This window comes from Phoenix dactylifera, chromosome 12, assembly GCF_051530095.1.
Source record: "Phoenix dactylifera cultivar Ajwa chromosome 12, Ajwa_hap1_PhDact_Kaust_v1.1, whole genome shotgun sequence".
NCBI classification, from domain to species: Eukaryota; Viridiplantae; Streptophyta; class Magnoliopsida; order Arecales; family Arecaceae; genus Phoenix; species Phoenix dactylifera.
In genome coordinates this window covers 25,850,558-25,913,353 of record NC_143201.1, presented here as the reverse complement: position 1 = coordinate 25,913,353, position 62,796 = coordinate 25,850,558, and the positions used below count along the sequence as shown (strand labels likewise).

The following is a 62,796-nucleotide window of genomic DNA, read 5'->3' as shown; positions in this document are numbered from 1 at the left end:
TGTTTCTTGAAGAGAGTAGGGAGTTGAAGAAGAGTTATCAAAAGAGAGAGAGAGCGATGACGGGAGACGGCAGGGAGTACTCGAGGGCGAGGAAGGTGGCGGAGGCCGACGGGCAGGAGCGCTGTGGTTGCTTCGAGATGCCCTTGCACTACCCGAGATACACCAAGGCCGAGTTTGAGACGATGCCCGAGTCGAAGCTGGATTGCCTGCTCAGGAAGTACGGGCTGCCCGTCACCGGCGACCTTGCCCACAAGAGGAGCTTCGCCATAGGTGCCTTCATTTGGCCTTCTCACTAGGTTGATCGACCTTCATGTATCTGGATATTGGATCTATCTATCTATCTATCTATCTATCTATATATATATATATATATATATATATATATATATATATATATATATATATATATATATATAGAGAGAGAGAGAGAGAGAGAGAGAGAGAGAGAGAGAGAGAGAGAGAGAGAGAGAGAGAGAGAGAGAGAGAGAGAGAGAGAGAGAGTAGATGAAAAAAGAGATTGATGGATGTGATATTGCTGTATCATGCGTATGGGTGTGCCTGGTCTTGAAGTATTTATTTAATAAGCTGAGCTATGGATTTCTCCATCTTTTATTTCATAATTGGCTACTTTGAAGCTATGCACGGCTCATGAACAATATATGTGTTTTTGTGGCTTCGTGTTCTGTAGCCCTGGTTTCAGCGATGAGTTGGCGCTTGAGATCAATGTTTCAATAACTCCTTCGATAAAATAGGAAAAAAATAAAATTCGCCGATCACCAGCTAAAGGATCACCTCCAATATCATTGCGATAGATATTAAGGTCATTATTTTCCTCGGCAAGTATTTGACTAGATTTTGTAGGAGAAAAAAAACAAATGGCTATTCTGATGGCCATAATTTAATTGCTGTTATAATAGAAAATAATTGATGATAATAAATAAATGATATTATTCATTTGCTTGATTAGTTATGTCACAGTTTGCAAGACAAAGTTTCTTTTTAACTTCAAGATTGCATATTTCAAGAATTGAATTCCAAACAAAAAAATTATTTCATAAACCATGAAAATGTCTGGTAATATCATTATATAGTTTCCAAAATACGTGTGGCACGTACGGTCAATAAACATGTGGTTTGGTCAATAAACGACCTACCATACGGTCCTACAAAAAAAGTTTATCTAATAATCCATGGCATGTAGTAGTTTGTATTTTTTTTTCTATTATTGGATCTTTTTGGGTAGTGAATGCAACTTGCAAATAATGTATTCGATTCATAATCTTCTTGTCTTCATGGCCACGGGTTGAGTTACTGTTGAGAATGGAAAAGACACCAAGCTTAACGAGGCGACACGCAGATGCTCCAACTACATCGACCTAAAACGGGATTTAGTGGTCCAATGTCAGCTCTTAGGCGAATCCGAGGCACTCGTAAGCCGTAATATCAGCAAATGGTGAGTTGTTATCAAATTATATTTCTTAGCGTAAAATCGTAAGGTTCGCAAATCAAACAATGGGAATAATAGTCAACAAAAGGGTCGAGTTGCTTACAATTTTTTAGTCATGTTAATAATTAAATTGAAAGAGCTTGCTTGCTCATTTGGTAAAAGCCACGAGTCCATTTAGGTATCACGCTGGACAATAAAAAGCTTGGAGTTCATTTAGAGGACCCGAGTCCTGTGTCTGAAGTTGTACCAAAAAAATAACAGCTCTGTGTTGGAACAGGGACCAAAAGGAAATTGGCAGCCATGATCGTATCATGAGAAATTATAACCTACGTCCGGTGTACCAACTCGGCGGTCCACTGGGCAATTATTTTTTGCCGTATGTGCCAGGTCGCCACCTTAGCAAAAGGGAGAAACAGGAAAAAGCTTTCGGCCGAGCGCTCCGCCCCGCTCTCCCAGCTTCCGCCGAGCACTCCGCCTCCTTCTCCAGTCCTCTAAAAAGTGCTTCGCTAGCATCCCGTGTCGCCGCTCGTGCCCCGATCCTGAGGAGAGGATCTCCGCCAGGCTCTGCTGAGCGCCCCCTTCCAAAAATCTCTCCTAGAGCTGGTGCTGCACCGACCCCCATATGCTCGAGCCCCTCTTTTACCGCCACCTCCTTGAGTACCCCTGCCTCTCATCTCTAACCTGGCCCTCGCCGATGCCATCTTCCCCTCCTACTACGTCGCCATTGACGCTCTCACCTTTCCGGCCCTTCGTGGCCGCGACCTTGCCGACTTCCTCCACCATAACCGCCCCACCATCTGGGGTCGTCGTCGTGGCCACGAACACTTACTGTCCTCAAGATTGGGATGCGGTTGTGGGGGTCGATGGAAGGGAGCGCTCGCGGAGCTCGTCTCCTTCGGATCCGGTGCGAGCGGCAACGCAATACGTGAGCGAGCGCTTGGCGGACGGGAGAGGGGGGTGGAGTGCTCGGTAGAAGGTGGGGGAGGGGAGCGAAGCGCTCGGCGAGGATTACTTTCGCCTCCGGACAGGAAGTGGAGCGCTCGGCCGAAAGTTCCCCCATTGATGTATGAAATGCCCGTTCCAGCAAAAAAAAAAAAAAAAAAAAAAGTTTTTCCCCATTTTTTTTTGGCCTTTACGCTAAGGTAGCAGACTGGTGCACGTGGCGATAAGTAATTAGCACGGTGTACCGGTGAGCTGGTGCATCAGGCATAGGGCATAAATTTCCTTGTATTAGAGAAGGAACATATTGTGCTCTAATGCTAAAATCTAACAAAAAAAAATTATGTTAAATCTTCTTCTTCGCATCCCCCTGTCTCTCTCTTCACTACATTTGTGAGGGCCCGGTCCATTGACCGGCCGGCATATATTTTGGGCCGCAAGCCCATGCGGGCAAGGACTCCCATGGCCTACGCACGTGGGAGAGGAAGAAATAGGACTCCAAACAAGAGTCTTTTTCTTCCTCTGATCCCGCCAGACAGAGTCTAGACAATCGAATCCTTCCATTTTTTAGCTGATTTTCATTTATAAAAAGGTCTCTCCCTTCTCCTTTGGCATCAACCTTGAGAGTTCTTTCATTAGAGGTTTACATCTCTAAGTATTTCATGGGAAATACTCGAGGATTCGCCATCAATTCAGCTAGGAGAGCTTATCAAAGGCAAGGTAAGTTTTCTCTCTTCCTTTCTCCCTGTTAGGCCACCGTTCTACCTCAAATTTGGCTGGCGAACTCCAGATTGATCGCGGACAAGCCTTCCCTATTTTTGTCTTTGGTCGACCACTGCCGTCTACCAAGCGTGACTTATCGGCATCGGCCTACCACCAAATGCCACCGAGGGACGTGGCTCACTGGCGACTGTCACCGCTTGGGCGGCCTTTCTCCATTCGAGAAGAAGAGAGAGAGAGAGAGGGAGCCTGATGGTTCTCTTCCCCTTCTTGTATTTTCTCTCTCTTTTCTCTTATTTTTTCTCTCTACCTACTCTCTCTTCTTCATCTTTCTCTCTCTATGACACCTATGGATCCCAATATAGGGTCCAGTCGATCTGGTCTACAAACTCAAGTTAACCCTATAAAGAAGCCCTAAACAATCTTGGTGCCTGAGTTGCCTACTGGACCCATCATCCCAACCTTATTAAGTGTCACTCGAATCCATTGTTGATGAACCATGTCAAATAACCATGACCTTGGTATAGTCTATATTCCATAATTCATTGATCGAGTGGCTTAGATCTGACCTGCCCGGAGTGACCGAACGCTATCATCCGACCAACCGTCTCTTTTTTTATTATTTTAATTCTATTAAAGTCATCGAACATAAATTAATTTTATTTTTAATATTTTTAAATAGGATTAACTGAAGTTTGACGGTCTAAGACGAAAGAGATAAGTAAATCTTGCGCTCCTTATTATTTTTTAAATATCATGTTTTCAATGCATATGATTTGCCAGTAAAAATATCATATTTTTCTTAAAATTATGGATCAAATATGTATTATGAACATCATATTTTATTATGAAAAATAATTTCATAAATATTTTAATGAAAAAATAGCTTTATTATGAAATATGAATCTGATCATGCCATTCAGTATTTTTTATCTATATATGTGTTTGTTTTAAGAAAAATATATAAATTTTCTAAAGGCTCTCAGATAGCTATGTATAATCTTAGAACTGAAAAAAATCGACACCTAGAGCTAGCATCCATACGAACACAGGCTCTGCCAGCAGGTATAAAGTTGGCAAACAAAACAAGAATTTTTGTCGATTACGAACAGGAGCCCTATCATGGATATAAAGTGATCGTAGCATGAATATATGCGAGCAATATTTTGAACTATGATATGGCTAAATGGAGAAGGATGATTTATGAATTTATTTACAAAATAAATTTGGAACCATGTTTATGAAATATAGATGATTTATGCATACATGAAAGGTTGTATGACATGTCTTAATATATTATACTATGAAATACTTTATTTTGTAATATCCGTTATTTTCTTAAATAATGCATTGACATGGAAACTTATTGAGCCATGTCACTCATATATCTTTATTTTTATTTTTCTCTCTCAGACGATAGTATTTTAAATTAATTATGAATTTTTAATTAATAATTTTCTAAATATTGAGAATTATGGATTTGATATATATTATATGAATTTAGACGCTCTGAACCAATATTGGTAACATTTAATGAATAATAACATAAAATTTTTATTTTTATATTTTATTTGAGATGAATTTGATATTTTATTGTGCCTCTCGGTAGCATGGCAGTATTATTTTGTGAATTTGGGGCTTGACAATAGTTACAAGGGGTGACCTCTTTTGCGTCGTCAAGAACACCCCAAAACACCCTTTAAATAACAAGTGGGCCGTACCCCAGATGGTGTTGAAAAAATATTTGTTCCTAATTATGTTCATACATAAGTGGGACACTTGAACCGCTAAGTGCTGGAATCCAAAACCAACAGGTCAGCTTGGATTTTGGAACCTTTCCTTTTCCCTTCCATTAATTCCAGCCTCATCCATGGGATGCGGGTTGGCTACGCGCACCGCTTCCAGCATACTAAATAAATAATACTCTCTCAAGTCTCAACCACCCTCGCCACCTCTATAAAATCCTACCTCTGGTGGAGACTACTCTCCAAAAAATACTCGAGGCAGAGGATATAGCAGTAGCAGCAGCATGAGCTCGGCCTTCCACGGTGTGGCCAAGGTGAGCCCCATGGCCGATGGGCAGAGAGGCAAGCAGCACGCAAACGAGAGGCCAAGCTACTTTCAGATGCCTCTCCACTACCCGAGGTACACCAAGGCCGACTACGAGACGATGCCCGAGTGGAAGCTAAACTGCCTCCTTGGGGAGTACGGCCTCCCCGCCACTGGCGACCTCGACCATAAGAGGAAGTTTGCCATGGGTGCCTTCCTCTGGCCTTCCCACTGATGCGTGATTCGGAAGTGGACGTAATGGGTAGAGTACAAATGGCTGGAGCTTTGTTCGGTAGAGATTTACTTAAGATGTTATGGTAGTCGTCTCTTGATGAGGATACGGATGGATTGATCGATGAACGTACCGTATAACTAGTGCAGCACTTTGTAAGGCGTCTTGAACCTTTGTATAACGTTGGCTTGAGTCAGTCCCTGTATTCTGCTTAATGTGAACGATAGCAGACTGCACGCACAGTCCAAGTGCGTTATATAAAGATCTTTAAGTTCATGAATTATATGCTTGTTTTTGGTTGTTAGTATCTTACGCAGAGATTAAGATTGGCTCATGTCATGCATTATTATGGATTTTGCTCGCTAAATAATGAGGTTTATTTGCATCAGCATGCAATGAAGAATGGAGATGACTGGCTCTGAGAGATGAATTTAGCCACCAAAGTTATCTTTACAAATGCCTGCAGCCTATAAAGGTTTATTTCGCACCCACCAAATACCCATAAATTAAGGTCTTATTTAGCTTCCACTTCCAGCCTATATATATATTGCACTCTCGTGATGGTTTATGGTAGTACTACCGCTTGTGATTGGCGAGCTAGGCTGCAGCCTAGAGGTTGCATCCTTCTAAATGGAGGAGGTTGCATGTCTTCTGCGCTTGCTTTGCAAAAGGTATTTCTCCAAGTATTTAAGACAGGCAATTCTTGCACCATTTCTTAGAAACGATGGGCCATCATCATTCTAAAAAAGAAGATCATCTTTTCAAATGATTTTTTGCTCTGCATATACGGTTAATACTGCATCACATTAGGATCTTCCTCATGCTCGTTTTTATAATATTTCATTCTTGGAGTAATAATAAATTGGTTTCATTCATAAAAAATATGGACATCTACACGACAGATACAATCAAATGCAACCAGCTAATTCAAGCGAGCCAGGTAATTTTGCAAAGAATATCCCCTTTAAAAGTATGAAAATTCACCAAGAAAACAATCGAAGCCATGCAATTGAGATTTCAGTTAGTTAATTTAAAAGTTAAATTAATGAATCAGGCAAGCCTAACACAATCATTCCAATCAACTTTTATATACATATATATACATACACATGGACACACATATGCACACAACCGAGCCTTGTAGGACCAAATAATTTGCCACCTGATGAAGTCTGTTAAATAAATAATATTTATGTGTTGTGGAGATGAGGAAATATAGTTATGCAGGATCGGCTCCAACGAAGAGAGAAGAGGCTTTTCATGGAGGAGGCATGAAATGCGTATGATTCAGGTTTACGGCAACTTGCAGCCTTTTCTGACTTCTTTAACCAATTTCGAGCCCAGCTTAACCTTTCCATCGCTATTGGTTCAGTGCACATGTTGGCCGAGTTGGTACGAATACATCGGAATAGTACCGCCCCTTAAGATGCTCCAAGTACCACACCTATAATGCGTTCCTCTTTGGGCATTTATAAATAGTTTTCTTGCCCTTTTTAACGTCCTTCCTCAAGCATCAAATTATTATTTATATGGGCACCTCATGATGTGTGATTACGAAAAAAGCACAGCATGTTAGAAATTTTCTTCGAACCTAATTCAGATTAGCTAAAAACTTTAAACGTCATGACTCTTGATTGAGAAAATACCTTTGTCTTCTTTTTCCTTTTTTTTTTTCCCCCGGAGAGATGCTACTGCCATCCCTTTGATTGGCTGATTAGAGGCGGATGGGTTTCACCTGCTCGGTATTTCTGTGCAGAAAACCCAGAGAACGAGTAGTAACACACGCATGGAGAGGATAAAGGAGGCTTGACTGAAGGAGGGAGGGCATCTGCTAATGCGTAAAAACTCAGAATCTGATGTTTTTTTTACCCTCAATGTTTTCATGATTTTTAATCTACTGAGTTTTTCACAGTCTTATCCTACATGAATAGTTGAACTGTTTGAAATTCCGCCTCAGCTATAAAAAAAGAAGAAAGAAAAGAGAGAGAGGCTAGGGGCAACCCAATGTCTCTCTCTAAGAATTTTTCTTTTTTTATTACTTTATAAAGACCTTTCTTTTTTTTTTTTTTGGCTAATACGGACATTTCATACGGCACGGATACGAATACACCCAGTAGAATCTGCAACCAAAAGGTCCCGGAATGCACCGGATAAATCTGTTAGAATAATTTCAAAATATGGGCTTACACTGATTGCGTATTTTTGTTTTATAAAATGGGTTAGACGTATGGCTCAGAATGGTACTATGATTAAGCCCAATATGATGTGTGATCATTTTGTTTTATGGGCTTTGGTGCACCTTGGATGTATAGGATTGAGTCCTATTTATTGTGGTACTTTTGGTATGTAGGCCAGGAAACCCAATTAGGGTTTTGGAGCTTTTAATGGGAAGGCTCCTCTTTGTTTCCTATATATAGGCTAGGTCCCCCTCTCCTCTCCATATGGTTGATAGCTTGCCCCATTGACGGCTATCTTTTGTGAGGAGCAAGGAAGGGAAGATCCAGCCGCTATTATTCCAGGTGATTGAAGAACGTATTCAATATGTCTTCCGCAGGTATATCCCTTAAACTTGAATACGGTATTATTTTGTGATTCTAAATCTTAGCATGTTATTATTTATGACTAACAATTGGTAACAGAGCCTCCATGCTAAGATTAGAGTCCTTCATACACAATTATGATTTCATCTGGACTTACAGATTAATTTTATGCATTGGTGAATAAGATCCAAAAGAACCATCGCTCCTAGTGGATCTCTTCCTTATAGTTTTAGTCAGCTTTTTTTTCTAATACAATCTACGTAAGTGTAAATATCTGAAAAATTCAGAGAGGGCAGAATGTCAGCTTTCATCAATCTTTCCATTCGCTCCTTTGAAATGTGGCATAAATGCTTATGCCACAACACAGAAAATGGATGTTTATTGATGGCTTAAAATATATCAGTTGCATCAAAACCAACAGAGGCTCGATGACCAAATCTTTTGTTCCAAGCAATTGGGGAAATTGCATTTTGCCTTTAATAGTAGGTATAGTACATGCCTTATTACAGGTGACTATATCATGAAATTGGACCATAAAACGACCATGCTAGCAGGTTCATATTGAATGTCATGGTTGCCAAAGGAGATAGGGCATGCCAATAAACTGTAGTAGGACTTGTGGAGTCTGCCACATATTTAGGACATATCAATTAGCTGTAGTAGTCCTCATGGAGTCTGCCATGATTTCAGGACATATTAAAGATGTTGGATGAATCTCGACAAAAATGTTAAGATGAGTTGACCTTTGTATTGGTTATGAAAAGGTCACATATTACTTTCTCTAATGTTTTGATTCCTTAAAAATTAATTTCAAGTTTGAACCAACTTAGGGGCTTTATTGTTTCAGTAAAAGGCTTGACCAAGATAGGGAGTCCAGATCAAGTCTTCTTTCTTCAGAATATTTTCTATTCTTTTCTCTTTTTCTGCACCCAACCAACCTAAATCTGCTTCAAGTTCTACATGCATATAGCCTCAACTATCAGAAGTAGCCACCAGCCTGAATAAGGGTTTCTGGTCCGACTTAGCTCAGATTTGATTATACTAGCTCGGTCTGCTCTTAAAGCAGCCCCTATAGTCCCTTTCCGATGCTCAAATCAATCTCTTAATTGTCTACAAACATGCTGTCTCAATACTCAGCTCTTAATTATCTACTAACCGTGACCAGTCTACTACTAAGTGCAGATTTTTGATTAGCAAGTTGGTCTGTTGCTCACATCACTCCATCCATTGCTGCTAAGTATGGATCTGTGATCAACGGGCGATTTGTTTTCCATATCAGTTCAACTGTTGTTTGATTCCAGAAACCCATCATCATTTATTTATTTATTTATTTTTTTTTTTTTAACTTGAAAACCCTCATTAACTTCTGCCTAGAAAAGCCTAATGCTTATCGACACATTCAGAATTCCCCAATAAAACCTAGTAGATGAGCTTGGGATCTATCTGTTTGCCTACATAAAACTTAAACCATTACTTGACTATCAAAAATTGAAACCGAAGCCTAGCTCATGACTTGAGAGGATCTGCAGATTAGTGAAGAGGTGCTGAAATTACTAGTGCATTAGAGAGGTCGTAGCTCGGTGCTGCTCCTCTAAAGCAAAATCTAAACCCAAGAAAACTCAGTGCTATTTCTATGCCTCGTTTCCATCTCACATAATTATTTCCAGTCAAGGTTTCAACGACAGACATTTGGCTTGATAGGGAACAGGCATTCAAAAACTGCGGAAACAACATATTTTATTTAATATCATCCAAAAGTGATGCATGCAATCAATGGATGATAACATATCTATCTAATCAACTTGGGCTATTAATTAGATAGTCCGTAATCAAACTTGAAAAACATATAAGTCTAATTACGGTAAGAGCCTTGGTGCATCATTGTAAAGTCACCTTTGGGCTAACAATACAACACGCTATAAGGTCCTCTTAAGACATATCATGAAGCCAATTAACAAAATCACATCAGCTTTCGAAACACCATCACCTTTGGGCAGAAGAATGATTCTAGGCTAATGCAATCCCATTAATCACTTCATGTCATTTTTCCAAATCATCATACACAATAACACCTTCGGGCAAGATATTGCATTCAATGATTTGGCAAAATGCAATGCTACCCTCCTTTTTTTTTTTTTGTTAAGAAAATCAGATAAATATCAGTGAGTGTGCCACTTTGGTGACTACCACCCACTTCAATTTCAAAATATTCTCTTAATGGAAAAATAAGGATAGTCTTTATGCCCAACAATTTCAATCACAAAATGATAGTTATGTGACAAAATCATAACCATTAAACATGCTACAAAAATAATCAAAAAACAACATATGTGATTGATTAAACAAAAATGTTAATTACAAAAGACATATATGGCAGCAAGAGATGTCCAAAATTTAACAATTTATTAATTTAACACCTCAATAATTAATATGCATGAGGGCCTTGATTCAGCTTATTCAATATTTAAATAATAATTAAATAGGTTACTAACTCTTAGCCCCAGGTCCAAAAATCATTATGGTCCATTAAATAAAATTGGGCTGGTTTATAAAAGAGCCTAACCTGCAACATGGACCCACTCTGGTCCATTAAAATACAAAATGAAATAAACATGGGCTGACTAAATAAAAAAGGGCCACCTGCAATCATGGACTTATTCAGATTGGGCTTTGCAAAGCCCAAAACCAAAACCCAAGTTTAAGCCCAAGCAAAAGAAAAAAAGAAAAAAAAGCTGACTAAAACTATAAGGAAGAGATCCACTAGGAGCGATGGTTCTTTTGGATCTTATTCACATCGATATTAGTGGACCGTTACTTTCTACTATATGTGGGAACAAATATTTCATAACCTTCATTGATGATTTCCCGCATTATAGTTATGTTTACTTGAGTAATGATAAATCTTTCACTCTTGAGAAATTCAAGATATTTAAAATGGAAATAGAAAAGCAATGTGGGAAGAGTATTAAAATTGTGAAATCTGACCGTTGTGGTGAATACTATGGTAAGTATGATGAGTCCGGTCAAAACATGGGTGATTTTGCGAGATTTTTACAAGAATGTGGGATAGTTCCGTAATACACAATACCAGGAATAGCTGAGCAAAATGGTATTTCTGAAAAGCATGATCGGACTCTGAAGGATAAGGTTAGCAGTATGATTAGTAAAACAAATTTTCCATAATTCTTATGGGGTGAAGCATTGAAATCTGTCGTATACATTCTGAAAAAGGTTTCTAGTAAAGCTGTTGAGAAAACTTCTTTTGAATTGTAGACAAGACGTGAACCCAATTTAGCCCATTTTAGAGTTTGGGGCTGCCCAGTTGAAGTTAGGATTTATAATCCTACTGAAAAGAAATTAGATCCCAAATCTACACCAGAATTTATAGATCAAAGGGCTATAAGTTCTATAGTCCTAATCATGACACTAAAATTATTGAGTCCATTATGGAGAAATTTCTTTCTTGTACTTGGTACTAGTGGGAGTTCTGTATTAAAGAAAACATTTACAGAACCGAGTCAAGTTGTGGTTTCAATTTTCGTTGTACAAGAAAGAGTTATTTTTTAGCTGATTGCCACGGTTCATGAAGAACGTGGGCATCAAGAAGAGCCTCACGTTCCTCCTTCAACAGTGGTTGAGTTAGTTTTTTGAACCACAGGTTAGGAGACCACAAAAAGAAAGAAGGTCTGCCTTGCCTAATGACTATAATGTCTACTTACTCGAGAGTGATTTTAATATTGGGCATAATATTGATCTTGTCTCTTTTAATGAACATTAATAAGACCTGATTTAGATAAATGGCTGAATGCCATGGAAAATGAAATGCTTTCTATAAAGAGAAATGGAGTTTGGGAACTTGTTGAACTTCCACCACATGTTAAGGCCATAGGTTGCAAATAGGTTTACAAATTCAAGTAAGACTCAAAAGGGCATATTGAACCACAAAAAGCTAGATTGGTTGCAGGGTTCACTCGTCGAGAGGGCATCGACCATAATGAGACTTTTTCACCGGTTTCATCCAAGGATTTCTTTAGAATTATCATGGCACTTGTAGCACACTATAATTTGGAGTTTCATTAAATGGATGTTAAGACAATGTTTTTAAATGGAGATCTCTATGAAGAAGTTTACATGAGGCAACCTGAAGGTTTTGTCGTAGAAGAAAAGAAAAATTTGGTGTGTAAGTTGAACAAATCCATATATGGGCTCAAGCAAGCATCCCGATAATGGTATTTGAAATTTGATGAAGTTGTGCTTCTCTTGTTTTTGTTGAAAATACAGTGGACCAATGCATTTATCTCAAGATCAGTGGGAGAATATTCATTTTTCTTATTTTGTACGTGGATGATATTTTACTTGCCAGTAGTGACTTAAGGTTACTTCATGAGACAAAGAAAATATTATCTGCTAATTTTGAAATGAAAGATCTTGGGGAAGCTTATTTTGTACTTGGAATTGAAATACAGTGTGATAGAGACCGTAGCTTGCTTGGTTTTCACAGAAGACATACATACGACATATCCTAGAGAGTTTCAATATGCAAAAGTGTGCACTTAGTGATGTACCTATTGTAAAAGGGGATAAGTTTAGCAAATCCCAATGTCCAAAGAATAAACTTGAAAGGAAATCTTTGAAGAACATACCGTATGCAAGTGTTGTAGGGAGCCTGATGTATGCTCAAGTTTGCACTAGAGCAGACATAGCCTATGCAGTGAGTGTCTTTTGTAGATTTTAATCGAATCCAGGACAAGAGCATTAGAAAGCAACTAAGAAAGTTTTGAGATTATCGAAAACGACTGAAGGTTATATGCTTACCTTTCAGCGTACAGATCATCTTGAGGTGGTAGGCTACTCAGATTTTGATTTTGTAGGATGTCAAGATAATCTGAAGTCAACTTCAGGTTATATTTTTATAATGACTGGTGGTGCTATTTTTGGGAAAGGTATTAAGCAAACTCTAGTGGCTTCTTCTAACATGCAGGCTGAATTTGTGGCATGTTATGGAGCTACAGTCCAAGCCATTTGGTTGAGGAATTTTATTTCAGGACGGAAAGTTGTTGATTCCATCTCGAGACCAATTACCATCTATTGTGATAATAGTGTAGCGGTATTCTTTTCAAAGAATAACAAGAGTTCTGGTGGCTCTAAGCATATAGACATCAAGTACTTGGTGGTCAAAGATAAAGTTAAAGAAGGGCAGACAAAAATAGAACATATAAATACAAAAGCAATGATTGCAGATCCATTAACTAAGGGACTCGCAACGAAAGTCTTTAAGACACATATTGCTAATATGGGCATTGTGGAAACCTTTGATGTTTTTGGTTAGTGGGAGTTATTTATGTAAGAGAACTATATTTTGGCTTGATCCTTTTTACAGGGTATGTAGGCAACCCATATGCTTTGGGTACAGCCTCTTCCAATTATAAAAAAAAAAATATTTATCTTCCTATTTATAATTCTGTATTTTGTGCACAGAAATTATAATTATGTTTGAGCATGCATTGCACATATGTCTTTTATTATGATATCATTTTGATCTCGAGATATAATGCATAAAGACATGATGTGAGTCTCTTTTGAGACATGTGGCTTCTTTTGAAGCATTTATGAGGACCAATATGAATTAGCACACCTTTGATCACATTTTGGTGCTAAGTTCATACTACATACTACCACATTGGTTGGAGGATGGAGATCCATGTCGATAAGGATGTTAGCATTTGTAGCTGTGGAGTGGTCTTACATCGATTAAATGGTGTAACGACTTCCATGTTCAATGTTGATGTTCTTGTTGGACCGGATCATGTATCCAAGGTGATTATCATTTGAGCTATATGTGTGGCCACTTTTGTAGTCTAACCCGAGAGTCGTTTTCAAAACAAAGTTTTTAAATTAATATGACAATCCGTGTTCGCCCAAGTGGGAGAATGTTAGAATAATTTCAAAATATGGGCTTACACTGATTGCGTATTTTTGTTTTATAAAATGGGTTAGACGTATGGCTCAGAATGGTACTATGATTAAGCCCAATATGATGTGTGATCATTTTGTTTTATGGGCTTTGGTGCACCTTGGATGTATAGGATTGAGTCCTATTTATTGTGGTACTTTTGGTATGTAGGCCAGGAAACCCAATTAGGGTTTTGGAGCTTTTAATGGGAAGGCTCCTCTTTGTTTCCTATATATAGGCTAGGTCCCCCTCTCCTCTCCATATGGTTGATAGCTTGCCCCATTGACGGCTATCTTTTGTGAGGAGCAAGGAAGGGAAGATCCAGCCGCTATTATTCCAGGTGATTGAAGAACGTATTCAATATGTCTTCCGCAGGTATATCCCTTAAACTTGAATACGGTATTATTTTGTGATTCTAAATCTTAGCATGTTATTATTTATGACTAACAAAATCATCCTCACCAACCCATAAGGTGCCTCCTGAGTGACTCGCAACATACGCCGCCACCCAGTCTGCCGCCCTTTCTTTTCATCATAATATTAGTTGAATATTCAATATAATATGTCTACCTAAAAACTTAGAAAATTGAGATTGACATTGTGCAAAATATTACATAAAAATGAAAAATTATAGAGTACACTGCATGCATGGTTATATTGGTGCATGTCGCTAATGGTGGATGTGAGGTCCAATAGTCTCACATCGGAAAGACTCGTTCCAGAGCCTGGGCATATGAGGCGGATGTCTCCAAATCCTGCAGATGCATTTGGGTAGAAAACAAAACCGAGGAGGGGTGAAGGATGCTTGCGTAAAGCTCCGGAACCGGACAATATCTGGCAGGGGAGCTCCGTGTTTTCCTCCTTATGTAGCCCCCACGTGGGCACTAGGTGCCTCACGTGCTCTGTGGAAGCGGGGGCGTGACATTTGGTATCAAAGCCGAGGATGGCTCTTGTCCGATGGTGGAAAGGGTATGAGGCCTAATAATCCTACATTGGAAAGACTCGTTTCAGAGCCTGAGCATATGAGGCGGGTGTCTCCAAATCCTGCAGACGCATTTTGGGTGGAAAACAAAACCGAGGAGGGATGAAGGATGCTTGCGTGAAGCTCCGGAACCGGACAATATCTAGCAGGGGAGCCCCGTATTTTTCTCCCTCATGTGGCCCTCACATGGACACTGGATACCTCACGTGCCCCGCGGAGGCGGAGGCGGAGGCGGAGGCGTGACAGTGGAGGTGTATTGGTGTGGGCCAATCACTCACTAAGAAGAGTGCAAGACGAATAGAAGCCATGCAAATATGTTTTGATGATTGGTGGCGTGCACGCAATAGTTTTTCGCAACGGATACCCAAGGTCTAAAGTTGTGTCATGTTGATGGCTAGATTTATGGTCAAATTTCTTGTCTAGAAACCACTCTTCCTATCAGAAATTAAACCAAAACAGTTAATCAAAGAGCCATTTTAATCACTTGACATGGACTGGGAATCACTTGATATGGACTGGGAACACTGCCGTGAGAGAGTTCGTGGCATTAATTATTATGATGGAGGACTTGATGGCTCCGGAATATTCGTTGTGCTTCTATCACGATAGATGATGCCGAGCGTAACGAAGCGTTGTTGCACATTGGATGCATATATGGTTCTCCATGATCGTGTTAATGGGATCCTGTAGAGTTTCCTCTGAGGCATGCAATGCAGGTATGCGAGTTAATTTTCTTATCCATGTCAGTTGCTATAAACAATATTCCATACGTTATGATAGCGGCAATAACAATAATTTATTTCATTAATTCATTTGGCCTCTCAACTAGCCGAGGTTCAACTATCCTGATGAAGCCACACATTCCATTTTGCAGGCATGGCAAGTTGCCGCATGACCTCCATTAAGCCCAATCTTGTTAGCTATTTAGTAACCAATTAAGAGTTATGCCTCCGAATTCATGTGGACCAATTCATTTTTTTCATGGTTTAGATGGCATGCGTCATGTGGTATCTTATGAAGTACAGGATCAATTTGCAAACTAAAGCATCATAGCTTAATTCCCACAGTCGAACTGTGGAGTGCATGTCCTCGCCTCGTGATTTATGCATATGCATGCATGCGAATTGAGTCGAACATGTCTCACTGGAGCTTTGCTCTTCATTGTGGAAGGCATGCATGCCATGTTCAGCAGGTACCTGCATGCCTAGATCGCGTCTGATTACGTGCTTGTTCCGGTAGTTCCACCTACCAAGTAATTCCCAACCACTAGGTTATGCTCGTAGGTCCAAGCACAGTCACCTTATATATTGGTTAGAAACATGTTCGCATGGAGACTAAATTCTATACTAAATCCAAGAGACCAAAAATTCAAATCCATGCGGTCATGCTTTCGCCAGCCAGATGGTGATGCTCAAAGGTTATCTTTTGAAGCTGACTGGGACTCACGAGCAATGCCGTGGGGAGCCCGGCGATAGATATGATGACATCAATGTGCCGAGGCACAGTAGGGATTTGCATTTATTGCTGCAACTGAGGGAGAGAGGTGGAGTGCATGCACCTGCGAGAAGTACTCCATTCAAGTTCTGGGCTCTCTCCATGTTGAGTGCTTCCATTTCCCTGCAGGCGGCTGAGATGGTGCAGCTCGGATGATTGATTGTGTTATTGTGAGAAGTCTTTCTTAGTGGAGTACCAACTATTACCTGGGAGTGGAGATACAAATGGAACAGCCTGCAGGTAAAGCTTTAAGTCAGCACACAGCCTAATCTTTTATCGAATTTTTTGGTATGCTCGCTCCTCACCCGAAGTCCGGCTTATGTGCATACCTACCGAACATACAATGTAATGTTGCCAGTATTGCCCGTTTTATTAGTAAACAATATATAACAGCTAGTAACAACCATTCTTTGACAAAAGCCATTGCAGATTTGAAATGGGCAGACGGAGATGCTACTTCTGTTCTAACAGTAGGAATTTCTGAGGGGTCTTTTATATATTGGAGTCATTAATTGTATTCAACTTTAGAGAATGATTGGACAAAGATCAGGGCAAAATAAGTGAAAATAATCCTACTAATGGTCCATCCTAAACACAGGTACGTACTAGTTTTCCATCATCACAACCATATTGCTAGGGAATAGCATCAATAGTGATCATCAGGCTAGTTCCTTGGGGAAAGGTATAGAGGCTGTTTTTTATGGGAGGCAGAATCACATTGTTTAATGCTGTATTGACCATGCTTCCATATTCTTAACTGATCGATGTATGTGTTTGACGGGTAGCTGATAGAATAGGCCAGTTTATGAGGCTTTTCTATGAAGAGGCGAGATAAAAAACAGGTGGTTTTCATTGTCCTATGAACTAGCCAACCGTATGCAAAGGAAGGAGGATTAGGTATTAAAAAGGCCGGCTAGTCTGAATCTTTCACTGCTGGATGTGGGCCCGGAAGCTGTTGAAAGGCGGACATTCTGGATGGAAATGGTCAATCAACACAACTAAACGCTCGAGGAAGAGATTTGGCATAATTTGTCTATGGTCAACCCGAAGAAAGTTTGTGCCGCAAAATCCCCTAGATATACAGACAATAGGCTAGATCTGCTTTGATATCAAATCTAACAATCCATGATCTCATCTAAAAAGACTAGTTAAAAAAAGTATTTTTAGATTTCTTAGCCCGATATAAGTATCAAACATCTCTCAAATATATAATTGATATGAACTAAATACATGCTCATACGGATTCTCACACTTATAGTTTGTTGTAAAGAGCCCCTTAAATGTGAAATGTTGGCCACCATCTGTTGTCTCTTAGGACTTGCTAGAGAATAAAAAGGGTCGCACTAAAGTTTAAAGAAGTTCTTGGGTTCAACCTGTCTTAGCTTTATGTTGGCATTTTTAAACGGAATGAAATGTAGAGTATTTCTACAGAAAAGATCATCTAGCACATTAGTTTTGAGCAAGATTTTCCAATTATTTCAGTTTCAGGGCAGCTTGTGCACTCCAAAATGAAGGAAACTCATTCACAAATTTGGCAAGCTCTCATCTTCTTTCCTAGCCATGAGTCCCAGTTTTACATTACCGACCTACTTGTAAACCATCTTGGTTCTGGACCTTCTGGTGTAAAGGTTCTCCTCTAATTCTTCAATAAATTCAGGGGAAGGTCTTCCTTCCTCCTAATTACCTCAAAAAAAAAAAATCCATAGCAATGGGTGGATCAGAGACATCAATGGTTGACAAGATACACAGCTTTATATTCCTCAAATTCATGTTAACATATCTTAGAGACCCTCCCTTTCTCAATTGATTTCAAGAGTTTTGCAGGACAACTACCAACTTCATTAACATCATTACTTACTCTGATACGCAAGAGATTCCATCACCTCCGAGAGAAATCACATTCTTTGATCCATGTGGAAGAATAGGAAGGTCAACCATCAAAGGTTTCAAAACTCGACATCGTAATCATCTTAGCATCATCAGAACTATGGTTTTCAGTGAGGCAGAACAGTACAACTAGCCAACCTCATTTCCTTTAAATGGAGGCCCAAATAGGACCTGGCCTGGCCCATCCAAAATCAAAGTATTCGCAGGATTCAATTCTTATAATGGTAATGTTCAGACCAACGTGAGCCCATCTACTAAACGGGCCCAGGTTTTTTCATCCTCTGCCTTGTTTGACTGGTCAACCTGTCCGGCTCTACAAGCTCTAACTAGAGAAATTTGGAATGCCATCTTCTCTTTTCTTCAACATATTGTAGTGTTCCATGTTTTGATGTCAGTCGTGGGATTTGTTTTTAGATCCTTTCTTCAAAAAAGATTCTGGTCCAAGGATCTTGTAAGGTTTGATAGTTGTTGGGTCTTGGTCAAGTCTAATTTACTTAAGTCCTAAAATTTTTAATCTTCATGTCGATGCAAGTCACTCAAAAAATAGGAGTGAATGGACACTTCAAAACGTATTCATATCTTGCTTGTGGGAAACCGCTGCTCTAAGATTGCCGTGCAAAAGCACCAAAAAACCAAGAGGGTGGCAACTTGAATCTAGCATTACTTGCCTTTTCTCTTAACTAATTACAAGAATATTTTCAAGGCTGCACAACTAGTATTATGTATAAAATCATCAATGTATGTGCACGGACTATGATAAATTTATGCCTTTATTTGGGGCTAGGTGGATAATGGCTCAATAATAACTATAATTATAATACACAGATTTTTCTGCTTCTGTGAAAGATGATGATGTGGCTTTTTATGAAAATATGAAAATGGGTTGCTTCTGTAAAATTCCCTACATACCATTGTCTTGCACATTCTCTAAGTATTTCAATATGTAAAACGTATTATAATTTTTAGATGTTCGTATACTTGTTCAACAAAATACAAAGGTCTCCCATTTTACTTTGTTGAACTGGATAAAACTCATATTCTGAGTCTTTTTTATTTCTTCTGCGGATCAAGTTGATGGACAGCTATGGTGGTTCAAAACAAATTTGATTGCTATGATAATATACTGGCATTGACTAGTGTAAGCAGCTATCCACTCTGCACTCGTGGAAATTGCCGGGTTCGGTGGTTTCTATTTTTTCCTATTCATGTGACATCTGCTGCCACATGCTACAGAATTCTATGCTTGGAAACATAAAGGTCTTTCGCTCTTTCAAAGTGAAATAAAAAAAAAAATTATTTCTCGAAAGAAGAAAATTACCCACCCATCTATTGCTGGTGAGACTATGACAACTCGGGACGACTCATATTCTGCTCCTGCAGCAATCCGGATGGTTTTCAACGTTTGGGAGTTTTTGCCCTTGAGTTTTCTCGAGGTCAACTTTGATAGCAGTATGATGGACGGTGGCAGCAGAAGAAAACTGAGTTCGTCATCTAAGGCTCAGACTCTTGCAAGGGCAAAATAGATTCCTCCAAGCGCACCTACGATTACGCTACGAGTGGAACTTGGAATTGTGATTGTTCTTGAACGGTAGTGACTGTAACCTGGTCTTTAACAATGCTGAACTGCTTTTAAGTTTGCTTTGTTAAAGCCTGCCTGCCTGCCATGTGAAGGTAGTTTAGCATTAGATGCTGGGGTGGATGGAATCTATTTTGTTGCTTACAGACCGGTATCAACCGAAAACATAGAAGCTTCCTTAAAATATGTGTTCATGAATGCATATTCCTTGATATGTCCATAATTTCGAATCCGAACAAACTTACCCATTTACTCTTGAATGTAGCACAATTGTTCTTGTTGGTGGCTAAAACAGACAATGTTATTTCATTTGGCATATTAAAGACTGATCTGGACTTCACCCACAGTATTCGTTGGATATACTGTACCAGCCTGCAGAGCTGAAGAGATGGGGCAAGGTGATGGAGATGTTGCTGGGGGAAGCAATGGAGCAGCCGAGGATGCCATAAATCATCTTTTAATTGGGTTCCATTGCCCAGGTATTTCTAGGCGCCACCCACCTCCCCAACCAAAAAAACCAAAACAACTTTGGAGGGACATTATCACCATGGGAAGGTGGCTTAGCATCAGACTAACGCATGACCTTGGGAATGAACCAGTGATTGGCACAAGTTGTTGTTCCTTGTTTGTTTTATTTCCTTCTCTGTTTTACTCTATTTTCTTCTCACCTCTTTTCTGAACTTTTTGTTTTTCTTTCTTCTTCTCCTCCTCCTCCTTTTCTTGAAATTTTCCTACCTTCCTCAACAAATTTGGTAGGTGTTACTCTCCTTCAACCTCAAAAGACCAGTCAGATTCACAATTAAAGCCTATTGCTCCATCTAAACCACCTATCAAGGGCTGGGACATAACAAGGGATATCAACCAATTAGTAAGGATATTAATGGGCCAGTCTTATTGGTTTTATATTAATGGGAAACTTAACAACCAATCCCCTTCTTGGCTTCCATTGGATGGTCAGTCCTCGTCGTTGGCTGGATGTATTCAAGATTTTTAATATGTTTTGCTCGAACCAATCTCAATTAAAACTTGACAACCATTTAGCAGGGATGCGAATGAGCTAATCTATTGGCCTTGCATCGTTTTGGTAAGATCACTAGCTAGGTGGATTTGCAATATTCTCTGCCCAGACTCGGTCCATTGACACCCCTGCCATTTAGCAATGGTAGGTTATTTGCCTTGGCCTATTTACAGTTCTCCACTATTTTAACACGCATGTTTGCTGCGTTTCCATGGTAAAATGTTTCAGGCCTTCTTTTTTTCTCCACACACGCATGGCACATGATTTGGTCGCGTATGAATACAACATCAAACCCCATCACTTGGTCTCTACTTGGTTGTCACACACTCAAAAGGATCAACAATTTAGGTCATCTTGCCCTCTTGCCATCAATTGGCTCTCCAACCTTTGCATGGCTTTTTGGTATTCCGGCCCCAGCCATGAGCCATGCACATCTTTCTAGCTATCATGCCAGCCAAAAACCACCCATGTGAAGAAGGCAAACACGATTGATAAAGAATATGAAACGGACCACCCGCTCATGGAGGGAAGAATAATTGCTCCAATGGCAGTCGAGGGAAGAACTAGCCGTTGGGCCGAACGTTAAGAGAGTCTTCGAAGGCTTTGAGAATTCCGTTCCAGGAGGGCTATGGTCCCCCAAGAACTCCCGTCTCTTCTTTTGCCCCACTGTCACCCCCCCCCTTCTCTCTCTCTCAATCAGTGGCTCGCACATGCTGAAGGCGAATATTGCTCGCCAAAAAGCTGGGTGGCTCATTTTGGCCTCCCCTTATCATCAAAAAAAGGAACATTGCTCGCCAAAAGGACGAGATTTTTGAATGTGGGCGATCCCTGCCTTAAAGCGGTGCTGACAAGCAACAATGCTACTTTCCTGTGTCTTTCTCTGTGCAATGACTAAACTACCTTTCAGCTGTGGGCGACATATGATCACTTGAGCTTGATGAGAAGTCTCCTTATTCCTTGATCATGGATGGCATGCTGCTTGATGGTTATTGAACGTAAGTTGCTCGGAGGAAAATTATTGATGGCTTTTGATGGTCCCATGTTCAGATATCTAGTACTAGTGGTGAGGAAGAATGAAGAACAAAGTAGAGAGTATACATAGATCTGGTCATGGGATCATATTGGCCTCCTCATACGAGATGGTCATGCGAGTCAGAGATAACTAGCGTGGAGGTTGTAATCGATTAGCACACTGCGGTTTTCTATAAGTTTTAGGTTGAAATAATAGCCTAGTTCAGAGATGGTGTTATTATACATGCAAATTTTGGACGTCAGCTCTGCATGGGTTCAACCTTCCATCGATCGTATCATATGAGTACAAGATTGCGGGCAACGATGATGTCATATATACTCGAATAGAGGCTAAACATAAAAAGTATGCATCGATACGCCGAAGGTAAGTCAGCTTTCCAATTATGAAAAGCTAGCTTTCGTTAAACAAGACTAGGAGAATATGAAATGATGAATGTTTTGGAGTGTGGACTTGGGAGCTAATTCGAGTTTGTTAGGGTCGGCATTTGGTGGTTCCTTTGGTGGACTTGGGAGCTAGCGACTATGCAATCTCCATCATCATTGTCCAAAATTACATCATTTTAAAACTTTTTATGCACCGGCAATCCATCCCCTTCCATCTACAATATATGAATCTCCTACTTTAGATATATGGCAATATTTGATCGTAAAAAAAACCTAGACATCTATAATAATTTTTTTTTTTTTGCATTTCGATTCCATGGTAATTAGTAATAATTTCTTCTTTAGCTAATCAATGCATTATATAAAATTTTAATTGTATGCCTTGAATGGCAAAGCATTCCAAGACCATTTTATGTTGAAGAAAATGAATTGCGAGTTGTGACAGGATAATTGAAACTTGCCAGCTATCACACAACCAGCGTTGCAATTGGGCATGAGTCGAACACCACCAGACGGGATCTAGCCTAGGTTTGGTTGGACGGTATCTATTGGTGCTCCGGCGTTGCGCACAATATTTGCGGTACCGTATACAGGGTTGCACCAGATGGACGGCAGAAATCGATCCATCAAAATCCGAGTGCCTCACATCCACGATTGGGGCGCCACGTGGGATGTCGTGGGCCCCAGGAGCGGAAGAGAGCTCACAGATAGCCAGGCTGGCGGAGTGGCGAGCTGTGACCGGACGTTCACATGGGTGGGCCCCGCGAAGCTCAGCGGTTTTTCGTCTCCTTCCCCCGGACCCCCACCCCCCTCCTTCTATAAAAAAACGTCAGGGGAAAATAAAAATACTAACGAAAGGGAAGGGCGGACAAGAAAAAACTCGGCGCTTCGCCTTTCGGTCCTTGAATCCCTGGTCTCGTATCCTCTCCACCTCTCTTTCTGGTGTTATTGAGAGGGAGGGAGATCAAGGGTTTCCAGGGTTTGATCTTTGATTTCTTGATCCGAAGGCGAGGTCGGTCTTGGAGATGGCGGTGATCCCTAGAGTTCCTTTTGGTTTGATGGCCGTCGCGGCCCTTATCTTCGGCATCGTCTTGCCGGCCGTCCAGTCCCAGGCTCCGGCACCGGCGCCGACCAGCGACGGTTAGCCACATTTCCCCAAATCTTCGTTCTTGTCCTTTTTCTTTCTTTTGTTTTTTTGTTTTTTCCTTACATTCTTCTTAAAAGTTTGGATTTTTCCCGTTTCTTGAGGCTTCTCTGCGGCGTGTTTTTAATATCTAAGTCGTTTTGATATATGGTTGTGCTTGATTCGTAAACTCCAGTATCGTTTTCTCAAATCGCTTCTTAGCTGTTGGAAAATTTTAAAATTGTTATTATTAATTGATATTTAATCTGGATTTTATAACATTTTGATAGATCTTATTTTACTTTGATTTGACTCTCATTCTCTTTCTCTCCAAAGGAATGCAGAATGAGGGGAAAAAAATATCTTTTTTTTTCTTCTGATGAAAGGGGAGGGGAGGCTTGGCCACTCAAAATTTATGGTTCGCTGAAATGTTTGATGACCTCAAAATTCAGTGAATCAGAAAAAGACTATGCACTCTGAGAACAACTCAAATCAACTAACTGTCTGCTGGTGTCCTTGGATGGGAAAATCTGGAAAATTTATTGCTTGCCTTCAGCATGTGTTATTATCTGAGGATAAGTTTGCCTTGGCATCAATTTATGCTTCAAAATCCTACATTTATAGAAGACAGTGTGCTTTACTGACAACCTATCCAAACTGATGTCCATTAAGCTTTCCAACTGCCTAGATATTGCCTTCTCAACCGCCCACCAGTTCCAAGGACTTGGCTATCCACTTTGTTATCTTTAGCTGTTGTAGAATCACCGATATCCATCGTGTGTAGTTTGAACTGATGATGTTGAATGATTTGTTTCTTTGCTCCTCTGCAGGGACATCGATTGACCAAGGAATTGCCTACGTGCTGATGCTAGTGGCCTTAGTCCTCACCTATCTCATCCACCCCTTGGATGCTTCATCCCCCTACAAGCTCTTCTAAGCCCATTCATGGACTGAATTGATGGATTTGTTAGGGAAGGGAGCGGGCATGGTTGGACTGGTTGTTCATTTTGTTTGAATCTGTTGTGGTTTGGGATTTGAACCTCTGGTTGTTTTGTTTTTACTGGCCGTGGTTTTGATGAGATTCTTTTTTTATGCATGTCTCCATCCAGATTCCTTCATTCTCCCCTATATCAACCAACAGACCCCATAAATGCAGCAGAAATCATGCGTTTTCGCATCTTTAGTTGCTGATGCCTCATGGTTTGGTATCATTCGGACAAGGTTGCTGCTTGTGGGTTGAAACTTGCGTGCCGCATCTTTAATTGCTGGATGTCTATACAATTACTGCTTGTAGGTTGCTGCCTGTATGTGTATTGACATGGAGAAGACATGAAATGTGCTGTGTTTTAAAATTCTAGAAGAGCTGTCATTCAATGCTTGTGTTTGATATTTGATCGTCTTGAAATCCAGTGATTTTTATTCATTATGCCTGGCCGAGGTACGAACTTGTGCTGGCAGCGTTAATGGATGACTATTCGATTTAGAAAAGAATGCAGACATAACAATCTTTGTCCTGAGAAATCTTGGTTAATGACTGAATTATTTGCCGTTAGGGTTGCAAGCCCTACTACAGGCAGTCAATTGGACGTTCTAGCGTTGATGTTTCTGCAATTCTGCGTTGTTGGAATAGCATTCTGTGTCATTTTTTGATAGCCTGGGAAGCAAGACTAATTATCTTGATCCCCTGCAGTAACTTCCAAGTTGTGCTCGCTAGGTTTGGAACTTGTGGGAGTATGAATTCGAACGGATACTGAACAGATGCTCTGGGTCGCCAGGCTGATAAGGGATGCAACTTCTGTTCTCATAATAAAGAAGAATACCCAATTACCAACTTTTTATTGACACTGAAATTTAAAGATCTGGGCATCAAGCCTGCCAGAAAAAAGGAATGGAAAAACTGATGTTATGCTAAAATTTAGGCAAAAAAAATGTCGAATCTATTTCAAATACAAGATTGTTAACAAAAAATGTTTTTATGCTTAAATGATTTAGTTCGTTTTTATTTTTGGATGTTCTTTTTTAGCAAAATCGTGGGAAATACTGGGAAACTTCCAAGAGAACCTGTAGGATCGGAGTGTTCGTTTAACCAACGAGCTCCTCCTGTTATCCTCCAAACCTCCAAGGGTCACTGAAACGTTGGGCATACAGAAGATTAGCCTTAAGATTATGAATAGTTAGCAAAGAAGCTAAGATGAAGAAAAAGACAAACCATAACAAATAGTGCTACAACTAATTACCTAGTTTAGTTGGGATCTCCAAGTTCATTCACCGCTGATGTCTCAGGAGATTCAATCTTTGGAATCTATATCAGTCATCCAGTCCTGTAATAGTATAATCTGTCAGCTCAGCACCGTTAGCAGGAAAACCCAAGGGGTTTACCTACTTAAAACACCATTCCAAACAAGAACATGACGTTCATCATATTCCTTAATAAGTTTTAGAATACATTAGAGCAAGCAAACAAGGATTGCCGCTCCCCCATTAACCAATATGTTGTTGCTTTTTGCTGAAATTAATAAGCCATCACCCAAACCTGCTAAACACCACAAACACTATTAACCTGCTGCGATTCTCCTTAAGTATTCATGGAATAGCAGGGGTATATCCAACATTGAACCAATTTCACTGCTAAGATCAACCCTGCAAAAGCTAGCTATGCAACGATGCTGAGAAGCAATACCCCTTTTTTTTTTTTGCTAATGACCATATACTTTAAAGAGACACATTCCCGACAAGAAGAGATATATGAATACATAGATAGCAAAGTCGAGGCTAGCCATGCATCAGTAATGAGAAACAATACCCTACCCCTTTTCGGAGTAGCATTTTCTAGTCCAGTAATGGTTACATTGGAGACTGTACTTTTAAAAGCCTAGGACAAAAGGAAATTGTAGCCAGGCACATGCAAAAGAGATGCTTCAACTTTAATTCCATTTAGTTGCCTCTTTCAATGTCATATATTATGCTGTCAAAGATTATTTTTTAAAAAATGGTCAACAAAAAACAGCATTACAGAGGAAACGACCACATCCATAAAAGTCACCTGGAGAAATTTAAAAAATAGATCATACTTTCAGAAAGATCCGTTAAATATGGCCCTGACAGCTTGATATGAGAAGTGCTTACCTATTTGACAAGATAGCTTGCAAGTTTCTGCAAGGCAAATTGCATCTTATTAACTAATATCGGTTAAGCTGTTTAAGGCTTCTCATGCCTTCTCCGTCAAGTTACCTGCTTTACCAAGCTCTCAAGCCTTCAAAAGCTTTAGCGTGCATCTGTCTGCATCAAGGAACAATCCCTTTGGGGCTGCTGGGTTAGGGAAGTTTGAATTTCCATGGATAGTTTATGAATTTGCATTCCTTCTACGTAGGCCATACTTGACAAGTAAACAACAATTCCAACCAACGCGCCTGCACTCCCAACACATGGTCCCAAGATACGCCATCTTGGTGCCGGGCCCTACACCGGTGCCACTCTGTCATTGTGTCAGTATGTCCGGCATGGAGGCCAGTTCGGCATAATACCGAGTGTCGGTATGCCCCCCCCATACTATGTACCATTATCAAACCAGTATAGTAAAGTATACTCCGTACCACCGATTCGGTAACGTATGACATACCATGCGTGGCCCTACTGCCCTACACCTGCAAAAAAAATCCCTTCATGCTTTCCTTCATGCCATAAATATCATGAAGTTCTGGGAGACAAGCACTCTGATTTGTTGAAATTTCTAGAAATTTTCACTTTAAGAAGGTTATAATATATCTGCAGCAAAGATTGTATACCATTGACCCATCTACAGTTGCAAAATCCATTTTGTCATTAATAATCAGTAACCGACATATGGACGACTCAATTGCTGCATGAATGGCAATGCTATAACAGCAGTAGCAGCGTCTTAAAAGACCCCATTGAATGTCTCACGCCCGTAACAAAACCTGCCTGTCGGAAGAACCTCAACCAGAACCTATATTTGTAATCCAAATTAACTAAGCTGTTAATGGGATTCTCTCATTGCAACAGGTTAATTATGCATGGTCAGATCAATTTTCTTTTATACATAAATAAGCGTTCATTGAGCATGTCATTTTTGAGGACAGAGATCCTTCCCACAATGATAGTCACATATTTTAAATGAGAAATATACCTCCAAACCTCAGCTAATGTTTGCCTTATGGTCATTTTCAGCACCTTTGCTGGATCCTTCTGCAAGCGGCATCCTCAACTAACTAATTAGATAGCTGTAAAAAGTGTCAAATGTGTCATGAAATAAAAGTATTTAGTTCCAAGAAAACTAAATAACGACTGAGTCAGGAAAACTTGGGCAATGCCAAACAGTAAAAGAAGAGATCAAATCTGATATATGAAGTTGCAAGTTAATAAATTACCGACTGGGTCAGTTTTATGAAAACCATCAATCCTAACACAACACATGCTTCGTGATAGAAGAATGATATAACACTATGTTAGTATATTTGAGGCAGGAATGAAGTTCTATCTGATGTCCTGTTTTTGCAACATCAAGCGGACATGTAGCAGCAGCAGCAAGACTACCTGCAAGAAAACCTGCTGAAAAGTTGGCCCCCAGAATACTAGCTGCCTTCCCTTCCTCACCAACCCAAGTAAGCTTCTTCTTATCTGTATAAAAAGAATTCCAGATCATAAGTGCCTGTAACATATCAATAAACCATAACATGCTGCTATGCAGATTTATAACTTCGACAAAGATAAATAAAGTCGCACGACAATAAAGCATATGAAAGTGAAAGTGCACCAGCTCAAGATTTGAGCAGAAAATAGCAGAAAAAGGAACATCATGGTCAAGTTGTGCTCCCACACCCATCTATAGTGTATGATACCCTTGCACTATTTATATTATTCGATAAGTTCAGTGATAACATAATTTTTTGATGACAAGTTTCATGTGGACTAAACATGAATAAAATATCATCCAACAATAATGAATTTGCCAAAAAGTAAAGTACTGACTAATATTTGTGATATGATGGCAAGGGAAAAAAAATGCTTATATGAAGTGGGGAAAGGTGGGGGTTGGTTAAGTGGCCAAGCTAGCATCTTCCTTTTCCAATAGCATCTTGAAGGTATGTTAACAATAACCACTAAAGTAAAAAGACAACACATATGGTTCTCAATGTAATTTGTACTTCTGTGTGGTGAAAGGATGCCAAGTAAAGTTTTCCACATCCCTGGGGGCCCCACTCCAGTTTGAGATTCTTTGAATGCCTGTCACAGTAGAACAGGTTCATAGATCCTCTAAGAACAAAAAATCATGGTGGAAAGGAAAATTGTAAGATAACAGTTTTGAAAATCATGATTCTGTACCAGCAAAAAAAAAAAACACACAGAGCCTCGTGCTAAATTCGAAGTGATAGAACTGTTTGCCAGAAGAAAAAAAAGTTGGGCTGCTTTAGGTCATTTGATAGACCGAGATAAGGAGAACAAATTGGAGGGTTATTAATGCAAGTAGGTATTGGGATCAGACAACCCTAGAAAATCTGAAGTTATGACCAGATTTTCTGATGAAAGTGATTGCAAAAGTTTTTTGCGGGAAAAAGTTTAGTTCTTGCAAAGGGTGAAAAAAAGGTCAAATCCTTAATTATAGAGTAGCTCTTAAAGCAAGGAAGCAACAAATTCTATCCCATTCTAATAGTATCTAATATATACCGCAGTTATCTTCCTCTTTTAAGAACTTACAACATCAGAATTTTAATGTCTTGCTTTTCTAATGATCAGAACTTGATTCCATTTTTCACCTAAAAACCAAGAACTTGCATTGACTTGTAGGCCACATCAATTTAAAGGAAGTGGACAGAGAAGATATGTTTTGATTAGACGGTCATAAGCCCATTAAAGTGGACCTCGCCAAGAAATGAAATAGCTGGCACAAGATATGTCCGTCTACAACATTGTCAAGAACTGGCAAGGGGTATATGCTAAACAAGATGGCTAAAACTCGAGGTAAATCTCAAATCTCTTAGCTGCATGGGAAGTCTAATCAAGTGAAATATATGGATTAGAAATATTGACAAGTCCACTAGTTTCCAAAGGTTGTCGGGCATTGCCTAGGAACCTCTGACACTGACTGGGAGGGGAATGGGTCATGATTTCATAAGGAACTTGTTTCATGACAAGTGAATTATCCATTCCCTTATTCGGCTACAACTAGGGTTGTAAATGGTGGAGATTAAGCAAGTTTCAACTTTCAAGGAGAAATCCTAGCAGGAAATATTTGATCAAATCTTTCTGTGGTCCTTTGATGATCAAAGGGATAGGACATACGAGCAAGAAAAATCAGCACTAAAAACTTTTGGAACCTTTTCAACTAAAACTTTCAAAAAAGTACCATTTGAAGGGAGAACAAAAGGATTCCACCCTCTTAAGTCTTCAACAGATAATGATCATCTGCTGAAGTACCTAGAATTAGCAAGCACCAATTATGCAAAATTGTCGACTTAAGCATGAATAAATTCTCCATTAGTGAAAAAGTTGTAAACATGAGAAGCGTACCTGCATATGTGTCCTCGCCAGCTCAATTGGAGCAAGCTATGCATGCTAATGAGCTTGCAATCAAGCTAGCAATCAGGGGAGCACAAGGTGTAAAGTTTGGAGATTTGTGGATTGTAAACTCTTCAACCAGTTGCACAATATGTCATAACATGGTAAATATATCCCCACCTGTTAGAGATCAGGAAAGAATGTGAGAAAAGGCATGTATCCACAGTGACAACAAGCAGTCTTGTGTGTTTACCTTGGATATAGTAGGTTTGAAAAAATAAACACTTTAAGAGAGCAAATAAGTCATCTATTCAATCAACATATGGTAGCATGCAGAGTTCAGCCTTCTAAAGGTTTTGACAATCATTCTACATTCAATGCACATGATGACTGGAGAGCTAATCCTTGTGATTGCAGTTAAGAGCACTGAAACAAGAAAGATTCAAGCACAACCAGCAAAAATGTATACGGCTGCAATAAAAACCGAACAGCTTTATTAACGTTGTCCATGAAGTCTTTTAAATTCATATGCTTTGAAAACTTCTGCATGAATAATTAATTACCTGTAAGATGGCTAATATGCTGCCAACAGGAATAGGGATAATGACAGACAGGTGCAGAGAAGACAGCGACAAGAAATACAAAGAGAACGAGTTATTTATCTAGCTTTTCTAATATAACAATGTATAATACAAAGGGGACACTTAGGTATCTATTCTGATGTAAATCTAACTTCTGTTATCATGGCATCCTTCTTAAGCATATTTAATGAAAACAAAATCACCATGGTGATTTTTATCTTATACAGATTAAACATAATTTATGATGAATGGATGTCATTACTGGGAACTGGGACGAGTATTTTGTCTTCTCAAGGAACAGTTCTATGTATCTGTTGCTGATATAATGTACTGTATTACCTATTTTTATGACATCATTATTAAGTATCTTCTGTTGAAAACAAAATCAATCATAGATACCATGATGGTGTCTAACTTATAAATAAAACACCAAATTTCGATGACAAGACACCATTAATGAAAAGCAGAAATCGGTAAGCTTGATTTGGATGGAAAGGCATGCACAGCAGGCTGCATAGGTCACATGAAGTTATGCAGAATAGGATGCAAAAGTCTGACAGACAAAACCAAAGAGAACAGCACCCTGACTTAAACATCTTCTTTTAAAAATAAGGGACCTACAATTCAGAAGCCAAAGCCAACATTAGAAAATGGTGGCACCAAATTATCAAGCACAATTTGTGCACTAGTACACATACATATTAAAAAAAAAAAACCTCAGAAATACACATGATAATGAATTAATTTCAATGCAGCAAGACAAGTGGAGATGTGCAGTTTTTGCTCAAAGACATACCTGGGAAAATCATTCCCCTATCCGAACATTAGATGAATTGGACAGTAAGCGTGCATAGATTAGCATGAAGCATGTGTGAGGGCAGATGAACATGTGAAAGAAGATATAGGATTCCATTGTGGGGCATCATAAAGACACGAGATAACAGTAAAGGGCTGATGTAGACGACATAATCATTTTTAAGACGAGAGACTTTTGGGTGGACGTTCTTCTTTTAATGGAAACGGAACTTCGCAGCAAAAGCCAGCTTTCCTTCCACATACATGGAACATGTACAATCCCATGCAATCTGAAAAGACCACCTAGTGATGCTAAATATTCCCTGGTCATACATAGCAACGTAACATCATGAGAGAGGAGAAAAGAAGGCTTCTTAGAGAGCGAGAAGAACATCAAACTATGAGATCTGAGCAATACTAAGAGTAGACCTGAGCATCAGTCGAGCTGGGCAGGCTTTGGGCCATGCCGAGGTACAATAGCAAGGTAAGTACGTTGGGCTTGGGCCCAGACCACTGAGAAATGAAACATCCTATGCCTGATCTGACCTGATAACTCAGGCTCATGCTTGGCTCAAACCAATCAGACTTAGGACCAACCTAATCCAGGTCCAACTCATTCAGGGGGACGGGGGAGAGAAGGCGAGAGAGAGAGAGAGAGGAACCTTTAGACAGGAAGGGGACACCCCAAAGCCAGTGACATCACTGGTCAATCAGGAGGAAGGTGGCGTTGACAAGGTTCTGGGGAGGGATGGGGGCCCAACGGCAGGAGGGCAAGGAGCATGGAAACAAGTGATTTGGGTGAGAATTTTCACCCCAATCCCACCTTTCCTTATTTTAATTTTAATTTTCAAATTTAAATAAAATATATATTATATAATATGTAAATCTAACTGAAAATATAAAAATAATTATATAGATGACTATAGAGTTGGACTAGGAAAAAGTTTGCTGAGCACGAGCTCGAGATAGGCCCAATTTCCAATTGGCCCAAAAATTTTAGCCCAATATGTGAAGCCGAATCTCTCTGGGCCAGCCTGGGGTGAGATGGGCTGGTTGGCCCAAATTTGCTTAGGTCTAGCGGGCATGATGTCCCAGTCTTGTTCCTCACTTCTAGGTGTAGACCTGATTGAAAAAGATCCATGGCTAAATCCACCAAAATCCTTCCATAACCATGGCTTTAACTTTGCATGGAACTCCAGATCTTGGATCAAATATCCTTCTATAACCTTTATAATCGATGACCTGGCACATTGCCAATTTATCATTAAGTTAGTACCTGCCATTTCTGCCCACCTATATCAGCAAACTCACAAAATTAATCTCTAGCATGTTCATTATAAGCTCTAGGCACCAAATAAATTCAACATTCACAATTTTTGAGGCATCCCATTAGTATTGCCAAATCATTTAAAGCAAAAAAGCTGTTTTGGCGTTTTAAGTGCCTGTATCTCAAAAAAAAAAACTCAACAACATCAGGCGATATATGTAGCTCCTCTTTTTTCCAACCTTGATCAATTCTAATCTGAAATGGCCTTACACTTTCAATGGTCGCCTTCCACAACCTCTGGAGATACCCATGTTAGCCCATATACAGGATCAACTAGTCTAGCCCTCAGATTAGAACTCTGTTATATTGCTTGTGGCACCTCCTCAAAACTCCAATCCACCCAGATCATTTATATCCATGATCCTACAACATTAAACCATCTTCCCTGTAGTCTTGCATGCACTTTTACAGTTCAGAAAATGATGCAGCACTGATGATCACGAGAGAGGCTGCTACGGCGCCAGAACAAGAAGATAGTTGCTGACGGACTGTACACGGGAGAGGATGCTGTGGCGACAAAACAAGGAAATAAGGGGAAGAGGGAGGAATAGAAGAGGGAAAAGAAGGAAGGAGGAAGAAAGAAAAGGAGGCGGGGAAAGAGAGAAAGAACGTGGGAAGAAATTTTAATTCATTTTCATTAAATCCTAATCATGATGAGAGTCTGCTATATCTAGAGCCCAAACAAGAACAATTAACATAAAACTCCTTATACAAAAAATAATTTTCAATAAAGCCCAAAATAACACAAATAAAATCCTATAACAATAAAATACAAACAAGCTTATAAATAAAATAAAATGAAAATAAGATGGTGGACTAGACGGGCGGATGATCAACTCTAATGTCTCCATCAGAAAATGTCACTTATCCCTAACCCTGTTCCACCTTCCACCAGAATATTGGGAGAGTTGAGCTCTATTTGTCATGTAAATGGAACTATAATAATAGATATAAAAGGTTACTGAAGTTTAGACAATACAACCACTATAAGAGCTATCATGCCTTTTAGGAGTTAAAATCCGCTTTTCATGTTGTGCATGATATTAGTTGCTTACTACCTGCTAAGTAGTGAAAATTTATAAAAGTGACCGGACATAAAACACACTAGCATCTAGCCAGAATTAGGAAATGGATGTCCTTCATCCTTTGCATCAATGCTTCACTGAATATACTAATGTACAAACGACCCGGAATATATGAAAAAGAATATTCTGCCTATTCAATATAAAGCCCCAAGCTAAATAGGTTTGGGATGTAATCGGGTCGACGGGTTAGCTAGGGTTGGGTATTTCCAACCTATCAGCAGGTTGTATAGGGTTCAGGTTAGGCCTTATGGCTCCTGATGTAAACTCAAACCCATTCAACTCCAAGCCAACCCACCCTATTTAAGAGTGGTTGTCCTGTCAATCAGATCTAGAGAGATCTTTTCAGGATAAGTGGAAATCTAAGATAAAGAGATAGGGAAAGCACTAACGGAATGGCCTAAAGGTACTTACCAGCAAGGATCCTTTTATCCAATCTTAATTGATGTAGATTGAAGTACTTTCAGAAAAGAAATTTCAATTTCAAAGCAAGCTGGAATCCCATTAGGATGTATTTGGGATTTTAAATTTGATTGATAGGAATTTTGGAGGATATAAGTGTTATTTGCATACTGCATAATTAAAGTGTCATTATTCCTTCTATCAGGTCCTATTTTCACAAATCAAACTTTTAAGACAAGCATGATGGATGATTAGTGAGGTTATGACGAGGATGATGAGGAAAAGAGAAATAGGACTTTAGTCCTTTTTTGCGGTAACAATTCATAAAAATTGTTACTTTGCCGAAAACCTGAATGTTCCATATCCCTTGTATCCATATAACTCTGAATCCTCTCTTCTTGAGCGAGAGAATCAGAAAGTACCGTGATGGATCTTGTTAAAATCTTTTTCTAAGTCAATTTTGCGAAGAGTTTCCTTCATTCTTTTTGTAACAAAACAATTTTTTTTCCATGTTAAGGGTGGCAATAAAAGGAAATAATTTGATAAACGGTAAGATAGCAATAAAAGGAAATAATGCACCTCTCTCTTTTGTAAACGCTAATATCTCTTATCGAACTAGAGAGTTCAAATGAGACCGTAGACAATAAGCTAAAACTTTGGTGATAACCTTAAAAGCACTATTGAGTAAACTAATGGATCTAAAATTTGACCCGTGGTATCAAAACAATGTCAAAGTAGTTGATGTTTTCTATTTTAGCATTGCTATGAAATATCTAACTATCTAAGGGCCCATTTGGTTGAGAGAAATATGGCATGAAAAAATAAATTTCATATCGGATTACCATATTTGGTACAAAAACAAATGTCAGGTTTTATGTCTATTTTTGTGAGAGAGAAGCTAAAATAAATACCACTAGAGATACACTATTTGGCTTTCCATGCTGAATTACTGAGTGAAAATAATCTGAAAAAACCATTTATTGAAAAAAAAATGCCCTCACTTATATTTTATTAATATTTATAATAATTATATTATATCATTAATATTAATTATATTAATATATCAAATTAATATTATATTAATATATTATAAATATACAACATATTGATTAATAATATTTATAAATAGTACTATATTTAATATATCAATATATGTATTATTAAAATATTAATTATAATAAAATAATTAATAAATATTTATTAATTATTCAATAAATATAAAATAAGATTTATTAAAAATTAATATATTTATTTATATACCAAAACATACTAAAATTTATTTATAAGAAGAAATATATTTTCTAATAGATGTATACATTAATTTACAAATGTTTATTAATTTATATAAATATACTTCAATATTCGAAATAGCCTAATGTTGATATAAGTGGATCATAAATGACCAACAAATGGATTGAGAAAAAAAAATTATTACTCGAATTATTCGTTCAAATATATTATTAAAAATTTGACAATATTTCTATATAATATTACATTTATCTAAACACAATAATCTTCTCCTGATGCCATTATCCGTAGTAATATTTTACCAACCAAATATGAAAAAATTTATTTTCTTCTATAATTAATTTGCCGGGTAAATAATTTTCAGAAGTCGTCCGACTGCGCACCATAATCTAATATACTCCAACCAGAGGAGCCCTAAGGAAAAATCTCTTTAAGATCATGGTATCCAGATTTTTGAACATCTTTCAAATGAGAAGGACTCCAAGAGCTTTGTCAGCTCTATGAACTTGCTCAGTGGAAGGATTCTGAAGAACAACAAAGCCAGGAGAATCGTTTTGTAGGAAAGCCTCACAATTAGGCGCCTTAACACACTGTTCGCCAAGCCTAACTGTCTCCAGGAGCCCAGCTGCCACGAGGTAAGTTGATTTCATTTTAAAACTTGTCCGAGGACCAGAAGCATCAATCCATCGCGTTCGCTCGTGTGATGGCCGTGGGCCAGGATCACCTGCCACCTTAGGCGAGCTTAATTTATTGACGGTCCAGATCACGGCTTATGTGGACCCCGTATTGCTCCGAAACTCTCGCCCTTAAAGGCCTCCTCTCCTGTGCCCCAGAATTCCTGTCGCTCTCGCGCTCCCCTCGAATCGTCTCCCCCGGTGTCTGATACCCGAATCGAAGAAAAGAGGACGACGCCGAAACCCTAACCCTAACCGTAGCCCTAGATTGGCTCCCGATGAGATGGGAGATGGAGATGGAGGAGATCGAGGCAGTGCTGGAGAGGATCTGGGACCTTCACGACAAGATCAGTGATGCCATCCACGCCATCTCCCGCGCACACTTCCTCAAATCCATCAAGGCCCTCAGCCATTCTGCCCGGGAGAACAAGCACCCGCCGGCGGCGGTGGATGGAGGGGACGGTGAGGCGAGGAGCGGGTTCGTGTTCGTCAAGGATTTCCGGGCCGAGGGGGACGAAGCGGTGATGGCGGAGGCGAGGAGCCTCAACGCCATCCGGACCGCCCTAGAGAACCTCGAGGACCAGCTCGAGTTCTACCATGTGAGCTCCTCTAAAGTCATGTTTTGTTCCGGTTCCTTATTTGCCTATTTCAGTCGTTTTTTGCTTGGGAACGAAAAGGCTAGATTTTTATGTCTAATCAACGTTCGAGTAAATTTGCTGTTCCGGTTCTTCATTATTTTTTAGATGAGGAAGTTTGTGATCAATTGCATAATTCTTAGATTCGTCATTTTCCTCTTTTTGTAATATTTTCACGGGGACTAATTGCGGGTTGGGAGTTCATAAATTCATTTTAAGAATTTTAAAAAGACTATATTTTGTGCGCTGGAAGGATGAATGGCACTCAGAACTAGAGAAAAATTCTTACTCGAGAAAATATTTGGAGCTTATAAAATGTTAAAATTATTTCAGTAATCTTTTACCTTCAGTAAAAATTGATCCACAAGCTTCCTAGTCTTCTGACGTATATGATCTAGCATTCTATTAACAATTGTGTTCCTTGTTTATGCCTTTTTCCCACGTCATTACCTGTGAATGACCCATGTAACATTGTTGGCCAGAAGCTCCCACAGGTTGTTGTAGTTCTATTTAATCAGTTATTTTTATTTTTTTCAAAGATGTCAATGGATTTATTGTCTGGAGGCAAAATCAATAATTTACTCATGCAAAACAAATGAACAATGCAGCGGACCTTGGATCAACTAATTTACTAGCTATCAAAGATATTTATACGTTTTTATGAGATATCAAGTGCAATAAATTTCTAAAATAAATTGCTGGATCTCTGATGGAAATGCCAAGCAAAGGAACTCTGAATTTTTTCTTTTTTTAATGCATAATTAGACTACCATTCAAAGTTCAAAACTGTGTTGGTGTAAAGATAAAGTGAAAAAGAAAATGGCAGGAAAAAGCAACCTTGAGAGAGCTTAAATGTGGTGACTGCCTGATGGTCTGGGCCTTATGTAGTTGAGGGTGAGCCCTTTGTTGTGGGTCTCAGGCGAAAGTGTAACAGGCCTTATAGGTTGGCAGGATTAGAAGATGAAATTAAAGAATGTGTCCCATTGGAGGACTACGGTCTATCTGTTTGCTGCAGCGCCAAAAAAAAAATAAAAAAAAAAGTTTACAGTTTCCTTGATCCTTTCAATGCTGTCAAGTGATACCTCCTATAAATTTTTCTTTCTTAACTTGTAACTGTGTATTGTAAAAGATCCAGACCAGGGTTGTGTAAATGGGTTTTCCTTCTCTGGTTTCATACATGGTTAATTAGTATAACGAGATCTTCATTCCAGTTTGGATCATTTTGTCCCACTATTTACAAATTTCAATTTTACAATGATTGTTCCATTCTACTTCTTTTCTCCATCTTTAATTGGAAAAACCTAGACGCTCTTTTACATTCCCCCAGGGTATTGTGGTGTTCTTAGTAGTGAATCATTTAAAGTGCACCATGTCACTTTTTTCTACAAAGTACAATTTATGTTAGTAGATGTTTTAGGATAAGAGGACTTGTGTCCATGAGAAAATTTGTTGTCATTAGTTTCTGTGGCCTACTGTTCTGTAATCAACATCATGAACAATGTTAGTAGATTGTTTCTGAATTTTGGTTTTGTCTGGGAATATGCTCTTATACAAACAAGATTGGAGTGTGAGAGATTGGTTGCAGCACCTTGAGAATTATTAACTTATCCATGACTTATATTTGCTTAAGGACAACCATTTATGTTCTCTATGCATATTGAATGTATGGTTTCTTCTTTTTAAATAAATCTTGCAAAGGGATCTTCTTGTCTAAAAACTCTAAACAAATTTTACAAAAAATTGAGTCTAGAGTACTAACTCTTGTTCTATGCGAAGATGTATTCATAAATGACATGCTATTGTTAATTGTTGTTTAAAGTTATTGATCACAGTTAGAGCAATTTGCATTTTGTCTGCAAGACTTCTGCATATGGGTGTATTATATTAGGTATGTCTTTAACATTGAGTTAACATGTATTATTGCCCTACAGACTGTACAATCACAACAGCGGGCAGAACGAGATGCTGCTATAGCAAGGCTAGAGCAAAGTCGCATTATTCTTGCAATGAGATTGGCTGATCATAAGGGAAAGAAGTACAAAGTCATTGAAGAAGCTATGGAGTTTGTTGGAGATGTGCATAATACTGGCCATTTTGTCTCACCAGAAAACCTTTATGAGATGCCAAGGAATCAGGCAGGTGATAATTTTCAAATTCACGAGGGAAAAACGTCAAGTGTCATGATGCGGATGTTGATTTCCAGTTTTGCTTTAGCTAAGCAGTCATTCAAATTGGAAAGTATTGGCAGTGTGCTAGGGAACGCTGCTGTGTTTGCTGTAAGTATGCTTGCTTTGCTACAACTGCATCAAGTGGCTTTCAGGAGTGAAAATCTACAGATACAAGATCAGACTTTTTACAGGAGGAGAAATGAAAAGAATATTTCTCAGTTGGAGAATTCTTCTCCGACTAGTCGGATGAAGCATTTTGATGTATTATCAGCTAGGGGCTAGGTCAAATATTTTGAGTGCTTGGAGTGATGCTTGTACATGTTGTTTTGGATTTGTTAAGAGCAATTGTTGTCGCACGGACTTTTTGATCATAGTGCCTTCTAACTGTTGTATCACAAAATCTGTAATCATATTCTGCTTAGATTAGTAGATTTGTCGTCACCTCGCTGTCCTGATCATTTTCCAGATTGATCAATTATGATCATATGAATTAGTTTGTCTACATGGAAAGAATGTGTCTGATAGAGAGTGGGTCAATATTCCTTGTCAGCTTACTAGAATGTGTGTTTTTCTGTCAATCTTATTGATAATTGGAGTATTGCAATAAAATCAAGATCCATCACATGCCTGGATTATTTTGCCAGGAGGCATAATTTTTCATTACCTGTGCAAGCATGGTTGTTTTGACATCAAGTGCCTCGTGGCTCTATATGGCATCATATTTTTTTTTCCTTTTGTTTTCTGTTTATCATGGAATGAACAAAATCTCACTCAAAGTTCATTAGATGTTTCTCTTGTTTGATATGGTGAAGAAGGTTGTCCGGCAAAAGCAGATTTGTAGAGGCATTTCAATGTCAAACTTTATATTTTTCATGTGAATAATAATTACAATTCATATCTAGCATTTCAGTGGATGCTTAAGCTCTTAGTAGTTTTTAACTCGAGGTAATTCTGATCGTGAAGCATATATGGGTATGTAGATATTCTGTCAGTGGAAGCAGGTGCAAACATATGTGGGATGATCAGTCATTCTTCATCTTTATTTAATATTTATCAAAGCTCACAATTTTTAATCAGGTATTCTAGCCTGCATCGATTCAGCTTGCAGCTTAAATTCAAAAGCCATTATATTATTTAGGTCTTTAAGGTTCTCCAGCCTTCTTTATACCTTTCGTGTATTCCTGGAATGGCATTTAATCTGACACCCGTCAAGGTTCTCCAGCCAGGTTCGTCTCTTTATCTTTTTCTAAAGCAAGCTGTCCCTTTTCTTGTTCTGTAAGTCTCATCTCTGAAATTCTCCCCTTTCCTCTATTAATCTGCCCTTCTTATGTGGCCTTTTCTTTCTTGTGCACATATTTGGTGCAGAATTCTTTGAAGCAGGTGTAAAACTTCACTTATAAGACTGTGAACCGGGGAATTGCTTGATACCTGATGGTGTAACTCTGGAGCATGCAAATTCCTGTTGTTGAAGAATGATATGGCCTGAAGCCAAGCCAACCTTTCTGCAATTATCCTAAAGGTCCATTGGCCTTTGGAAGCGTATTATTTGCAACACTAGCATCGACAACGGGCACAATCCTCGCATATATTTCTGGTATCGCAACATTCTCAATTTCTCACTATTGAGTATTTTCATGGATCGCCTTTCACCACACGACAATTTACTTGTCTCCATCTTGCCAATGTCATGAAAGGCAGGCAAATTTGGTGGGCGATTGGGAACTCATCTGGATCTCCTCATGGATTCTGTTAAACATATTATCCTCTATTTATTGTTTCTGAGAATAATGGTGGGATTTCCACTGATCATTCCAATGAAAGTATGCTCAATATTATTAAAAGCAGAAACTCGTTAAGACAGTGAGGTGGTGCAATCAACGGGAAATGGCGTAGTTTTCTCCATTGCATCACAATTTAGATGAACGTAATTGAAGTTTACTGGGCTGTTTGTAACCCCAAACTAATGCATGTTATCTCATGGAAGTTGGAACCATGTAGCCAACTTTTACGCCTTCTGTTTACGGAGCTATCTGGGGCAGATCTACACTTGAAGGCTATCTGAGCTAATTATTTATATCTTTTATCTTTCCGACTTTGGCATCATAATTTTAATCAATTCAGCCACCAGGAATTTATTTTCCACTGTTGTCCATTAGCAACCACTTGGAGATGATCCAAAAGACCAAGCAAACATGATTGTTCTCAAGACTATACGCTCAGCCCAATCCGTATACATTGCAATACGCTTGGCAATTAAATATCAGGTCGGGCTAGAAGCGTAAATCACCACCCCCGAGAGAAACAATCTTGCTTTACAAGGAGCTTGCGCCGTGTTTGGTACTGTTTTTTCTTTTTAACCTATACAAGTAAAAATATGGAATCTGATGCAGAAAATATGTTGATTCTCTCCCTTTTTTTTTTTTTTTACAACCTCCATTGTTTTTGAAAAAAAATACTAAAAACTTTTTATTTTTTTTATTTTTTTAAATGGTTTTTCACCTATCTTCTTCTGATCTCTCTTACGCCCTTGGTCTCGTCGCCCATGCCAATTCTCATCGGCCGTCTCTATCTCTCCACTCAATGCTAAGCTGCTATCCATCTCCGACCGTGTCACCAGCCCCATCCCCGTCTTCCCTTTGCCACTCCCTCAACGGCCTTTTTACTGGCTATCAAGCTCTTCCTCGTTTCCAATCATATTGCGACCCCATCCTCTCTCCCTCCCTCTCTTTTTTTAGAAGGAAAAGAGTGGATAACCATGTTTTCAATTATCAAAAATTTAAAAAATATAAAAATAAAATTTTTGTTACTAATGTTTTATAAAAAAAATGATAATGACGCAAAATGCAACTTTGGAATACTGTTACTGATTCGAGACTCCATCGGAAGAAAAAAAATAAAAGTGCAGCAAATAGGAAAGCGTACAGTATTTGAGAACTTTAGGTTGCCGGCAAATCATCTTAAATCACCGGTCCCGTGGGTGGTTCATCAGTTCAAGCCGTCGGGTTCGAAGGACTCCAATGAGTGTTGACTTTTGACCTGTGAAAAGCTAACGAACGGTTATTCTTGTGAGCGAATCTTGGTAGATCCGGTCGCGTCCCGTATCACAGATTTGTTTTGGTGGTCCTCAACTGTTAAAACGTTCTCAAGCCTAAATGGACACCTCTTGGATTGACCACTCTTACAACGCATCCAATCCGTTTACAAAGCGTTTAAATGTCAATTTTCACCTCAACCAACTTCACGCCTATTGGCATTTGTCATTTGGGGAGCATAAGATATATTGTCATGGACTTAAACTTTAACTCAATATTATCTACACAAAGGAGCTAGCCAATACACACCAATGGTAGAAATCGAAATTGCAGCTAAAAAAAAGGCACAGAGAAAGATAAAACAATAAGCTCAGATATGGAACTATGGCCATGCGAAAAGCAAAATGATGTGTGGTTGGGTATCTTGGAAAGTGGATGTCTCCAAATATATTTTCACCCCTTACATTGTCTAATGTCTAGGTTAGATGAAACATTTCCATGAAACTATCTTATGCTTCTTGTTAATAAATCTCACCGAGCTCAATTTTCTCTTTTTTTTTAAAAAAAAAAACTGAACATTATATGATATGCAAGACTTCAATTGACAAAGTCTTTTGAACCTCTGAGTCATGTTACGTAGGGCCATATCTTTTGACCTCACGCCTAAAAAAGACTCTTTTATATATTTTTCTCTTTCCCTTAATATATATATATATGAGTTGGACGGACTATACATATTGTATTAATTCCTTAAAAAAAAGTTAGTGATTCAAAATTAATGATGGACTCTATAAATTCAAGGTCTAAATTATTGAACATAATTTACACTATAAAAAGTATCTAACCAAAATTCATGTATCTTAATAGTCTCTAACCTAATTATATAATAGGTGTCGAAATAAATCATTTCAATAGTATGATATAATATTTTACTATGGCCTAATCATCAAACTTAGTAAATTTAAACATATTTATATTTTATGATGTATAGATCATGATCAATAAAGTGTATGTTTTTAATTTATGTCCTATCATATATTTTATTATAATAATGCAACTGGTGACATTTATTTTGTACCAACTTGACACATGTGTAGATCATATTCAATAATTTGACTCTTCAATTTGTATAGCTTGTCATTGATTTTAAAATTATTAATACCTTTTACAAGAAATTAAAGTAAAGTTTATAATTCCTCTCTCTCACACACAAATACATACATGTAAATATGCATATATATGTACATAAAATATTTTAATTGAAAGATGACATATCAGAAATTCATTGGCATATGTGGTTGGAGCCACAAGCTACTTTAAATGCTCATATTTGTTTGCAATAAATCAAAAAATCGTGTTAAAAGAAGGAATGTATCGAATAGCTCCCTTTGTTCCTTGCTGCTTTATGATGAGAAGTTTTGCTATGAATGTTTTCATAGTCTTATAGGGTTCTAGTTCTATAAACTAAATAAAGTAGTGTTTTCTGATACATTTCTAACATTAAATATTCTCTGTAATTTTCAACCTCTAGGTGGCCTTTGTAGTATAAGGAAAATGGGAACAGAGAAAGCTAGCAAGGTAGCATAGCTATACAGATGTTTATGTTATATTCTGTTTATTTTTCAAAATTTTTGGAATGAGCTACAAGCTAGAATAAACTGTCCACTTCTTGTGAAACGATAAAACTACCAAATCATAGATGTTTAAATACATGTTTGTTTAAAATGACAACATTCATATACAAAAATTCCAAAAGAGAGAAGTGGTTTGCTGATCGGAAGAAGAAAGATTTTCTTCCACCCGCTCAACTCAGATCTCTTAAAAAAAAATTAGAAAAAAATGGAAAAATCTCGAAAGTAGGACTTTAAGTCCTTCCTTTAATTGATCATTAAAAAAATAAGGAACATAGCCTCTTTTATAATGTGAGGTTCGTCCTAACACAATTTGGGTCGGATTTCTCTTTCTAATTCTAGTAGGATCCTTTTTTCTTAAATATACAACTTTAGTAAAAAAAAAGCTAAAAATCTCAAGGAGGTCTATCCTAACTTCTACATCAACTCTGCCTTCTGTTGTTCCAATAAATTCTTATCGGATAAAAGAGATATGCTCGGTCAAAGTCTTACCGAAAAACAAACTTTCAGTTTAACCAGCCAGTTTTGGAATCTAAATGGTAAAATTTCATCTCAATTCAATCTCCTAGTTGTATATCTCGAAGAGATAAACATCTCAATCGGGCATCATATGGCCAAATTATGGTATTTTAAAATTTGGTCTACGACTCGGCTTTTCGATGTAGTGGATCTCGCTTTTGAACTATGTCTAGCCCTGTTGATGATAACCAAATCCTTCTAGATCATTTGCTCATATATAATTCTTCTAAAGATATAACTGCTGAACCGTGGCAGCATGGGGTCCGCGGACATAGCAGCGTGATCTATGCGGACAAAGGAGTATCCCAGAGCGGCTAGAACCAGTTAAAAGAGCACACAGTGCTGCTGATATGAGCTGGCACGAGTCCACATATCCATGCACCATGCAGTGGAAATGGTAGCATGGTCCGAGCGCATTCAAGCAAGCAGAACGCATGAGCACGTCCAAACCAAGGTGTGGGGGAATGAATGATCTGTGAATTGCTGGTGGAGGCCGGTGTGGGCCAAGTCAGCAGAGCTCGCTTGCTGAAAGAGATTGTTGGCGGAGGCTAGTGTAGGCCAAGTCAGCAAGATTCGTCCGTGGTGGAGGTCGGTGTGGGGCAAGTCGCAATCGAATGTCAGAGGGACAGTTGGGATGGTCGGTTTAAAGATCATGGTTAAACCTTCACTAACTCATGAGAGCTGAAATACGGAGTCAACGTTTACATATGACAAAAGATTCAGCACGAGATCTTGAGCTTCCTTGCTTCCATCACAGTTCCTGTTGGTAGGTGGCCAAGCTTTAGCCCATTCCTTGCCTCCTTTAATTACCAATCAGCAACGCTATTTGCCATGGAGGTGGGGACCTCCAAAATTGGACGTTTGCTCTGCATTACACGTGGTTGTTTTTCCAGTGCATTGCATGCTGTCACACGTGGGACTAAATTGGCTGCTGGATTTGTATCCGTAGCTGCTCCATGGGACAATTAGATTATAGGTGTCGTGGTCATGCAAATGGGCTGGCCCGCAGGCACGATAAATTTTGCACCATCTCTGGGCTGGTCATTGAGCTTTCCTCTTTAAATGATCCAGGATCTTCTCCATTTTGCACCATGTACTGCGGCATGGTCCTAAATGGCCACCACATCATCCAATTACGAAGATGGATGGCTATCAAATAGGGGCACGATGTGCAGCATGCAAAACATGTCGTTATAGCACACAATGTCAGTCTTGTTAGACCGCATAGGTCTTTATGATTGGACGATCCACTTCCCATCTAGGGCTACACCATTTTTTGCAGTGCAAATCTCGCACACCGCAGAAGATCCAAACTCTTATTAAACAATGCTAACTATACTTGACTAATTGTGAAAAGAGAGAGTTAACATTGACTAATTGAATTTAATACTTCATTTTTTGGGATCTAGTCCACTCGGTTAAATTGTTAGCTCACCCTTAACCAATGGACATCAAAATCGGACTCCTTATCAACTCAAACACTTGGCCTGAATTGTCATCTAAATTTACAAATTAAGTTTTATAGTTCGAACTTTTTACATGCTAACATCAAACTAACTGAGGCAATCTTGGGAGTTCGGAGGCGGAGGCATAGAGAAAAAAAATTATGTTTCTAGATGGCTTCTTTGCAGATTAAAAATTAGGATACTAGGTTAAACCTCGTGCTCGTAGAAATAAATATTCATGAGAAAATATTCCTATTTTTCAGCTCTTACTAATAGACAGTACCTTTTTGATGCCTAAGTAATCTTTTCAGTGAGTCTGAATGTTTGGCATAGAGTGTTTATAGCCATGGAAAAATGGATCAATTAGTAATTGGCTAGGATGTGATCCTTCCAGTGTCTGGACAACGGTCGATCAGTGTTGGAACTTAGGGAACCCAGTGATTATATAGATTCAGTGTTTCATTTCTACGGCAAATTATACCCATGCTTAACTAAATAGCTATACCAAATTGCTCTGGGAGTTCTTAGGGAAGTCGCTGAGCTCATGAAAGAGTTCCAAGCAAGTGGCTGGATAGAAGCGGAGACGGCAATTAATCAAGTGAAAGTGGGAGTCACTGGACCAAGACAATCAACAAATGATACTCCATTTCACCTTTGGTTCTGATTGGACCGAAACACAACAATTGCACACCCCAAAGCTACAGTCATCCCTCTTTTTCCAGCCTAATCCCAAGATGGCCTGTACTAGTTTTCAAGCCTCCCTTTGAACCAGTATAAACTCGCATTCCCAGCCAACTATATACTTCTCACTCCCCTATATGACATCATAAAATGCGCTATGTTAGCCTCTATCTAATTTAATAATCACTTGTCAATCCATATATAACTAACCCCTATGGCATTCCCACCATCAGAAGATGGATGGCCATCGAGTGTTGCATAGCACTCTGCAGTGCAAATAGCATATCTTAGTAACAGGATAAAAAAAAGTTCAGGGACCACTCTTTGTGCTCATGGTCCCAGGGTTTATTCAGACTGCTCCTCCTTTCATGGAAAGCAACATCCAAGGAACAATGAGAAGCGTTGTGTGTTTGTTTCAAAACAAGTTATAATAAATTTCTCTAAGCAGATGAGTGAGTATTCAAAACAGCAATCAGCTAGCTCCAAAAGAATAGCACAATTAGACAAAAATTCTACACAATTAACTCACCAGGACCACCTATCAACCTAAACTATACTTCACAATGATTAGCTAGCTTATGTGCCCTTATCATTGGCTACTCCCTCTTTACGTTATTGTATATAAATGTGATCTCATTAACTTCATCTTTTAGGCAGCCAAGGAAATAAAAATCCTCGGTTTGCAGGATCTGAACTTCTTCTCCAAAAGAGAAAAATATTGAATGAAAAGAAATATTGAACTGCTTAAACCCGAGAAGATGTTCAGTGTGTGTCGAAGAAAAGAAAAAATTGAACGGAAAGCAAATACTTTCTATAACAATTATACAAAAACAGGCTAAAACCTGATTTATAATGCAAGCTGGACTCTAGCTATTAATTTTTTATGTCACGCATGAAGTCATGCCGGAGATATCCAATTCAAACATGTAGATATATTCTGGGTACCCACCTGGCCAACCAACAGCTACTATTCATGCCGCATGAAGGCATTCTGGGGACCTTCTCATCAACCAACAGCTCAAAAATGACATAAATGAAACAGAACTTATACATTTAGCAATAACATATAAGAAATGTATGTTTGTGTTTTTTATTTCTTTTTTTCTTGCTTTAATAATATATGCAGACCTTTTTCTGCTTTCCAAGTGAGGGTCTTTCTTACACTATTAATTCAGGTCGTGACATGAATAGTATGAATATCCAGCACCTAATGGTCCTACATTTTATCAAAAGCTTGAGAAGATTGGTAGCTATAATGACCTCACACATCACGAGGGCATGATCGCCCATTATCAGTATGGCTCAATATATATAGGTCTACTGGTGTGCCACAGAAGCTTGGCAACTTTCCAAACTCATCTTTCAGTTCTTAGAATACCCACACCAACTGGTAACACACAGCAAGACAGGCATAAGCTCTATGCCATGGCAAACACTGGCCACCACCTTTTTAGGAATGGAGTTGCTTAAAATGACTTCCTTCTCATAGAGACAGCATGCATGGGCAGAGGGTACTAATGCCATCTAATAAAGAACCTTTCCTGAGAACCAAAAAGCATCGAACTACTAGGACATGGCTTTGCATCAATTGATAAAACGTACTGATAAATATTACAGGCGCAAAGATAAAAGATGTGAAACATAACAAAACTGCATTAATTCCTTCCATATCATTAAGTTACACTAAAATTGCATGGCATTCTAAAGCTGCATTTGGAGCATTTCAGTTAGAATCTTGTTATTAAGCTATGTCTGTATTGAACTTCTCGTCAAACAGAGACAAAATCACAGAAAATCATTATCATTTCACCACATTGAAGAGATCCGGGAACATACTAAGTCCTTTGTTCGACCAGCAATGCTTAGATGCGACGCTTACGCTTCCATGGCTCTTGGAAATATATGAATATAATTATCCGAGCCAGCATGTCGCCTATGATCGCTCTTTTAGGAAACATATGGAGATATTTATCCTATCCAATGCGCTCGAATGATGCAAGAAGAAAGCCTGAAGTGTGAATAACAATGGTCATTTGTCCTTAAGCAAGACAGATGACTGTTTCTAATGGGAAGGAGTGGAAGCAGTCACATGCCCACACCCTGCTTTAGCCTCTGGATGGCATAATATCATCATTAATGCTTCATGCAAAGCCCTTCACTGCTGCTCCCTCAGCGTGACATCCTCTGACATCTCATGGCATGCTTCACAGGTCACACTCTCTCTCAAGTTTCAACCATGGGGAGAGAGCAAACTCTGTTTAGTTGCTATTGGGACTTGGGATCTAGTGACTACCAGGTAAGAATTCTGCAACCATGCTAGACCAGCCAATTGGATGGCTTGGCTTGTGCTGCGCGGCCAAATGGCTTGAAACCGTTGAGTTAGGTCTGTAGAGTTTCTGACTATAAAGTCTTCCTAGAAACAGTCCTCAGATTAGAGGGAGGTAGAAAGTAGGAGCCCCTGTTCTTATGATGGTGGGAGCTGTCATGGACCAAGCTACGATCAGTGTAGACGGGTTTTCCTTAAGAAGAATGGAAATCCCTGAGGTGCTGAGAGTGACTGCATCCCTCCAAGCCTTCCATAATTGACTTCAATCAGTCAACAAATTAAAGACCAGAGAGTACTCAAATCTAAGAAAACTCCAAGCATGGCTTTCTTTGAGCGTTCTTTTGCTTTTCCTTTGATTGCCTAGAAACAGGCCCATCGACCGGACAGTGAGAAATGACCTTGCTCTGAAAACCATGCACGATTGTAACCAAAAAAAAAAAAACATGCATGACCTCGATGGCCATTTTCCATATTTCCCTTTTATTTGTGGATGCTTGGCATGCTTACATCTAATCCAATGTTCTTTTCCTAAGTGTTCTTATTTCAAAGTTTTCAATAAATATGTTGTCAATAAATGATTAAACACTGCAAGCACTGCAAAATAACAGGGCCCAAACAAAGTACCATCTAGTATTGAGTCAAGTTAAAATGGAGAAGTTACTGTTTCTTCAGGGGAAAGAAATGGAGAAGTTAGTTATGAAAAGGTTGACATATATGCAATGAAAATGAACCAAGATTAATCTTGAATGATTGCGAAATGACTACGAACCAAGTATTGAAGAAACGAATAGGAAGAGTCATTCCAGCAAAACTACAGGATGTCCTTAATGTTTTTGATTTGATTCAAAACATCTGAAAGTATGTTAGGCGACTTTCACCTTAATGGTGTGGCTCCAATCCATATGGATGCTTAGGGCACGCGCCTAATCAACTCGCAGTTCTGTGGTTGATGTCTTGTACAGAGATTCATGCAGAGTGGGTCCATAAAAAGGCTTATGTGTCTCTGGTTCTAGTTTTCACAAGACCCAAGACAAGTAGGCAATGCTAATTTGTAATTTTACCAGTCCATGTAACCTTAGTAAAAGAAACAAAAAGAGGAGAATATTTGAACCCCTGAAAACCTTGATGAATCTTATCCTAGAACCGTTCACACGTGCTGCATCTGCACCTTAATCAACTTACTTTCCCTCAAAAGAGGGACCTTAGCTGATTAAAATGCGTGTGAGATGCCTTGTTGATACTTTGCACTAGTTTTTCTGCACACCATGAACACAAAAGCTCTCATTAAAAGAGAGGCCATCTTTTTGTTAAAAAACACAACAAAAACAAAGGCACACGAATCTATCTCATTTGGCAATTAGCAAGTGAATTTTTGAAGCCAAACCTCCCCACGGGCACTTTGGATTAGTCAAAGTGGGAAAAAAAAAGAAAAAAAAGGGTCCCCAAAAGATAAAAACTTTGCAGGCCATGCCATGCCCCCCAAACCAAATCATAAAAATAACAACCCTAACCCAGCTTTTGTCCCAGTAACCCAAGCCAACATACTAAACCCCACCAACTCTTTTCCTAACCTCACTTCTTTTGTCAGGCTAGCCTGTTGACTGGACCTAAAGACCAAGTGGCCCATTCCACCGCCTCTTTCTTTTCTTCCCTTCTCTCTTCCTTCTTCTCTTTCTCTCTCTCTTCTTTTTTTTTTCTTTTTTTTTTTTTTTTACAGCGGCTACTCATTTCATATAACTCTAACTTGAATACAACCAGCCAATCGCGGAAAAGGAAAAGATACAAAGGATGAGGAGTGTCTAATGCAGACGTCCAAAGAAAATCTTCGGAATGCTAGGCAACAAACGAGGCGACTCAGTCTGCTGATCTGTTCGCCTTCCTATCTGAACATCACCCATCAACTGGATCATCCTACGGATCTCCCGGATGAGGGAATGACCATCCCCAAACTGATTCGTCCCCCGGAGCCGGTCAATAACCACTATGAGTCTCCCTCAAGACAGACCCGCTCCATACCCAGTACCTGCCACACATAAGATATGCCCTCGCAAGTAGCCTGTAACTCTACTCCGACCACTGTAAATTCTGGCGTACACCGTTCTTCTGCTGTAATCACTCTACCAAGATGGTCCATGATCACAAATCCAGCTCCTCCAATCACACCATCCAATGACCAACTGTTGCCGAAATTTACTTTAAGAAAGCCAAGATACATAAAAAAAATTACACCTTTCGCTTTCCAAGTCTTAGCCCAAATCTTTTTAACGATGCAAGGCTCCTGGAGTACGTGATGCTCCGGAAGAGGAAAGGCCCCTCGCGGGGGAACAAAAGAAAACAGAGCTAAAGACCCGTTAAATGTAGACACGTGTGCAGTCAGCCATATCCATCAAACCCAATGCCAAAAAAAAATCTTTATTTTTAACGCAGACAAAATTCTTATATATTAATAATAAAAATATAAGTAAGATAATAAAATATCACAAAATCCGTTCCGTTACAGTTACCTCACTCGATATTCAAGGGAAAGATTTAAAAACAAAAAATAAATTAATAAAAAATAGAAAAGCTACTGTCTCTCTCCTCACAGTTAAATTTTTTTTAAAAAAATCAGCCGATTAATTGGCGTCCTGAGACTCTCTCTGTTTCTCCAAAAGTTTTAAGCGGCAGGGAGAGGATCGATTGGAAATAAATCACCAATATCTTGAAAATAATCATCTTCCTGCCATGTTATTGAGCCGAGGTTTAAATCGGAGCTCAGCATGACATCGCTCATGTCGCTGGTGAAGAAGCCGATCTCCGCCGAGTCCGCGAAGAATGCAGGCTCCGGCACGTCGAAGTCGATTAGTGGCACCTCGTCGAATGACATGAAGTCCCGAAACTCGTCCGGTAAACTAATACTGGCGGGGAGAATACTTGCCTTCTCGTCCGAGACTTTAGTCGGAGTTTGCTGCTGTTCTTGGGCGTCGTTCGCCTCCGACTTCTTTGCGGAGGAGGATGAGAAACCGCAGAGGACGGAGGTTGGAGAGGAGAGATTGGGTGACTCCTCACCGGAGTCGTACCCGCCGGAGACCGTGCCGTCGGAAAGGTTCTTAGTCGGAGGAGAAGGCTGGGTGGGAGCGGCGGCGGAAGTGGCGACTGAGCGAGTAGAGAAGTTGGTGGTGGCATCGGGGCCGCGGAGCTGGATGGCGGCGGTGTCGTACACCTTGGCGGCCTCCTCGGCAGTATTGTACGTGCCGAGCCACAGACGGACACGCCGCCGAGGATCGCGGATCTCCGCGGCGTACTTCCCCCACGGCCGGCGGCGGACGCCACGGAACCTCGGGGCCACCGGCGAGCCAGGCTGGTCCCCGGAGGTTCCAAGGACCGGCTTCTTCTTCTTTCCGCCTACCTTCCCGGATCTCCCCTTGTCGCCCGCGGCGGAAGCGGCGCCCTTGGCAGGGCGGTCCTCGAACCTAATCTCCTGGACATAGCGCTTCACGCGGCGGCGGAGGTAACAGCACTCGTCTTCGTCGCCGGAAGAGTCGGTGGCCTCGTAGTCGTCGCAAAAGATACGCACCATCCTCCGGTCCGCCAACTTGGTCGGTTCGCCGGAGCTGGATCTTGAGCGCGGCCGCGGCTTTGGAGTCACGTCAACGTGCTCCGTTCTCTTAACCGGCGACGAATACATCCTGTCCATCGCTTGAAAATCTATTCTTTTTGCATCTGTCATAATCCACCGTAACCCAACAAAAATCAGAAAAAAATCATTTTTTTAAGTAAAGGTCATGGTAAGAACGGAAAAAGAGGATTCCTGATATCTACGGGGGAATAAAGAGGGTTAAAAGAGATAAAGTAGTGATTGCCAAGGGAAACAGTGAAATTTCATGGAAAAGCTAGAAGAAAAGAGACGAAAACGAATACGAATTCATGTCCAAAAAGACAACGGATGCAATATAGATCATAAATCTCCACGGAAACAGGGAGAGAGAAGTCAGAGTAGGAGAGGGGAGGGGAGAAAGGGAAAAAGGCAAAAAAAATTTCCAGAAAAGCAGGGCCTAACAAAAAAAAAAAATTTACTGCCAAAAAAAACTGAAGAATTAAATTGTTACCTCAAAATCAATATGAGACAAACACCAGCGAGTTATGGCTGAGCGGTCACCATAGCACTATCCTTCAGGGAAACAAAAAAAGCACAAACTTATAGTGCAATCCGTATAAAAGAGACCAAGAGAAGGGGAAAAAAAAGGGAAAGAGATGAGGGAGGAAGAGGAATGAAAAGATAAAAGAGATGGAGGTGAAAGGAAGAGCTCCAGAGAGAACGGCGTTGAAAGAGAGAAATTGGAGAGAGTTATGCTGGAGGCTGGGGACATCAAGACTTGCTGTGTTTTATAGGACCGCAAGATGCCGAAATCGGAAAACCCGGCATTTATTTTATTCCCTAAATTATTTTGCCCGCTTTCTCTATTCTCAGTTTGCCCCTGGCCGTTTCCCGCAATATATTTTTTGTTAGGAATCTTGATTTCATTTGGGCCCTTGGGGCGCCTTCCTTGATGGTCAAATCCTTGGTTCACGGATTAAAACTTTGGTAATTGGTGGTATTTTCTATTAATAAAAAAGCAGCCAATGCTTCTGTGCCAAATCCTTCATTTAGAGATGTTATTGGTATTTGCCAACTAATTGAATATTTCTCTGTCTCAAACTCATGACTAGCTTTATCCCTGCAGCCAATACACAAGGCTGCTTGATATAAAAAACCTGTCTACATAAAGGTCATAAAGCTTATTTCTATATTTCGAACCGTCGATGAGTTATATCCTTATAGAAAAGCTACTTTCATGTTTTGAATCTATAATATTCATATCACAAATAGAGCAATTTTACTATTGCGCTAAAGTCCACCCTCTAATAATTTTCTATTAATCTCTCAATTCAAAGAATTTTCTTCCCTTGCAATTTGCAAGTTATGTTTAAATTGTTGAGATAAAGTGACCAAGATAGGAAACGATAATGTTGGATTTCATAAATATTTGCCTCCATGGACTTAGAGATAAATTATCTCCTTGCAGGCTTTGATATTGTGAGTGAGTACCAATGAAAATTCAAATAAATTAAATAAATTTAGTCTGTTAATTATATATGTTTGAATTGCTGTCAATAAGCATAAGTGTTACTCCTATAAGAGCGTCCCCAGTACTTGATTTTCTCACCACTGCGGAGTCTAGAAAGGTCAATTGGACAAGGTCTTACCCCTCTTGCAGGGACACCATTTGCATATTTCGAACTTAGGACATTCATGTTACCAATGCCCACCCTCTAGAAATGCTACTTATATAGCAGTTATAATATTTAACAGAACATATCTTCAAGTATACTAACTTCCTATTAGAATTCTATATTAATATAGAAATTAAAATTTTTGTACATTGCACAAGAAAAAAATTGCTCGTACTAGATTGGCTTGCATAATCATGAGATCACGAATAACTCCAAATCATATTCCATGTACTTCAAAGGAATAATGTGAATATGGGGAAAAGAATATTCAAAAAGTTCAAGCATTTGAAAGCCATATATTGTCAGTTTGGTTGGTGAAATTTGAATCATTGTTGAGAAACTATACTATATAGAATTGGCTCGACCTTTGGAAGCTATTTGTATTATGGTATTGGCGGAGGAGACCCTAAATTTTAAAAATATCAAAATTTCTAATATCATTCACAAACCGTTTAATTATATTTTCATATGGAAGCATCAAATTTTTGGACATGATTATCTTAAAAGCCACATTGAAAAGGAATCTTGATTGATGAACTTACTGGTTGATCAATCTCTTCAAATAGCATACATATATACATACATACGACAAGCATTCTATTGCAAGGCGAGCCAACCAGCTAAACAAGCATAAGACAGTCAAAATTAATCGAATTTTAAAAGCCAATGTCCCCAAAGTCACTGGCTCACTGCACTATTCTTAATCCAACCCCTTGTTTTAATGTTTTACAGCTGTGGGTGGGCCTATCAACCTTTTTTGTTTTTTTGACCTCCGTTGAGTCCGTAACGGTAACTCTGGCTAATGTAAAGATTCCCAATAATTATATGTATATAATAAACTCAATAAATAAAAATAAAAACGTTAAAACATTACAATACAATGCATATTGGGGGCTTATGAGGTGTGTGCCAACTTACCAAGGCCATTGGGGTAAGTTTGACTGGAATTTACCATAAGCATTGTGGTGGCTAAAAACTTGGAGAAATTAATGGCGATATGCTGCCTCAGAATCGAACCATATATGGATGGTTTTGATTATATTTACCAATAAACTTTAGGGGTAGGTGAAGAGAAATGCGACTGTAACACGATTATATTAATCCCTTCCAAAAGTTTTCTGTCCAGACGAACGCGACATGTTATACGCATCCCTGGAATAGTGGTGCCGCAAATCTCTGGCCGTCCGATACAAGGTAATCTAGCATTCCGTTCGAGAAGTGACTTTAGAGCCAGCAACCATTGGGTGGGGGCTGCCTCCAGCTGGTAGGTCCGCCTTCTTGCCCAAGTAGTAAAAGAAAAGTATTTGATGAATGGCCCAAAGCTCCTTATTCTACCAAAAATAAAAATAAAAATAGAGAGAATAGATAAGGCTCTAGAGACTGGCCAGTCTATGATCAAATTATTTTCTTTTCAAAAAAAAAAAATAGCATATGATGAATGGCCTAAGATTAATATTAGGCGATACAATTAGTTGGGTCGAGACCAGCTTAATGTTGCACAAAGCAATAGAATATTGGAAATCTCGACCTATATATAATATAAACCTTTGTAGCCTAGTTGGACTTGTAATGTAATTTGCTGAACATAAATTGGTCCACCGATTTGACATAATCTGCATAATTCATGTATAATTAGGTTAAGCTGGATTTTTCTAGACCACAGGCAAGATCTTTCCATACTTAATCCTAATTAGGTGTATTAAGTTAAAACCTTGATTTCCATAGATAAGAAGATCTTGCTAATCAAAGATAGGTGTATAAACAAATGAGAAGACCACCTCATAATCAGCAATGTTAGAACCCATTTAAGTAGTTTCTAATGGATGCCTAATTGCATGCATTTGGTTATTTGGGGAACAGGAGCCAATCCAAACTCCTTGTGTACTGCCATGTCAATTTACCAAGATCAAAGAAGATGACAGCTTCTCATAGTATGTGGAACCATGACAAAGATGGTTATAATTGTAATCAAGCAACTGCAGATGATTGGAGGCTCATTTCAAAATTATGTAGATATCACGCATCAAACACAAGGCCATTGGCAAGATTGGATGACATCAGGATCATAGAAGTAGGGATATTTAGATATTTAATTTATCATTATTGAGCTGACCAAGGCCATGGTCCACTGACCTATAAGCCTGTAGTACAAGGGCACTTTCGTCTAGAAAATCTAGCTAAATGTGACCTTAATGCGGGGGAAAAGCAAAGTCCTTAGCAAGAAATAGTGGCTTTAGAGAACTAATAAATCCTAGCATATAGGTCACATAAGATTAATTTAGACAATTAATGGCCAGCCACATAAGATTGTGAGCGTTGCTTAGGCCAGAAATGGATGGGCCCAAGAAGGCTTGGAGGTTTGCTAGGTTGCGTGAGATGAAAGCTGAGCCGGTTGGCAACCAGTCTAGATTTTTTCCACATGACATATCTCTTTAGAGAGGCAAAAAGTACAGTCGATAAGATGACAATTTATGCAGCCAATTACATCAGCTATATTATGGGAGTCTATCTTTTTTATTCCTTCTCAATTTAGTGGAAATTTTTTCATAAGACTGGCATGGATGTATTTATATAAGGAATTTATAGTATGCTGTACGTCCTTTTTTTCTCAGAAGGCCAAGGCTGAAAAGAATGTTACCTTCGTTGGCGCATGAAACAAAGGGAGCCGCCCGGCCTTTGTTCTTCCCCCCGCGCGCTCGCCCCTCCCGGTCTCTTGGGGCCCTCCTCGCACTCAATGATTCAAAGTCATTTGCTCCTAAGATTCTTTTTGGCAAACCAGAGTTTGCTTCTTTTCAGACCACTCATATTTATCATCTGATGACTTGATTGCTTTCCACTCATATTTATCATCAGCTGATTGGATTGCTTTCTATTCTGTACATCATTCAGAAAATTTTTCTAAAAAAACCTTTTCAGGCCGCTCATATTTATTATCTACTGATTCGATTGCTTTCTATTTTGTGCATCATTCAGAAAATTTTTCTAAGAAAGTCTCCAATCTGTTTTTTTCCTGTCAATTTTTTATTTTGACCTTTTGGATGTACTCATGCGCGTCGGATATGAATTACCGAGGTATACAAAAAAAAAAAAAGTACACGGTGAACACTCCAGCTGACACGTAAGTTGTTTTGGATTAACATTAATACGATTTCATAGGTATATATACCATTCACATTTAACTCAAGGTTATCACTAGACCAAAATCATGATAAGAAATAACAACTAAAAAATTACCATGTAAACATTTTTGACCGCACTTTACAAGATTACACGGGCCTTGACCTTTTAATGGTCTTTCGGTGTCATCAACGAATTCTATTATAGTTTTATTGATTTTTATTTTAGTTTCTTTTGAATAAATGGTTTTTTGATCTTCAAGTGGGTTTTCATTAACGGTGTAACAACAACATGATAATTCATATATTAGTCTCAACTGAAAATTGGTACCTAATGTAGCTCTCCTATATTAAATAGTGCTCTATATAAACACACGAAAGATTGTCGATATTTTTACATGATGCCTTTGTAAGCAGGCTTAGATTTGGATCCTATATTTACAAATTCAATTTTATATCTATCAATAAGGGAGGACAGTTACAATTGGCGATGCAACATGAGGATCATAAGAAATAAAGTATCCAGTGATATTAGCCATATATCCAAGAAGATATAAGAAATTCCTACAACTTGGATCCAGAGGATTAAAGTTCTTCAAACGGTCAAAGATGCCAATTGCAGTGGTGCAATTAGTGGACGTAGAATATTGAACTCCATAACCATTAGTGTGTATCGCAATTTGAACCAAACATTACCACTAAACGTTAAAGGAACTTAATTGCACAGATATATATAGAGCATGAAACAAGATTCTAATCTATACATTTATTTTGCTCTTCTACAAGAATAATTCTTAAAATAAGCAAGGATTATTATGAGATTATTGGGAATAGTTACCAGATCTAACTAAGCCAATTAACAAGACGAGGGAACTCAACATGACCTCACCATCATAATGACTTGTTCTCTCCAATTATACAATAAATAAATGGTTTTTGACAAACAAACAAAAAATAAAGCGTAAGACTGCATACATCTGATCCTTCCAGATCCTATGACACCAAAAGCTTGGCTACTTTTTTTTCTTTAAATGATAAAGTGTAAACCTACAAATTGATTTGTTGGATATTTGCAATAATGGCATCCACTTTTCCCAACTAAAACATGGCATACTAGCCTCAGGACTTCTTAGCTTATTGCTTAATAGAGCCAGTCTCGATTGTTTACAAGAAGTTAGGTGGAACCACATAGTTAAATCTAATCCCAACCATAGACATATCAAAGACCATTTTACTTTTGGAATCATTCCGTACAGTCTAGACGTTGAATGTATTGATGCATAATGGATTAGGGATTTGCAAAACACTTTGGGATGGTGGACTGGAGGAAAGTATAACCCTAGAAGTTATATTATCTTGATATCAGTAAAGATATGAAAATTACGACCAATATTAGAGAGATTAATGGAACAGGAGGTCCAATCCCAGTCCATTAACTAATATATAATCATATGACTCGAGACCTCGACTCATGGACATCTCTTCATATATTTTTTTTCATTAGAAGAAGCTTGTATATGCTCGACAGTACCACCTATGAAAAATTGTGTGGACAAAAGATTGGGTTTGTAGGATTTAGATCCCAAGTGGAAGTGGGAGGGAAAAGACCAGTGGAGCATGGAGAAACGAAGGCAAATCAAACACCAAAACCCCATGCAATATAAAATGAAGATGCCGAGGCGCGGCGATGCAGACGACCAGGCACAACGGACAGGTCGGGAAAATCACCAATTTCGACAAAATCGGTGGGTCTTGGAGGAACCCCAAAGGCCGCGGCCATGTCCTGCGGCTCCGAGTGGGACAGTCCTTGCAAGCACCCTTTTTTTGTTTTGGCCTTTTATTTTAAGCCTGTTCATGGCGAGTCCCTAAGAGCCACATTAAGGATAAGTCAATGGCGCATCAGGCCCTAGATGTTTTTTTTTTTGCCTTTTTTTCAACTAAGCAACAAACCCCACTCCCTCCTTCACTCGTAATAATTTATCGTGACAGGAGAATCCTTGGTGTTCGGTTCGTGCGACCGAGCAGAGTCCAGCGTTCACACGTGCAAGTGCATATCGTCCAGCTTGGCTTCATTTATCTTCTATAATAAGCAAGATCCTTCTTGTAGCCTTATCATCTAAATCTGAAGCGTGGTTTGTGTCACCTCTTTTCCATCTTATGCTGCTATATATATATATATATATATATATATATATATATATATATATATATATATATATATATCTTATGAATCCATTATAATGATTGTTTCTACATAGAGGCTCAACTTATGCAAAATTCTTTATTGATCGTGAAGATATTAATGATGGAAGTTGCTACTCAGCCACTTACCTTGTATAGAGTTCTTTATTCATTATGTAGATATGGAAGTTGACGTGTTGACCATCATTAATTAAAGTTTATTGTCTAATATGCATCAAATATTAAGTAAGTATTAAAGTTTATTACTTATATGCAACAGAAGTTTAACTATTGAAATTTTATATTTATTATAATTTATTATATTATTATATTATATTTTGAAAATAATTAGAAAAATGAGAAGAACATATCCAATCGGACATGGTCAATATTAATTATAGAATTTTCTGCAATGAAAATTCAGTTTGTGTAAGGTTCAGGTATCATTGACATAAATATTAATGGTAGGAGTTTCTACTTGGACATCATTAAAATTCGTTGCTTAATTTATAATAAAAATGGAGTTATACACTAAATTTCTCTATTATGGTGCTGGACATTGTGGTTTTTCTTGATTTTATCACTGCTACAGATAGTAATGGACAATGTACATGGTTCAATTGATTTATCAAAAAGCTTCAACAAATGAGTTCATCCTTTAAAAACACTTTCCCCTTTAGATTTCTCAAGAAAAAGAGTCCCCAATGATTTAATTATTAGGTAAATATATTGCTCAACTTCTACTCCATAGTAGAGAGATAAGGTAGCTACACCGACTGAAACTGTGCACTCGTGAATTAGTTTAGCTAATAATGATAATAATAAAAAAAACTCCTATAAACACATGGAATCATAAATTAATTAAAAGAATCAACTTCCTCTCACAAGCAGTGCAAGTGCTCGGAGCTCTCTCTTGAAATAGTAGAAGCAAGGTAAAGAAAGCGGAATGAAATGATCTACACAAGACCAAAGAAAGGATTTTGGTGATTATCAAATAACGCATAATAAACTTATAACTAAAACCTGCACATACCTTTTATTCAAAAATACTTAATGATCGTAACTTATGCCACTTTTGGGGAGATGTTAGACATGGGCGACATAAGCATTGCCCAGCAAGGACAATAACTATGTGGAGGAGGAAATATTTAGTAATTAAGAGAATCTTAATTATATACATCTCACTTTTGGCAGCGTCAATTTAGGGAAATGATATGGTACACCTGGATGAACAATTTACATTGATCCAAAGAGAAGCAACTGATGAGACCATTTGGAGTAAAAATCTAGTCATCATACCTTGACCAACCCGATCGATGAGCCATTAGAACCATCCTACAAAATATTTATATTCATCGAAGCATTATCAACACTATCGGATTCTACGCACCAAGGAAATGATAAAGAGTGTTTGCGGTTTTGAAGAAACCTAATCAAGTCATCATCCTTGCTCTTATATTTTTGCTATACCAATCATACAAGCTTTAATCTATGTTAATGACACCTAGAGAAGAATATGTTTATGCGAAACAAAAGGCAAGAGGAGCAACTTACAATGTAATGTGATTGGATTTGGGGCTCTTTCTTTCCTCGAGAACCAAAATGTAACCAGGCATAAGTTAGCTTAGGGATGATGATATGGTTAAATCTCTATCTGCCAATTGCAGGCTGGCATGTAGTATAATAGGGCCAGTTTCAGTTAGACTAATATTTCTAAATTGAGCTAAATAAAAAAAGTCTAAAAATAGTTCTTTACTTGACTTAGGACTCTGAAAAATCAAACCCTAGCAGTAAAAGAACTCTCCATTCATAAAAGACGGCTCGAGTACCAGCTATGCATCTCAGATTATTATGCACTACTTATCTTCCAAAACACTATCTGACCTAAGTATTTTTTTATATATAGATTAGCATCTCCTCATAGGATGTCGGTACTTCATCCTTTACAGTAGGTTGATCAAAACTTTTCAAGCCCTTCAGATGATTTGACCGCATCCATTAATAGATCTGATCCTTATGTCCAAAAATCAAATCCCAAGAGCAACGAATTAGAAAGAAAAATATATCTATGCCTCTAGAAATAAGGGCATTCCAACGAAGTAAACAATAGAAAAATCCATAGCAAAGTACTTCAATAGCTCCCCCGAATAAAGAGAAATTGGCCTTCGCCAGTCGCAGTAGTTATGGACGTCCTCGTGCTCTGCTTCGATACTCGGACCCATCCCTCAACTTTTGGTAAATGCTTATATTTTATGCGTACTTCAGTTCGCCACGTCTCTCCTATCTATCATATTATTTTATATATATTTCGATGGATAACGGACGTTTTGGGAAAGAGTACGGACGGCTCCGGCCACAGCCATTGCTGGGTGCTATTAATAGGAGACAGGTAATGACAACACTACCTTCCCTTGGAACGGGCGGCAATGGCTTTAATTAGGTGGTGGCTCCGGCTAGCATGGAGCCATGCATCACATCTTCCAGAGAAGAGAAGAGCTACGTACGTGGAGAGTAAGCTGCAGGCTTCACCCATTAGCTAAGGTCAAGTTTATGTGAGTAAGCCCAGCACGTATGCATAGAAATTAGAATATTTTTAAGAAAAAAATTTGGGTGAATTTTAAGAAAAAATTGTAAAAGGTTTTCTGATCATTTCTACAGAAAAAATATTCCATGTTGAACTATCTAAAATTTATTCTTACTCATTGTCATAAGATGTGATGAGAACTATGAAAGAACAAGCTTGCTTGTGCAGTAAAAGATTCAAACAATCTATTAACAAGAGAACCAGAAGGAATTTCAAAGGTGGCCGACATATATTTGTCTATCTGATGGCATGCGAAGCAAGGCTGAGATAAGAGAATTTTCGTTGCTGCAACAAAATCAGAATGAAACATATGGTAAAGTTAAGCACCATCAAATGTTCTAGTCAATAATGTAGCCAAGAAAAGTGAGTTTGTAATTATAGCCATTCAAGCCTCCATGTGTATATTGGTTTTGTACTTTTAAGTCTCAATGTGTTTTATTTTATTTTCTCTATGAAATGGAAATAGGTGCTTGCTCATCTCTCTTTTTTAAAAAAAGGAAATTAGATAGTAAACTTATATGTGTATAACAGGTTCAATGCGTACAAGTCTACTTGTAAGTACTTTTGCATTGGTTAGAGGATGTATGCGTTCTCTCATTTATTTTTGCATGCACTATCTAGAAGGTAAAAGAAAAAAAATACAATATGTAGTTGAAAAATAAATATAATTTATTTATGAATTACTCAATGATTATAATTTATTTATATATGTATCTATCTTGCAACTTTAGGTTTACTATATATGGATGGTGAGATCCATTTGAAGAATAAATTTCCATCCATGTGCCCTGTTCTCTTCAAACAAAAGTAATTACAGAAAATGAATTGGACAATAGGGATATGTACTTGTAAGACATTGAAAATAAGTTTATAAGATATAATTTGGATATGATTGGTCTCAAGATTATTTTGTAAGCTATTAGCCTACTAATTGCAAATTTGCAAATTAACGCATGTTGCTTTCATGGTGCACTAGGGATGGACCAAAATTGCTCTTGTAATGTAAGCGAAGATTGCAAGATGAAACAAAGGTAGGTACAAGAATCATTTGAGCCAGATATTATGTAGGACACATGAAGTGTCCTTATTTGGGAAGTACAAAGGTCTACCAAGAAATATATACTCTAAGCTCCCAGCCTACCGTTTGCATTAAGCACATGCATGACACTTTCATGCAGCAATAAAGATCAAAATGATTACTAGAACTGTTACCTTACCAAACTA

The 62,796-nt window shown here is 38.7% G+C and overlaps 4 protein-coding genes across 4 annotated transcripts; 3 read left to right on the top strand and 1 right to left on the bottom strand.

Moving 5' to 3' along the window:
* The first annotated feature begins 5,082 nt into the window (after positions 1 to 5,082).
* Positions 5,083 to 5,670, top strand: LOC149751569 (uncharacterized). Its single transcript, XM_089926818.1, has one exon. The coding sequence runs from the start codon at positions 5,136 to 5,138 to the stop codon at positions 5,388 to 5,390; it is 255 nt and encodes an 84-aa protein (XP_089782944.1). The 5' UTR covers positions 5,083 to 5,135; the 3' UTR covers positions 5,391 to 5,670.
* A 17,419-nt stretch (positions 5,671 to 23,089) lies between these two features.
* LOC103709178 (arabinogalactan protein 41-like) lies at positions 23,090 to 24,765 on the top strand. Its single transcript, XM_008794442.6, has 2 exons — positions 23,090 to 23,393; positions 24,207 to 24,765. The coding sequence occupies exons 1-2, from the start codon at positions 23,279 to 23,281 to the stop codon at positions 24,311 to 24,313; spliced, it is 222 nt and encodes a 73-aa protein (XP_008792664.1). The 5' UTR covers positions 23,090 to 23,278; the 3' UTR covers positions 24,314 to 24,765.
* An 11,402-nt stretch (positions 24,766 to 36,167) lies between these two features.
* PDV1 (plastid division1) lies at positions 36,168 to 39,464 on the top strand. The gene is made up of 2 exons (XM_008794558.5): positions 36,168 to 36,600; positions 38,568 to 39,464. The coding sequence occupies exons 1-2, from the start codon at positions 36,280 to 36,282 to the stop codon at positions 39,084 to 39,086; spliced, it is 840 nt and encodes a 279-aa protein (XP_008792780.3). The 5' UTR covers positions 36,168 to 36,279; the 3' UTR covers positions 39,087 to 39,464.
* Positions 39,465 to 50,849: 11,385 nt separating this feature from the next.
* On the bottom strand, positions 50,850 to 52,778 carry LOC103701359 (ethylene-responsive transcription factor CRF2). Its single transcript, XM_008783399.6, has 2 exons — positions 52,527 to 52,778; positions 50,850 to 52,140 (listed from the first exon to the last, which is right to left on the bottom strand). Exon 2 carries the CDS (start codon positions 52,112 to 52,114, stop codon positions 51,095 to 51,097), a length of 1,020 nt encoding a protein of 339 aa, XP_008781621.4. The 5' UTR covers positions 52,115 to 52,140; positions 52,527 to 52,778; the 3' UTR covers positions 50,850 to 51,094.
* Between the last annotated feature and the right edge of the window lie 10,018 nt (positions 52,779 to 62,796).

Bases quoted from the DNA above. Each gene is read 5' to 3' on its own strand.
- LOC149751569 (XM_089926818.1), top strand. From the start codon at position 5,136: ATGAGCTCGGCCTTCCACGGTGTGGCCAAGGTGAGCCCCATGGCCGAT.
- LOC103709178 (XM_008794442.6), top strand. From the start codon at position 23,279: ATGGCGGTGATCCCTAGAGTTCCTTTTGGTTTGATGGCCGTCGCGGCC. The intron at 23,394-24,206 runs GTTAGCCACATT...GCTCCTCTGCAG, and splicing joins ACCGGCGCCGACCAGCGACG to GGACATCGATTGACCAAGGA.
- PDV1 (XM_008794558.5), top strand. From the start codon at position 36,280: ATGAGATGGGAGATGGAGATGGAGGAGATCGAGGCAGTGCTGGAGAGG. The intron at 36,601-38,567 runs GTGAGCTCCTCT...ATTGCCCTACAG, and splicing joins ACCAGCTCGAGTTCTACCAT to ACTGTACAATCACAACAGCG.
- LOC103701359 (XM_008783399.6), bottom strand. From the start codon at position 52,114: ATGGACAGGATGTATTCGTCGCCGGTTAAGAGAACGGAGCACGTTGAC.